Source organism: Lissotriton helveticus, chromosome 5_1 (genome assembly GCF_964261635.1).
Source record: "Lissotriton helveticus chromosome 5_1, aLisHel1.1, whole genome shotgun sequence".
Lineage (NCBI taxonomy): Eukaryota > Metazoa > Chordata > Amphibia > Caudata > Salamandridae > Lissotriton > Lissotriton helveticus.
In genome coordinates this window covers 170,559,642-170,631,730 of record NC_136065.1, presented here as the reverse complement: position 1 = coordinate 170,631,730, position 72,089 = coordinate 170,559,642, and positions in this window count along the sequence as shown.

The following is a 72,089-nucleotide window of genomic DNA, read 5'->3' as shown; positions in this document are numbered from 1 at the left end:
GGGGGGGGAAGTGGGATTGATGGAGGACCTGTTGAGAGGTGGGGGAGTTAAGTAGAGAGAGGAAGTGTGTTCTGCGTATTTAGTCAGAGGGTAGTGGGGGCTGAGGATGGGAGGGGATAAAGGGTGGGAATTGTCATTGTGTGTGTCGTTCCGGAGCTGAGCTAGGTTGTGGGTGGGAGCTGTCATGTCAGGGGAGAGAGGAGTGTGGGTGGGAGCTGTGATGTCAGGGGAGCGAGGAGTGTTTATGGAGTGTGTATAGGTCCGAGGGTTGGTAGAGGCAGAGTTGAGGGTGCTGTCAGGGGAGAGAGGAGTGTGGGTGGGAGCTGTGATGTCAGGGGAGAGAGGAGTGTTAATGGTATGTGTGGAGGTCAGTGGGTTGGTCGAAGGGGAAGGGGTGGTGTTGAGGGTGATGTCAGGGGAGAGAGGAGAGTGGGTGAGAGCTGTTGTGTCAGGGGACAGAGGGGTGTTAGTGGTATGTGTGGAGGTCTGAGAGTTGGTAGGAGGGGAAGGGGTGGGGTTGTGGGTGAGAGCAGTGTGGGTGGGAGCTGTGATGTCGGGAGAGAGATGAGTGTTAATGGTATGTGTGTAGTTCTGAGGATTGGTGCGTGGGGAGGGGGTGTGGTTGCGGGTGAGGGTAGTGGAGTCCGGGTGAAGGGGATGGCCGTGAATTGAGTCATCGGTGCATTACAGGAGGTTAAGAATTGAAAGTTAAACGGGTGCAGTTTGCCTAAATGTACCGAATACAGGTAGCTGTATGGTGCAGTATACTGGAGCAAAATACAACAGCAACAGTAAGTCACATGAATCGCAAGTGACATTAGCGAGCAACCAAAAGATATATGCGGTAGCAAATGTTGCAGTACAGGAGTTAAATGTACCAGGTGATACTAGTGAGCACCCATAAGGAGTAGTTTCTGTCCTGTAACTCCAGTTCTGTAGTAGGGGTATCTCTGTTATAGTCATAATCTAGTGAATAGTCCCGCCCATGTGCGTGGACCCCGGAGCAATCAAAAATAATCTCTTACAGTGTCAAAAAATGCAGAAATGCATAGACACTTAAGAGAGAATTTAAAGACAGATAATGCAGCCAAAAAGGCTACACTGTCCAGTACTTCAACTAGAAATTCCACCACAAAATCCACAAAACAGCAAAGCCTGTACAGATTTCCCTTGCTTAACAGCAAAATCCCTCAGGAATGATAGAGAGAAGAACCTGGACAGACAAGCCCCATAGGTTGCCATTATGTGGCTTAAATAGGATACTGTGCCTTTAAGGAACCTTCCAGAACCTTCTCCCAGTATCCCAGAATGCATAGCAGGTCCAACTTAGTTTCAGTTCTTTTTGAAGGCGTAAACAACGCCAGACCTGTAGCATTATGTACCTGAACAAATCTCCACCGGGGAGGCGGGAGGGCGCTTATGACTATAACAGAGATACCCCTACTACAGAACTGGAGTTACAGGACAGAAACTACTCCTTCTGTAGTAGGGGATCTCTGTGTATAGTCATAATCTAGTGAATAGAATGGCAAGCCCATCCCCACATCAAGCGGCGGTGGAGAATATGAAAATCACGCCACTATTGTGCGAACAAATTCCGCAGCGGAGCCTGCCCAACCTGAGCGTCTGCCCTGGCATCAGTGTCCAGGCAGTAATGCTTAGCAAAGGTATGGACCGACTTCCAAGTGGCCGCCTTGCAGATCTCTGCAAAGGGAACATTACGAAGCATAGCTGTCGTGGCAGCTTTGCCTCTGGTGGAATGAGCCTTAGGCTTACCCCCTAAGGTCTTATTAGCTTTGCAGTAACACAATTGTATGCAGGACACAATCCACCTCGAGATGGACTGTTTAGAGGTAGCAAGACCTGTCCTGACTGAGCCATAATTAATGAACAATTGGTCTGACCTACGAATATCTTTAGTCTTATCAAGATAAAACTTCAGCACCCTCCTCACATCCAGGGAATGTAAAGACCTTTCCGCTGGAGATGACGGATTCTGAAAGAACGTAGGCAAAGTGATAGTCTGATTGATATGAAAATCAGAAACAACCTTGGGAAGAAACTTAGGGTGAGTACGCATAACAACCTTAGCAGCATGAAACACAGTATAAGGTTCTTACAACGCCTGAATCTCACTCACCCTGCGGGCCGATGTAATGGCCACGAGGAACGCCGCCTTCCAGGACAGGTGCTGCAACGAAGCCTTATGAATGGGTTCAAAAGGCTCCTTCATCAATCTGGACAGCACCACATTCAAGTCCCACGAAGGCGAAGGAAGCCTGACAGGAGGGAACACTTTCTTCAAGCCTTCCAAAAAATCTTTGATCACAGGGATCTGGAAGAAGGAAGTCTGTGAAGGGCCTTTCCTGTAGGCAGTCAAAGCAGCCAGATAAACCTTAATGGAATGGACATTAAGGCCCGACTGCGCCAGATGCAGTAGATACGGAAGGATGAACACCTTCCTTGCATGTCGTAGGGTCATAGTTCTTAGACTTGCACCAGATGCAAAACCTCTTCCACTTGTAAGCATAAGAAGTCCTAGTGGAAGGTCGCTTAGCCTCCTTCAGTATGTCCATACAATCCTCTGGGAGATTCAGATGGCCATATTGCACTATTTCAGGAGCCATGCCGCCAAACTCTAAGACGAGAGGTTGGGGTGTACCATCCGCCCCCCGAACTTCGTGAGAAGGTCCGGCCTGCACGGCAGCTTCATGTGAGGAAGGAGAGAGCAGTGAAGCAGGTCCGTGAACCACCACTGTCTGGGACATTCCGGGGCAATCAGGATCATCCGCGCCCTGGACTGGGACAGCTTGATGAGAACCGCCGGAATCAGGGGAATTGGTGGAAAAGCGTACAGAAAGCTGTTCGACCAGTTGATCCATAACGCGTTCCCCAGCGTCCCCGGCTGGTAGTACCTGGAGGCGAAGCCTCGGCATTTGCTGTTTTCGGCGGTGGCGAACAGATCCACGTCTGGAGTTCCCCACCTTGCGAAGACTTCTCCCAGTACTTCGTCGTTTAAGACCCATTCGTGGTTTTCTTGAATGAGTCTGCTCAGTTCGTCTGCCTGAACATTCTGCACACCTGGCAGATGGGTGGCCGTTATAGACAGTCCTCGAGCCAGAAGCCAGTGCCAGATCGCCTGCGCCTCCTGCGACAGAGTGCGCGATCTCGAGCCCCCCTGCTTGTTGAGGTAATACATCGTTGTCGTGTTGTCCGTCTGAACAAGCAGAGAGTTGGTCTGAAAGGACGGGTGAAAAGCCTTCAGCGCCAAGTGCACAGCCCTGAGTTCCAGGAAATTGATGTGGTACGTGGCCTCCATCTGGGACCACGTCCCTTGAATTTGTAGGTCTCCGGAGTGCGCTCCCCAGCCCTGGAGAGAAGCATCCGTCACGATAGTCTGTGTGGGAATATCCTTGTGGAAGGGAACCCCTCTGAGGAGATTCTCCTTCGAGCACCACCACTTCAGAGACTGAAGAGCATGCAGAGACAGTCGTATCTTGTCGTCCCAAGATCCTCTCCTCTGGTCCCATTGATCCTCCAAGCACTCCTGCAGCGGTCTCATGTGCAGCCGCGCATGTGGCGTCAGGAAGATACACGAGGCCATCGATCCCAGCAGAGGAGACACCGTCCTCACTGTCGTGGACGGAGTAGACATGAGAGCCTGGGCCTTCCGAAGAAGTGATAAACGTCGCTCTTCCGAAGGAGACACGCTTGCCGACAGTGTATTGATGGAGGCTCCCAAGTACTGGATGCACTGGACCGGAATCGGGACCGACTTGGACATGTTGATGTGCAACCCCAGCTTGTTCAAGAGAACGCACGTCTTCTGGAAGTGTGCTTGAGCTTCCGAGAAGGAGGAGGCCTTGATCAACCAATCGTCCAGGTACGGGTAGACAAACACCTTGTTCTTCCGCAGGTGTGCTGCTACCACTGCCATACATTTCAAGAATGTCCTGGGTGCAGACTTCAGCCCAAAGGGTAGTACCGTGTATTGATAGTGATTGGTGCCGACTTGAAAGCGCAGAAACTTCCTGTGTTTGCATGCAATGGGCACGTGGAAGTATGCGTCCTGTAGATCTATGGCACACATCCAATCTCCTCGTTGTAGCTGAGGGTAGATCTGATGCAACGACAGCATGCGAAACTTTTCTTTGCGAATCCACTTGTTTGCCTGTCGAAAATCCAGAATGGGCCTGAACTCGTTTTTGTCCTTCTTGCGGACAAGAAAGAACCGAGAGTAAAGACCTCTTCCTCTTTGAGACAGAGGTACGTCTTCGATCGCCCTTTTCCTTAGCAGAATGTCTGCCTCCGCCTGAAGCTCGCGCAGTTGATACTGCGAGCTGACGGGAGGAATCGATGGAGGAGGGCTGGTGAAACGCAGACTGTATCCATTGCAAACAATATTCAGCACCCACTTGTCCTGAGTAATTTTTCTCCACTCTGCCAGAAAAAATTGAACGCTTCCCCCCACCGGAGCGGGTAACGGACGAGGGGGAAGTAACAGCTCAGGGAATGGCCCGGCCGGGCCCTTGGAAGCGGTAGAGGACTGCTGTCTACCTCTACCCCCCTGGCGTTTCTGGAAGGGCCGTCTGTACTGCTGCTGCTGTTGCTGCTGTTGATGTTGTCCGGCAGGCTGCCCTCTTCCACGACCCTGCGACCCGAACCGCCGTTGGAACTGACGGTAGGGTTTCTTCTCCTTGGGCTTCTCCAAGCCCACCGCCGTCAGGGTCTCCGCCTCGGCCTTCATCCTGGCCATCTCGTCATCCGCGTGTTTTCCGAAGAGGGTATCTCCGGAAAACGGGAGATTCGCCACACGTTGTTGTGCTTCTGGCTTAAGAGACGTCAACCGGAGCCAAGCGTGGCGCCTCTGGTTAATCCCGTGGCAGTATCCGTGCGCAGACAGCAAGGAAATATCCGCCGCGGCGCTAATGGCCTGGTTAGAGACCAGCATCCCCTCCTGGACGATCTCCATGAAGTCCTCTTTGCGGTCTCGAGGAACAAGGTCCGCAAACTGCTCCATTGAGTCCCACAGTGCACGGTCGTATCGTCCCAACAACGCCGAGTCACTGGCAGCCTTCATTGACGAGGAGGATGTACCAGTGGCGGTCCGTCCATTGGGGGCGTTGGGGCGTTGCCCCACTAGCCATGGACGACCGCACTTGCATTGAAAGCCAAGGATCTGATCTGTGCTGTCTGCAGCTGTCAGCTCAGCAGCAGCTGATGAAAAAATAAATCCGAGCGCACTGTGCGCTACCGGCCCCGGGACAAGCCTGACACAATCCGGGCATCGTAGGAAGTGGGCCGTGGCCGGGGGGCGGGGCTGCAGCAGAGAGAGTGACAGGCAGCGCATGCACAGGCAGAGTGAGAATAGCTGGGACAGTAAATCAGTAATGCGCTTGTGGGATCCAGGAGTAGTGAAAACTTCGACTGGCCCGCGCATGCGCACAGTAGACCTTCCCTCCCCCCCCCCTTCTCGAGACACAAGCACAGTCAGGTAGGGACCCGGGCCCCCGGTCTCATAAATGGGCAGATAGTATCCTGCTCGTAGCCCAATCCTGGCGCAGTGTTGCTTTAACGCTGCGCCAGGATTGGCTGCTGCAGCAGGATGTGTCCGCACGTTGGTTGCTCTGCTGAGGGGCTGCCGGCTGCACTGTAAATTTGCCAATCACCATATGGCTATCCAGCCATATCGAGGTGATTGGCCATTTTCTACGCTGTCGGGGACGTCACCGTGCGTGGTGAAACCCGGCCAGATCACAACAACAGCTCAAGTCTCAAGTGAAGAAAGTGAAAGTGCAGAGTCTGGAGAGTTACGAAGACAAAACGCGTGACCACCACCAGTCGTCCTGACCGTCGTCGTTGTGTGCTCGCAGCTCGCCTCGGGAGTCTGACGGTAAATAAATATTATATTGTCCTTTCGCTGCCCTTTCAGCTGGTCAATTGGGTCGTTACATCCAATACAAGAACATAAGCAAGGGTACCAGTGCTTTCACTTTTGAAAGTGTTATGGAGCCGAAAGTGAGCCATGTTTCATTGGTGTTGTTACAGCGTAGGCCCAAAAGAATACAGGCTGGTAGGTGCCGAATTTTCCCTTTAAGCTGTCATTAATATACATACCTTTTTATGGAATTTTTACGTGCAGTTAAGCATCCATATGGTGTTCACGCACGAGTTTGTAGTTAGCACACGCGAACCAAATATATTGGCGCGCATTGCATGAGTACCCGGGCTACATTAATCAAGATCAGATGTGTTTAAAGCACCAGCAATATAAGTGATTTGCACAGAATCACAGGATATACTGGAGCCGGTCGCCGAGACTTGTACAGCACTTAGTGTTTTTTTTCCTAGAACACTAGTTCGGCTCAAGGCAGATGTATAAATATTTTCTCTGTTAGGAGCTATCTTTATCTCTCTTTTGAGGCGATAGGGATTTCGCCGTGTGCCAAGTCATATCGTCCTGCACTGCTCTGCTTATATACACTGGCAACTACGCTTGGTTTCATTGCTGCCGTGTTGGTGTTTTGCCACCATCCGTCTTCACGTCATATTTATTATTTGCACTCCTGCCCTTGCACATTACTTTTGTCCTTGGTAAAAATGCCTCGCGCCTTTCCTTGAATGTTTGTTTTAAGGCGGTAGCTGACGTTTCATGCCAGAAGTGAAGTTACACCGTTCCCCCCGGTATGCTTTCACTTCTAGACAAAATGTGCTTGAACTGGTAACCGATTTATCATTTCTGATAATAAAAGGGCAAGACTGTGGACATCATTAATTGTGAGCTGGAATGTGTTTGTCTGGTGACTGCTTCCTGCTGCAGCATGACGAGTGAAAATAAAAAAAGACGGAAAGCTGATCTAAATTTTACATGGTGACATTTACATATGAAGCAAATGGGGTTTCTTTTTGTGCGTTTTTAATTGTTAATTGACAATTATAATCCTAAGGAACTCAAATGTAATTATTTCTAATGTAAATGTCACCATCTATTATTTAAGACCAGATTTTCATTTTTCGGGGCTGTGTTTCATTGTATATGTTTACTTCCACTCGGTCGACACACTCCTGCAGGACTACTCCATATTTATTACTCAACAACAATAATGAACTCAATTCCCTGGACACTGGCCATAACTAATTGTTAATCATTCTTTGCAGAGGCATAGCTGCTCTCAATGGCATATATTGCACTATGGTGATCTCATTATTTATAGCTGCTGAGTCTTCATATTGCTTATGTGCAACACATTTATCGTTTCATTTGCACAGTACTTAAGTCCAATCGTACAAGTGGCTCACTACAGTAACTGTTTAATATATTTAAGGCAGTAAGATATGGAGCAGGTTTTGATGTATTTAAATATTTCAGTACTGCATTTTCACAATTGCTAAATAAACCTCTCTTTCTCAAATTTTCTTTAAAATGTACCATTTGCCACTGGTTTCTTGAAGGTTTTCTCCCCAAACACGAAATAACACTTAAATCCAACACTTACGCCCTACCACTTTCAAATGTCACCAGCCGCCACTGGGATGTACCACACGCTTTTCGCCCAGCAGAGTCGATCCAGCGGCTCTCCTTGTCCGGAGGCACCGTGGACGCAGGGGAGGTGGCATGAAGCTTCCGGGCCGCCGTCACAATGACCGAATCCGGCGCCGGGTCCTTTCTCAAGAAGGCTGGGTCCGAGTCCGGAGCTCTGTATTTCTTGAGGAGCCTGGAAGGCGCAGACTTCACAACCGCCGGCGTCAGGAAAAGCTGTTCAGCCGGCTCGAGGAGCCCCGGCACCAGAGGCAGTAGGGGGCGAGACAGGTGTTTCTTGTGTAACGTCTCAAAGATGACAGAAGTCGAAGGCGTAGGCGCTTCAACTTTGATCCCCAACTTCGCCGCTCCGCGCAGGAGAACCTCTTGGAATGTGCCGATATCGTCGATCGGGGACACCCTAGTCTCCGGCGAATCAGACAGCGTGGGCGAGTAAGAACGGGTCCCAGACGAGCGTGACCTGGACCGACGCCTCCTATGGCGATGCCTGGATCTCGATGAAGATCCGCGTCCACTCCTAGACTTGTCCCGTCTCCCCGAGCGAGACCTCGATCTCTTGGGCCTGGGACGGTCCGCCGGCCTCCCCGGTTCCGGAGTCCGAGGCTTCGGCTTCGACTTAGGAGTCTTCTTCGGCGGCGTCGGAAACTTGGGCATCGACACCGCCCGCGGTGGAACCGGGGGTGGGGGAGTCACTGGAAGCGGGGCCTGCGGAGCCGGTCGAGCAGGCAATGGAGGGGGGGTCGGAGCCTTCGGAGACGGACCCCTTAGTAAAGGAGGCAGTGAAGGAGGCGCAGGCTTCTTCGGGGTATATACCTCGGAATACGCCGTTCCCGGCGAGCCATCATCCTGTCCGGAATGTGGGGAGCCCCCCACAGTCCTGGGCCTGTCTTTTCGACCTCCTGACGCCGAAGATCGGTGCCCAGACGGCGAGCCTGGGTCCCTAGACGTCGAACGGCCCTTCGGCGTCGACCGCCTCTCACTCCTCGACGTCGAACGGTGTCGACGTCTCGACGTCGACCCCGACCAGATGGACGAGCCACGGAATCTCGACGACGGGCGATGGTGCCTCGACGGCAACCTCGACCTCTTCGGACGTCTCGACGTCGACCTGGATCGTCTTGACGTCGACCTCTTGGAACGTTTAGACGTCGATCTCTTTGAATGTCTCGACGTCGACGTCTTTCGCGCTGGAGACTTCTTCCGTCTCTACGGCGGCCTCGACGACGAGGATCCCCTCGACGACGATGTCCTCGACGGCGAACGGCGGTGTCGCCTCGACGGCGAGCGCCGACGCCGGGTCCTCCGATGTCGACCACTCGACGCCGACGGCGACGACGGCGACGACGAGGAGATCGACACCGGCTTCGACGGCGGCCGGAACACGTCCCTCGACGTCGACGGGCGATGTTTTCTCAACCCAGAGCCCTGGGGAGACCGGGAACTGGCCGTGGACCTTCCCCTCGACGTCGTGGTCATCGCAACTGACCCAGACGGAGATCTTGGGCGTGGGCTGGACTTCCTGCCCCTGGGGAGCCCCCCAGAGGCCTCAGCATGGGCAGAAGGAGCCCCTCCTGACCCACCTCGTGCCTTCAATCTTCTTTCTTCAAGTCCCTGAAGTCTGATTTTTCGCCTGTCCTTCAGGGTCCTTCCAGAGAAGCCTCCACAGATCACACACTCCTCAGGGATGTGGGAAGAGGGAAGGCAGAGGATACAGACCTCATGGGGGTCTGACTTGGCCTTCTTCCTGGAGCACTCCGGGCATTTGTCAAATAATGCTGGCATTATGGACAATAAAAGAGTGCAGGAACCCAAGAAGAAAGTCACTAAAGTACTTTAAAAGCACCAAAAATCGAATTTAGTGTAAAACACCAACAAAACCCTTGAAAAGGGAGAGCTCAATGCTCCAGGGTCCTGCTTGCAGGAGCCGGAAAAAAGAACTGAAACTAAGTTGGACCTGCTATGCATTCTGGGATACTGGGAGAAGGTTCTGGAAGGTTCCTTAAAGGCACAGTATCCTATTTAAGCCACATAATGGCAGCCTATGGGGCTTGTCTGTCCAGGTTCTTCTCTCTATCATTCCTGAGGGATTTTGCTGTTAAGCAAGGGAAATCTGTACAGGCTTTGCTGTTTTGTGGATTTTGTGGTGGAATTTCTAGTTGAAGTACTGGACAGTGTAGCCTTTTTGGCTGCATTATCTGTCTTTAAATTCTCTCTTAAGTGTCTATGCATTTCTGCATTTTTTGACACTGTAAGAGATTATTTTTGATTGCTCCGGGGTCCACGCACATGGGCGGGACTATTCACTAGATTATGACTATACACAGAGATCCCCTACTACAGAAGTAAATATGAGGTAGCAGTCGGTGCATTACAGGTTATAATACCAATACATAAAAACAGATAGTTGTAGATTATGAGCACCTAAAAATATATGAGGTAGCAATCGGTGCTACTCTCCATTTGAAATCATGAGGGGAAGACTTCCTAGGACTAAGGTGAATCCATCATGGTTAGTTAAATCCATCTCTTCAAGTGTAGATTTGGGGAAAGTTAAAGAAAATCTTGCTCATACTCATAGTATTAATAAGAAATACTTTGATGGGAAATTTGGTTCTAAAGTTGATCCGAAAGTGGAAGTTGGCATGATGGTTAAAGTTAAAAAACCATGGAAGGTCAAAAAGGGAGAAAGTTTGTTTATGGGCCCTTTTGAGGTCATTGAAGTTTTGAAAAATTCAGTAAGGTTGTCGGATAATAAAGTATGGAATCTCAGCAGGATTGCTATTCTTAAAGCTGATAAAGCGATTTATAACAAGACTTTTAATTTGAACCATTCAGATTATTCTTATTTGGATGATGATTTGAGTGGTAATGCAATTCGTGATGATAATGGTGCAACACTCAGTAGTTCTAGTGTGGAAGATGATTCTTGTCAAAATGTGAATATTCAGCTGGGTGATAACAATGATGTAAATATTCAGCCTGCTAATAACAATGATGTCATCTTGCAGAAAAGAACAACAAGAAAGCCTAAGTGGATGTCCGATTTCATTGTTTATGTCAAAGGAAAATTTGAAACTTTTTTTTTTTTATTATTATTTTTATTTAGACCTTGAGTGCATAGATCACTTTTCACATTCCCCGCCTACAACCCATCGGGCCGGCTTCCCATGTAAGCATTACAGTATAACAGTATGGTAACAGCCTCATGCCGTCAACCCGGGGGTACGGCTGCGCAGTGGATTTCAAGGACAAGGGATCTCTGAGGATATTGGAGGAGAAGGAAGGTCATATTTTACATAGTAGTACGGATAGAAGGTCCATATTACCAACTTTCTGTATCTAGAAAAAGAAGCTAACAAAAAACAACAACACCAAAAACAAACCCCCCGGTGTCCTGGTCGTCAGTGTACATTAGTGTTAGGGTCAAGGCAGTGCTGGTGTGTGTGTAGAGGCTCAAATTTAACAAGTGCAGTGAATTAGTCAACAATGGTCAGTGTTATATATCCAAGGAGCTAGATTGCGTGGTTGGAGGAGGCTCACATATATTCCCCCTGTATTCATTCCATCTGGTCCACATTTCCACCCATTTGCAGGAACATCCCTGTGAGACATACACCGTTTTCTCCTGCAGCATACACCAGTTTATATCACTTTGCCAGTCTCTTAGTTTTGGCGGGTTAGGGTCTCCCCACAGCCTTGCGATGTTCTGTTTAGCCACTACCATCCCAAGAGTCACCCACAGCCTCCCTCTGTGAGTCAGGTCCGTGGGTTCCCAGATGTTGAGTAGACATTTTTGGGCCTCAGGTCTAATTTCACCCTCCCACACCTCCTGCATACAGTGCACCACTCTCACCCAGTATCGTTGCACTATTCGGCACCCCCAAAGGGTATGAAAGAAGGTGCCCTTCTCACCACACCTCCTGCGACAGAGCCCGTCTCCACCACTTCCCATCAGTTGCGGCCTTGTACAGGAGATATAGATTCTATGCAAAATTTTAAGTTGAATTAGGCGCAATCGGGCAGAAATGGCGACCTCACGGGGGGAGGCCAGAGCAGACCTCCACTCCTCCTCATCGATTTCTAACCCATCAGCTATCCATTTCTCTTTTGAGGGTAGGAGCAGGTCTGGGGAATTGTTTATCAGTTTTTTGTATGTGAGAGATATGACATGTTCTGGAATATTCCCGTCTAGAAGCCTGTCCTCCAGGGGGGAGCTCTGAGGCAGTGTGGCGTCAGGTGGAATGTGAGTCAGTAGGGAGTGTCGCACCTGCAAGTACCTGAAGTATTCGGTACGCGACAGGTCGTGTGCGGCCTGCAGTTGAGCGAATGTATGGACTCCTTTTGGGCCCCAGATGTCCTTAATTTGGGAGATACCTATAAGGTCCCAGTTCCGAAACCCTTTAGAGCGACCCAAGTTGCCCAGCTTTTCGGAGGCCCAGAGTGGTGTAGCCATGGTGAGGACCCCTGACCATCCCAGTTGTTTCTGTGCTGTGTGCCATATCTGCACCGAGTGTTGTGTAGGCCCAGTAAGACGAAGTTTGCCTGGTGTGGAGTAGAGAGCTATTTCATAGTTCCCCCCCGGAAGTTGCCACCTGTCCATCCCATAGGCCGGGTCATTCCCATCCCCATAGGTCCCTTGATTAATCGCGGAGAGATGGGCTGCCCAATAGTACTTGCGAATGTCGGGGAGGGCGATGCCACCGTCGTACCACCCCAGCGTGAGTTTCGACAGGGCAATGCGCGGGGCTCCCGCCCAAAGGAGGGTGCGCTGAGCAGCCTCTATCGCTGCGAAGTAGGCGTTAGGCACCTTGTCTGGAAAGTTTTGGAGGGCGTAGAGGAACCTGGGCTGCGCCATCATTTTGAACAATGCAGCTCGTCCTAGTAATGACAATGGAAGGCCCTGCCAGGACTTGGCCTCTCGTTGGAGACGCCGTAGGGGAGGTTGAAGATTGCGCTCATAGGATAGGGTCTTGTTCGTAGATATGAACACTCCCAGGTATTTGAAACCGTCCTCCGCGACTGTGATGGGACAGGTGTCGGGAAGCTTCGGGGGATCCCCATTGAGGACGTAGAGATATGATTTGCTCCAGTTGATGCTGAAGCTGGAATTGCGACCGAAGCTCGCAAAGATGTCAAGGGCTGCAAGGATGGACCGTCGCGGCTTAGAGAGGTAGAGGAGGATATCGTCCGCATAGAGGGATATTTTGTCCTCCCAGCCCTCCGCCCATTCTATTCCACGAAGGTAGACGTCCTGTCTAATCCAGGCAGCCAGCGGTTCAAGGGAGAGGGCGAACAGGAGAGGAGAGAGGGGGCAGCCCTGTCTAGTTCCTCGCTCTAGAGTAAAGACCTCCGACACTTTGTTGTTCACTAGGACCTGTGCCAGGGGTTCTGTATAGAGTAGGCGAACCCACCCCATAAAACGGGGCCCAAAGCCCAGTTTACGCAGGACGGCGTACATGTAAGGCCACTCTAGGGTGTCAAACGCCATGGTGGCGTCCAGAGAGACCACCACCGCGTCCTCCTTTAACCTGTGGCGTTGTCCGATCACCCTGTGTAGGCGCCTAATATTCAGGGCCGCGTTTCGGTGTGGCATGAAGCCGGACTGGTCCGGATGTACAAGCGTATTCAGTATCGGTTTGAGTCTGTTGGCGAGTGTTTTCGCCAGTATTTTGGGCTCCGCGTTGAGGAGGGAGATCGGCCTATATGAGGCACAGGATTCAACAGGTCTCCCCTCTTTGGGAATAGCCACAATAGTAACTATGCGCTGGTCTCGTGGCAGTACCCCATCCTTTTGGCTGGCGTCAAACATGTTTTTAAGGTGTTTGCTGATTATCTCAGGTTTAATCTTATATAGTTCTACAAGGAGTCCGTTGGGGCCTAGTGCCTTCCCCGGTCGGAGTTCCATTACTGCACGTTGTATTTCGGCCACAGTTAGCAGGCCGTCAATGGTTTCTCGGTCCACATTCGACAGACATGGCATTCGGATGTCAGCGAGAAGGGCAATAGAATCCTCCTCAGGGCGGTCAGACGTTCTCGTATAGACCTGCTTGTAGTGTCTGGCAAACTCCTGAACCACTTCTCGCGGCTCCGTGAGAGTCGCCCCGTACTGGTTAAGGATTAGTGGCACAGTTTTCCTAGCCTGTTGTTTCTTGTCAAGCCAGGCGATAAGTTTTCCGGCTTTGTCTCCCTGATCGTACAGTGTTCCCATTTTATGTCTAGCTATCGCCTGGACCTCCTGGGAGACCAGCGCCCTATATTCTGCCAGCTTAAGTTGCCATTTGTGTCGGGCCGTTCTACCCTCTGTCTCAAGCGCTGCCGCCTCAAGCTCTATCAACTCCGCCTCAGCTGTAGTGACTTGACTTCGTTGTTCCCTGCGCCTGCCAGATATTATTGATAGTGCTTCCCCCCTTACTACCGTCTTAAACGCCTCCCATACTGTGACAGGGGAGTCGACTGAACAGTCATTCTCCTCAAAATAATGAGGGATAGAGGCCTCGAGTTTCCCCCGCGTGTCTTCATTCTGCAGGTGCCAGGGGCTTATTGGCGCCACGCAGCCCTCCCTCCTCGCTCCGAATGTGATGTGCGTCGTGACCGGGGAGTGGTCCGATATACCTCGCGGAAGAAGAGTTGCCTCCCGCACGAAAGTATGATTTTGAATGACCATAAGAATGTAGTCGAGGCGTGAGAAGGTATGATGGGGCCCAGAGAAGAAGGTATATTGACTGGTCGTGGGGTGCAGATGGCGCCAGACGTCAGTGAGACCGAAGGCCTCAAGAAACTCCGCCAACCATTGCTGTCCTTGGGGAGTGGTCCTGGGGGGTGTCTATCTAACACGCCCGACATCACCGAGTTAAAATCTCCTCCCAGAACCAACTGGCCTTCGGGGAGGGAGAGTAGCAGTTTACCCAAATCTGTAAAGGCTGAGGTCTGCAAGCCTGGCGGGACATACACCGAGAGCAAGTTTAACATGTACCCCTCCCACCTGCCCGTGACCACCGTAAAGCGGCCCTGCGGGTCCAGTATAGTATTATCAATATGGAGGGGCAAGGAGCGGCGGATGAGAATTCCCACCCCTCTGGAGCCTGAGGTGAAGCCGGAGTGTGAGGCAAGTGTGTACCCCCACCTGTTGAGGGCATGACATGTGTTCCCCAGTAAGTGAGTTTCCTGCAGCATTACTATGTCAGGTTGGTGCCGTTTTATGAATTGTAAAACTATCGTGCGTTTGAGTCTGTCTCCAAGGCCATTCACATTCCAGCTCATTATCTTACGGCTCTTGTCCCATTTCCTAGCCATAACCATTGCTGTAAAAGCAGTCCCTACTCAGCACTCCTGAACCAATGAGTTCCTCACGAACAAAGATCCTGTACGACCAAAACATACCCTGCACTACCCATCCCTTCCCAGATCCCCCCCCCCCGCCGCAAAACTTCTCAACTCCATCACCCACCCCGGTTCCCCCCCCAGAGACTCGAATCTTGCAATCAGTAACATGCATTATAGACAGTTGAATCCAAAAGTCCCTCCTAGTAACAACCATCCCCGTCCCACCCACCTCTGTGGAAACAAAAACCCCCCTCCCTGCCCCCTGCTCCGTGGGTTTCAAACTACCCACCACCCCAATTAGCAGAGCGCCTGTCGCCCTACCCTATCCCGGTGAAACACCAAGGAACTTCTAACTCGGGAGTGACGTGGCCAGCTCCGTCCCAATCGCCCTCCCTCCGTGTTAGGTCAAGCAGCCCCCAGGTCGCGGCTCATGAGTATATAGGGAGTACCAACCTTTAAACCCCGGACAGGCCCTGCACTTTCCCCTCAGAGTGCCCAGGCATGCATACAGACACACAGTATACATTACTGTCCGGTTTCTGCCAAGTCCAGTGCACGCCGCCTCATCGCGCTGTGTTATCCTCGGCCGAATCCCAGCGGGGACTGTTCGATCTCGAACGCCCGGATCGTTGACTCTGTTCAGCATTTTCTACTCCTCCCGATGCCGATCCAGGGGAGGGGTGCCTTGTGTCTCTCCACTGTCCACCATTTTGAGGAGGGTGAGCCACTGTGAGTGTCGTGTCGATCCATTCCTGTACCATCGCTGGCGAAGTGAAGAAGTAGGATTTGCCTCCGTGTATAACCTTTAGTTTGGCGGGGAAAAACATCATGTACCGAACTCCTCGATCCCGTAGTGCCGCCTTAACCCCTTGGAAGGAGCGCCTCTCCTGTTGCACCTGCAGCGTGAAGTCAGGGAAAAACCGAATCGTGGATCCCTCGTACTGTAGGTCCCCATGTTGTCTGGCGGCCTGCAGGATCGCATCCCGATCTCGGTAATTGAGGATTTTAGCAATGATGGTTCGCGGTGGGGCTCCAGGCTTGGGTTTGGGAACAGGGGCCCGGTGGGCACGTTCAATCGTAAATATCTTGGAGAGTCTCTTGGGCTTAAGATGGCGGAGAATCAGGTCCTCAAGAAACAGCTCTGTACTATCACCCTCCAGTTCTTCCTCTACGCCCACCACGCGTATATTGCTCCTTCGGGCCCTACCTTCCTGGTCATCAAGCCGGATTTCCATCTGGCGGTGTTGGTGGATGAGTTTGCTGACCCTGCGTTCAAGCTTCTTCTCCGACTCCTGAAGGGCCTTTATGTCCGTTTCGTTGGCTTTCGAGCGGTCCGAGGTCTTCCCCGGGTCAGTGCGTAGCAGATTCACTTCGATCCTGATCTTATCCATCTTCGTTTCAAGGCTGGTGCCCAGGGTCTGGATCGCCGCCATTATGGATGTTAGGGAGGGTTCCGCCTGTCCCGCGGCTTCCTTCGCCGCCCCCCCGACTGCGTCGGCGTTTTAGGTACCGTGTACTGATCCAGTTTGTTGGATTGGGACACCACACCCCCTTTAGGCCGCATGGTCAAGTCGGTGCCTCTGGGGCCGGACGGTCCGTCACCCACCTTCTTCCGAGTCGTCGCCAGTTCAACTCCACTCCACGTCTGTGCAGACCTCAGCCCGGACTGTAGGCTCCACTGAAGGTCGCTAACAACCAGGGGCCCGCCACAGGGTAGCACTCCAAGTCTCTACGCAGTGACCACCAGCTAATATTTTTGCAGTCTCCCAACACCGGGCCTCCTCTAAACCAGTGTTCCGTGCACCAGCCACCTCCAGATCAGTAAGTAGGTGCCCTATCCCAAAGGCGTGGAGGGGTAGCTCTCATAGGCAGTCGTGCCACGCAAGGCTGGGTAGCATAGGTCGGTGGTATCCCCTGCTCGCTATACCACGGTAGCGCTGTTTATAGCCCCTTCTTACTTCCTGGGCAGGCGTTAAGGTGAGCTGGAGTCCCAGTGGGTGAGCCCCTAGGGATTGAAGGGTCCCGCTGGCCGTCTCCAACAGCGATACCACTGCGGCGATATGTTCGCGCCGTTTCGGGGCCACTCCTCCCTTCTGCGCGCCTCTCGGGCCTCGGACCGCGGTAGGCCCAAAGCTGGGGCCTCTGGTGGCAGTCGCGGCGGCTCCCGAGCTCCAGGCGCAATGCGTCGGGTCTCCGCTACCGGTCGCAGCTGTTTCCCGGTGCCTCCGAGGGTGCTAGGAGCCGGAAAAACGCTCCGCTGTGTCGCCCGACCTGGGGGAGCTGGAGGTTGCGTCTGGTGGCCTCCAAGCCCGGATTTATAGCGGATTCAGGAAGGGACTCGAACGGTCCCGGCGGAGCTAGGGGATCAGGCGGCCATTTCCTTCGGCGCCTGGCCACGCCCCCCCCGAAAATTTAAAACTTAATATGAAATTGTATTGGAAGTTTTTTTTATTATTTGTTTTCTTTTATTTGTTTTGTTTTATAAGGGAGGAAGGTGTGTTATGTCTACACGCGCCCTTTCTCTCGCGCGCCTTCTGTATTCTTTCATTCGCGCGCCTTGTGTATTCTTTCAAATGTATGTGTCTCATGCCACGGCACGATCTGCCATCGTGCCGTTCTACTGTAGATGTACGGTTAAGTCAGTTGTTGTGCGCTGACCGGTGCCACGGGATGTGTTGCTGGTGGTGCTTCCTTTTCCAGGAATAAACTCATCCTTTATCCAAATTTATGAGTGATCTATTACACAACACTCTAATTCTGAGACTGGGATGGGGATGACGGGACCAATTAGTTTAATTATTAGCAGCAGCGGTGTCACTGACACTGTCAAGACAAACTCTGCGCACAGTCGCTGCGCATTTTAATAATTGCCTGCCGTTGCCACCGTGCACCGCACTTGCTGTGTATCGTATGGCCATAGGCGGCAGGCCAATACAAATTTAATATGACCCTGAAGGCGAAGGTTTGGCCTGAGTGGCTGCGCAGTGCCGCACATTCCATTTGTGAAAGGCACGCCAGTTCTGCCCGCGCCCCGCTGCTGCTAGGAGACCACCACGTACCGTGCTCTTCAGGGCGGGGCACAGGACAGTGGGTGGGTCATGCGAGCTCTGCTCAATGTAAACTGCATGATGTGTGATGGAACCAGCGGTCTGCTCTCTGCCTGCCACTGCTGCCAGTGCCACAGTAGCGAACTAAGCAAAACAGCCTACAGCTGGTTCTACTACACTCACCAAAGTGCAGTATATTTTCAGTAAACCTGTCACTACCCAGAAGATCCATTGAATGGTGAAGGTTATCTGAGTAGACTTCGTAGGTTCCACAATGAAGATTTATTCAAGGATTAAAACAGCTTTAACAACCACTAGTGAGAGTCTGTATCAGTACAACCGTCTCGCCAGGACACCCACTTCAAACTCCCCCAGAACAGAATTCTACTGACATTCTACTATGACCCACAACTATTCTGAATATGACATGAATAACAATACTACAGGAAGGGTACTTGTGGCGGTATTATTGAGGTCTCATTCCCCATCCTTCCCCCATTATCATGAAAACACAAGGGCACAGGCTGCTTCCATGTGCAGGGCCCAGTTACTGGCCCGAGGGCAGAAATGTGCAGCAGGTGCTGCAGGGAGAGGGCGGGTCTTCATTTAACGCTTAAAGGCTTTAGGTTGTACTTCAGACATTGTGCTTTATCTGGCTGTTTTGTTAAAAGCAGAAAATGGAGTTCATAACTTGTGACCTGTCTGAGGATGGTGTCATTGGGCACATCAGCTGGACTGGAGAAAGTGTGTAATGCTTTTGTGGTGAAGGATTTTGAAATTTCCCATCCTTTCAAAAAGTGCATTGGACCTTGCCTTTGTTGTTTATGGTGCTGTGTGAGGTTCTCTGTGTATCATCCTACTTCTTAGTGTCTCTGAGCTGTAGCTTGATCATTTTGTGTACACTGGGGGTTCTTTGTCGAAAGATGTAGTGTGGGGGCCATTAGTATATCTTCTCTTTGCTTCTTTTTGTATTTAGTGGTGCTGTTCATGTTGTTTACTCTTGACACAAATAAAACCTGCAGGTAAAGGTATTTCTCATTGCTGCTGTTGCTGTGTGTTGTTTGGAGACCTATATCTAGCAGCTGCTGTTGATTTTTGTGGGGCTTGATGTCTCCTAGAAAGGAAGTCTCCATGATACCCAGGACCATGAGCACATCAGTGATGAAGAAGAGCCTGCTCCAGTCTGCGTTCTGTGATATTCTATATGTAACTAGGCACAACTCTCCTTTTTCAGCCAAGTTGACAGGAGTGTCAAGGTAGAAATGGACATTGCTTCTAAAGTTCATTTAAAATACTATAGAGTGAATATTATCATACACATTCCCTGCCAGTCACAAGTGTGTGGCATGAAGATAATTCACACCAATGTATTTCTTTTGGAGCTGGCAGGATACTGAGTTATATCTTGTGTACTCCTTGTGTATATTGTCAGTCGAATCGGTAAAATTGCAGGTCTGGGATTGTCTTTCAAATTTTCAAGTTATTAACCATGAATGTCAATTCTAATTTAGACCCACTCGGCCTGCTTCACAAAACTAGCTTAAGGCAAAATCCTAAACTTACTACCATTTTGGTATTCACAGAAGGCACTTACTCATTTCGGTATTCACAGAAGTTAGAAGTCCTAACTTTAGATAGGATTTTTCTCAGTTTAGGAGTAGTAAAGTTAGGACTCCTAACTTTTGGACTCCTAAACTGAGAAAAATCCTAACTTTAAGACTTTCGGTATTCACATAAGGCATTTAGGAGTCCTAAAGTTAATCGTGTAATTCACAGGGGGTTCCCCTCTAGTTTCAATACATCACAGGTGCTTAATTTGAGGCAACTGTTGCAGGTGGGGCTCAGCTGAATTCATTTTTGGGGACCAGCACTTATTTTCTAATCAGACTTTGACCCAGAGCAACACAGTAGAAAACATACACAAGTGGAAGAAAGAGGAAATGACAGCCTGAAAACAATGAAAACGGGGTAACAGAGGAACCTGCAAAAGGGATTAAAAAGCGCAGAGTGTCTGATGATGAACTAAAGAGACACAAGTTGCAAACAATACTACAGCAGCCTTTGTATTTAGCATGTTGATACACAATAGGGACATCTGTAGGCTTCTGAACAAATCTTTGGGCTCCGGCACTTATTCTTTTACAAATTAAGGACTGCCTACACAGCAAGGCATGTTCAGAGAAAGTGTAGGTTGTATATGCAAATTAGTTAGCCAAAAGGCAGCAGGGTTGAGGTACTTACAGGAAGAAGTTAGGCAGAAGTGCAAAATAAATCAGAGCAGTTACACAGTGAGCACATTTTGTGAGTCCTGTTCAAACTGCATTTGGAGAACTGATGAAAGTAAAGAATGAAATGGCCCTACAGTAGTCCAAAGTGATGCAATGGGTGCAACAGAAGAGCTAGAATCATTGCTCCTGTCAAAACCCAACGATTCCCCCTTGGAAGTGGTATGGAGTCTTTGCTGTGCTTATTTGAAAAACTGAAGACAAGAGGCTGCAGGTATTAAAGATCCAGCTCAAATAGTCGAAGGGCTTGGTCATGGGTCAATTTACTTGTCAGGCACTAAAGAACAGAGGAGGCTCGATGTAGTTGTGTTTCCGATCGCAGCCTCTCGATGGCATTGATGCTCTGGCGATGGTCCAGCTATGAAATGCTGCTGGTCGAGGCGAGTTCAAAGCTGGATGCAAGCAGCTTTAAGTCTCAGAACTCCATACTATGCTATGTGGCCTTCTCCCACCACATGAGGGATCTCTTGCTGATTCACACTGGTTCAGTAGGTATTGATAGACATAAAATCACCGATTCAAAGAAGTTTGCCAATCAAAAAATTAAAAATGCACGGGCGAAATTGCAAGATTTCGGTGGCATTTTTGAGCCACAGCTTCCTCTAGACAAACTGATACCAGTCCAGCTTCAGCCAGGGTCCTCAAGGCATTTGCTGCAGCAAGCAGGATACCTCCAACAAGCAGGCTTATCTCAGCTCATAGCACTCATGCACTTGAACCACTCTTCCAACTTTTAACAACGTCTCTCATGGGAAGCTCAAAATGTTCCTTGAACCCAAGAGGCAGAAAACTGACCCTCCCTTTCTGTAGTCAAATACTGGAGGTGGAGTAAAAGACAGAGCAGAGGTCAGCCTTCCTCACAGATCTATAACAGGCAGTCAACACGTCTTCAGCAAAGCAGGGATATCTTCTTTCCTTGGTGAGCCTCAAGCAGGTTCCACACTTGCAGTGGCTCAAGCATAGGGCTTCTAATAGGTAAATCTTGTTTACTGTAGGTGGTAATTGCTGAACAAACCCTAATAAAAGCAACTTGATTTCCACTTCTCCACGAACCCCACACATGCATGCCTTAGAACAGGTTCCTCTAGAGAATAAATATTATCGACAGCCACGTTGAAGTTAAAATAGCAATAAAGAGTTTGAAGCTCCCAAACCCTCATGCAGCTGATCCCAAAGGCATACTGCTTTGTTTTGGCTACCTAGGAAGCTTTCCCTTCCACTCTCTTTGCATTTCTCTTCATGCATGAGAAACAGCTACACACCTCTGTGCCACGTCTCGATTTCACTCACCCCGGCCTCATGCACATATACCAACCTTAGGACTAATCTGATAATCCTCAAACCCAAACCCTTTTCTCATTCATGCACTAGAAGATTGTCTGACTCCATAATCAACATTTTAGTGACCCCTGTGAGGCCTTGATAAGAGGAAGAAAAGTGCTACATAAATGCCAGTATTCTATTGTTACATAGTGATGCACAACCTGTGCTGGGAAGGTGCTTTCTGGTGCAAATGAATTTCCCATGCCTCTTGTGCTCAATATTCAAGATGATTAAATACTGCTTGAATTGTGCGTATTGCTCTTCTGCCTTATAGTATCTCCCAAGTCCCTTCCAGTTCAGCCAACTGAACTGCACACGGAACCACTCCCTGAGCTAACACTTGGCATTACGCATACCATGGCCTGATTTTATTTATTTATGTATTTAAAACTTGTAATGCGCAACAGCTGCCCGCAGTGGGTTTCCCGGCGCAAGGGATAGACTAGAGTAGAAAAAAGGACAACACTGTCGCATTATTAACAGCAGGAACTGCAAGAGACTATTAAAAAAGTAGAGTTTTCAGTTTTTTGCGGAAGCAAAGCATGTTGGTCTCAGTCTTCAGAGCAACAGGCAGAGCATTCCAAGATTTGGGGCCTAGACGGGAGAAAGATCTTCCCCCCATCTTCACCAGTTTGAATCTAGGAATGACAAAGTCACAGTTAGCCGAGGATCTTAGAGTACGGCTAGGCCTGTAAGATTGAACAAGACTCTGAAGATACAATGGGGCTGAGCCCTGTTTAATTTTAAAAAGGTAGCATAAGGCATAAATTTGATACGGCTCGAAACCTTAAGCCAATGTAGATCTCAAAGGGCCTGGGTGGCCGAGGATCTCCTCGGGATGTTGCATAGGAGTCGGGCCGATGAATTTTGCACGACCTGTAGTTTATTAATTGTCGCAACATTGGCACCAAGGTAGAGGACGTTGCCATAGTCCAGGTGAGATGTTACTAACGCCTGGACCACGGTTCTCCTGGTGGCATGAGGTAACATCCAAAGGATTTTCTGGAGCCATCTCAGGGTGGTAAAACAGATGGCAGCCACCTTGGTGGCCTGTTGCCTCATAGAAAGTTTTCATCTATGAGGAATCCAAGGTTGCGTACCACCGAGACCGGTTGAGGAAGGGGACCCATAGCACAAGGCCAGTGTTGCGGACCCCAAAGATCTTTATGTTTCCCCAAGATGACAATCTCGGTCTTGTCACCGTTTAGCTTGAGGAGATGCCTTTGCATCCACTCAGCCACTAGTGACAAACCGGTTTTCAGACCGGACACATTGTTGGCTTCAGTGCTGGAGAGGGAGAAGATTTAAAAAGGGGAAGGGTGTTGATGTTCTATTGAAAAGCAAATGTTTCCCTGACAAACCCAAGGCTGGTCCTCCCTTACCTCTTCTGCTTTATATCATGGGGCAGCCTTTTGTTCTCTGAGCTGCAGAGCAGAATGAGTCGCATGTGGCACTAGCTACAAAGATATGTATCAGATTAATACACTGGGCCTGAATTCAGGCAGATGTCATATAATTTTCTTGTAACTTTAAGAAGGATACACAATATCAGAAATTTTACTTCGCTGAAGATCCTTACAGACCGGGCTAGTTGTACATTGCTGATTTGGTTCCGATCACATTTACCATTTATCAGTAATGCATAACTGGCAACCTTACATTTCTGTAGAGAGGGATATTTCAGCCAATATTGTTTACAGAATACATTTAGAGCCCGATTCACAAACTGAATTTTTTGTAATATGTAAGGTAGTACTGCAGGAATCAATGCAATTCACAAACCTATGGTTGGTAATCTTCATCTCTTTTTTTTTTTTTTTTTTTTTTTTTTTTTTAAAACCTTTATTGTGCATGAAGAAAAGAACAAATACGGGCCCACAACCATCAGGCCGGCCACAATACTTCAGAAGCACAAGCGCAAGCAATACAGTTCCTCAGCTGCAGCGGAAGACATAGCAACAATCAATGGACGTCACACTGAATAGAGTCATGTCGCCGAGGAAAAGGAGAATGTAAGGTTAATTTTAAAGTTTTTTCGGGACTAAATATAATCAGTGAAGAATAAGAAATAAGGAGAACTGAGTCCATACAATAGCATCACGACATGGGCAGGCGGCATCGTCACTGACAACAACAATGGAAGTAAAGACCTCGAGCAGTATGGCGGTACAAAGTAAACAACAAGATCATCAGCCAGCATGTACGCACCACATACAGTGCCACCCCCCCCCCACGAACCCCCATCGCGGACCCAGACCAGAAACAGGTTAAGAAAGCGCAGAAAGATAGAAAAATAAGGCCCATAGAAACTAAATGAAGAAAAATAAAACCCTCCCCCCACCCTACACCAATGCGGAGGCTACGGCCTACCCCCCCCCCCCCGGCAGAGTGTCTGTCGCCCATTAAAGAACCCGAAATACAGACCAAGAAAAAGAGAAGGAAAAGGAAAAAAGGAAAGAAAAAGGAAAGAAGAACCCCTCACACTTGAAATATAGGGAGTAAGAAAAGAATAAACTAATCCAGTACTCCCAGAAAAGGAAAAAGGTGGGGAGGAGCCCACCCAATATCAAATCTCCCGGACTCCCCAGCCACATAAAACTTCTACGTCGTACACAACAGTAGACTCGGAAGACCTATAACCAAACTCAGAATCAGTCACACCCAGATCCCCGGGCCAGCACAAAACCCACCACCCCCTCGGCAAGAGCAAAGAACAGGACATAGCAATCACAATCGTAAGGGGGTAAAATCAACACATCTAACGCAATCAACATAGCAGAATGTGATGCAGTCCGGGTCCCCGCCAGCCAACCAAGCAAAACCCAACGAGGAAAAAACCCACAGCCCTCGCCCGAACGACAAAATCCCCCCAAGCCCGGCCATCGCTGAGAAGAGGGTCAATTCTATATGCTCTCGGTCACCCCAGCCACAAGTAAATAGTACACTCTGAACACAACAGCACAGCATTAAGCACCGGAGAAAGTGGGGAAAGTCATCTCACAGAACAGCAACACACAACGAAGAAGCGCCCCTGCACGAGTCCCCACCCGCCAATCAAGCACATGTCCGTAAAGAAAAATTCCCCCTAGCCCTGGCCAGTCCGCAAACGTGCCCCAGAACATGGCGCCCTCAGAAGGCCCGCCCCAACCAAGACAAAGAGACAAAATGGCCGCACTCGACAAAGAGGAGAAGTCCAGAGACAAGATGGATGTCGCCAGTCCCAAACAGCGCCATCAAACAAAAGGAGCTGCGTATCCAAAGCGGCAGTGCGTTGCAAAGTACAATTTATCGACGTCGTTACTAGAGAGGCGCAGTCAGCCAGGATATCCAAATGTTGTATCAGCGGCTCCATGAACGCCGAGGTTGCAAGTGGCATTAAGGCGACAGACATTGTAGCAGTGCTAAGGTAGACAGATCGCAGTCCACACACAGTACCTCCGTCAGGAAGCCGCTCCGGCACACACTCTCGCGGCAACAATGTATCACAGTCAGGAAGCAGCTGAGGCTGATCAACGCAGCGAGGAAGGCGGATTGGGAAAGTATAACCCGATCCAAATGCAACTCCGTCCAGCTTCTCCCCCAATAGTCTTGAGCACACACGCCATTCGTCCCTCAGTTGATGAAGAGCGATGAGAACAGAAGCGTAGGTCAATGCCGATTGATTCCCCATTACCTCCACTCTGCGAGGAGCGGCATACAGGTCAACATCCCACTCGAGTCCGCGCTGGGCACAACATGCAGTAGTCGAGACGCCATTCGCCATCACCACAGGGGAGCCAGCCGCCATTGCAATGCCGTCAGGGGGTTAGCAAAGATTTCCAGGTAGGATCAGCGCTATGCTGCAGGGGTCAATTCCCCCGGGACTGTAAAGGTCCGTAATTGTGGACAGCACACAGCGCAAAATCCCCTTCCGATCGGCCCAAGGCAGAGGCAAGCTAAGTAATGAGCCCCGGCAGCTGGAACATCGCCAAAGTTGAGAAAACAAGGCACGGCTCACCCCCAGCGTCAGCAGACGGAGAGCAGTGAAGTAGACTCCCAGCCGGTCAAAAATCACCCTCCACGCAAGTGCCCGGTTCAGTTGACCTCACAGCTCAGAACACTACGCAGGATGTCCGCTCCGCTCCTGTACGAGCGACCCCCGCAGTTGCAGTCATCACAGGCAGCGCGCTGTGAACACAGATCCGGTTCCAGGGAATCTTCATCATATTTTTCTATAGGGAGATCTTTGCACATGTAAGTTGTCTACTTAGGTGCCGATTACAATCTCATCAGGAAAGCATCTGACTGATTCACTTCCAGAATGCCTTCTGAACGACTCGGATCGGGGGAGTCCGACTGAGCGGTTTGGATGCATCTGGATATGATTTAATGGGAGCATGTTCTGAACGAGAACACAGGCTCCCATTGAAGAAAGGAGTGGCTGGGAAAAATCGTGCACCCATTGTGCCTGCCACATTGTGCATGGTTGGGAAGAGGGAACTCATGGGTACCCGCACAGGCCCGATTTGGAGGGCCCTGAGTGAAGGGGGGCCTACTACAGCCCCCCAAAGACAGATTCTGATAGTCGTTTTGTTTCTGGCAAACCGAATCGGAACTGCTGTCCGAATCGATCTTTGTAATTGCTTGCTTTGAAACCGAGTCCATGGACCTGTACGATTTGGCTCCAAAAGGCTCGACCCGTCCAAATGCCTTTCGGAACTGATTCGGACAGCCCTAACGGTTTCCGGGCATCGTAATCGGTCATTCGGAACTGTGTACGATTCCGTCCGAAATAAGGGTTCCGAATCGGATTCGGCAAACTCGGATCCGATTCCGAGCCCTTCCGGACGGGATCGTAATCAACCCCTTAGTAGTAAATATGTGATGTACTGGGACGGGGTGGGAAAATGAGTATATCTGCCACTAAATGGGAGGGGTTAAGGGAGACGTTCAGAGGAGTTTAGTGAGTGTGATGCTGCTACAAAAACCAGCCCACTAAAGAATAAGTACATTGCTATCCACAAACTGCACTTGTAAAGTTAGTAAAGATTTAAGATGACAAAATAGTAGTAAATGTACTCTAGCCCAGCACTGGATTAAGTCAAGCACCACTCATGGCCACTGACAGGTTCTTCAACACATAGAAAATAATAGATGCAGGAGCTTAAAATAATATCCAATAGGAAATAATCTTAATTAAATTAAATTATATTTGATATATATATATAAATATATATATATATTACCTACTGGCGGTCGCCAGTAGGTATATATAGTTAGGATTTTTTCTCTATGGGTTTTTTGAAAATTCTATGTCTAATAACTTTGGCGTTTGTGGACGGAATCGGCTGAAATTTTCAGGAAAATGGCACATTTTGTTTCTGAGCAGCCCTTGAACATTTGGGGGGGGTTCGTCCAGTGGGGGCCGAGAAAAAAGGGGGGTCCCAAAACGTGTTTTTAACATTGAGTTTTCCATAGGGCGGTTGGCCTCACTTTTAGCCCGAACGGCTGAATGGATTTGCACGAAACTTGGCAAAATTGTAGGGACTGGTAGCCCGATGTGCCTTTTGTAGGTCTCAATATATGTGCTCCAGTGGATTTTGAGAAATTAACGTTTAAAAAAAGATATATATCTGTAACAGCGGACCGGTTAGCGCTCTGGTTCGCGGACTTTTCGCGCAACGGAGCTTTGTGAAGCGAAGCTGATTGGTTCTCCGGCGTCTGTCAACATTCCAAACAGTCCGTAGCGGCCGCCATCTTGTCTCTCGGTAGGATCGAGAGACAAGAGGAGGTCAAAACAAAGGGGGAAATAACTATAAGGGGGCATAGTAGATCCTCGCTGACCCCCTAGGTTTGATGTGGAGGTTTTAAAAGGGCCCCGCGGGGCAAAAAAAAATAATAAAAATAATAATTGAACGGCTGAATGGATTTGCACGAAACTTGGCAAAATATTAGGGACTGGTAGCCCGATGTGCCTTTGCTAGGTCTCAATATATGTGCTCCAGTGGATTTTGAGAAATTAACGTTCAAAAAAAGATATATATCTGTAACAGCGCTCCGCTTCGCGTAACGGAGGTTTGCGAAGCTGATTGGTCATTCTGTCACTGGGCTATAGTTGGGCTACATCTGGCTGATATTTGGGCTACATTTGTTTTTTTGTGTGTCTGGCGGCCATCTTTGGGCTACATTGGGCTACATTGGGCTTCATTGGGCTACATTCGGCTAATTAGCAAATAGCTCATCGCAAACTAGGAATGGTAAAGAATCGCTATTTATTCCTTAAAGTTCGCTATTTAGGAAATGCAAATAACTTTTATGATACATATGGCGGTTCATCTCTAACAAGATAAGAAGCATAGGGATAGATTTATGATGACTGGCGCATCACCAGGGATGTGTTAGTCATTCTGTGCCGCTGTTCCGTCACCTATGGTGTGCTGCATTTACAATGCGGCGCATCATGGGGCAAAAACAGCACAGATGCGTGATGTATCTGTGCCGTAAAGGTGGCGCATTGCTGGAGTTGTATCGCAAGTGTGATGAAGCTCCAGCAAGGGTCGGGGGTGCCCCTGTCGCAGGGTTTCTGTTCTCACACAGAACTGTGGACAGAGGATTGGAACCTCGGCGAATTAGGGTGTCCCAAAACTCACGTTAGTAATCAAAAACTATTTAGCAAGCTAGGTACAGTGTCACATTGGATATAACAAACTCTCAATGTTTAGACAATCCAGAATATGAACTTATAGTACCTCAGGATACGTGGAACTCATGAACAGTCGGTCGTTATATATTTCTTAGAAACCAGAACATGGAGTTAAGAAGAACACATGTGTATTTGAAATGTTTATTTACTAATGCCGTCTTCTCAGGCGTAGTACCTTAGATAATAAAAGTACACATATTATCAGTAGCAAAATTACCAGCATAGTTACTAGTACATAAAAAGTGAATGGTGATAGTATGTTAACATGCTGTAAATGAATAAGAGTTAGCAACACTTATAAGCAGCCGCGGGCCGTGGAGGGAGTTACGGTGAGGCAGGGAGGCGGGGAGGGGGAGAAGCAGGGTGGAGAATACAAGTACACATATTATCAGTAGCAAAATTACCAGCATAGTTACTAGTACATAAAAAGCGAATGGTGACAGTATGTTAACATGCTGTAAATGAATAAGAGTTAGCAACACTTATAAGCAGCCGCGGGCCGTGGAGGGAGTTACGGTGGGGCAGGGAGGCGGGGAGGGGGAGGGGCAAGGTAGAGAGGGCTCCACCCTGCTTCTCCCCCTCCCCGCCTCCCTGCCCCATCGTAACTCCCTCCACGGCCCGCGGCTGCTTATATCTCACCCTCCCTAATACACATATTATATTATTTGCTAAGAAGGTCTCTTTGTGTTGGTTTAGGGCGTGTCCATACTTTAGTGTCTTAGATTTGAAGGAATCACATCAGCATACACCAGCTCTCTCTTCATGTGAACCGCATCAACTGTTGTGTATGTGTGTTCGGCAAAGCAATATAAAACCCGCCTCATGCCCAGAATTGGCAGAAGTTGCACTTATGTTATGAGTATGAAGTCGTGGAGATCAGACCTCATAACAATTCTGTATCGTGTTGTTCTTGAAACTTTAGCACTCGCTGTACAGATATAGTTTAACAAGTAAAGCAGATAGTAGACCAATAACATATTATTCTCATGTAAACCACGATGAACTACTAGGTGGAAAGCTAAAGCAACAACTAAGTGTCGTGTGCAGAAGTTGCAAAAAAGGAAAAATGGCGTTTAAACCGGTAATGAGCCCATGCTAACTTAACACGGTGTAAAGATATCCAGGACCTAGATGACACCTCCCCATGATCCGGAAACGAACTGAATAAGATAATAGAAGTGCCATCTCATGAGAGCAGATTGCAAGTTTATATGTGGACGGTCCGCAAGGTAAAGCATTAAAAACTAGGAAAATTCAATGCTAAAGAAAAATAAAACAGCCAAGTACTTTATCGAGTCTTAAGCCAATAGGCAAGGTAAATAATAAAAACTTGACAAATAAGTCAATGAATTGTCAATGAAATGCTAGTACTCAGCATATCAAACATGAAAAAGGTCTATGACATAACTGTGTATGCAAAATAAGCTGCAACAGCCTCCAATAGGAAGTCACCGTCTTCATCCGAAAACAGTTCAGCCATCCAATTTAAAAGCGGAAAAGAGCATACGTGCTCTCCCAGCACCGGATCCTCTATCACCATCAGAGGACAGCTCGGTGGGTTTTCAAGAAAGCTGTGTTCCAAGAAAGACTGTGCTGCCGCCAGTAAATTCCAGGGACCAAGTAGTCCATGCATCAATGCCACAGCCATAATCCTTTCGCCAGGACAAATCAACTCGTGAGTAATGATAGGAGTCATCAGCTGATTAAAGTCGACGTCAGGAGAAACCGGTCCGCAGAGACACAAATCAATGGCCCAATCGAAATCACAGGTCAGGCAGTGAAATACAGGCTGGACACAGGTGAAGTAGGAGAACCGAAAAGATAATCCATATGCCGTGCTTAATATCGCCAACGGCATTGTGCCATAATATTCTAGCATGCGATTGCGGAACAGTGTCAGCAGCTGCAGGGTCGGAGGTTGCATAGGAGGGACATCCATATTTAAAAATGTAAAAAAGCACAAGAGCGTCCGCTGGTAATGCAAGTAAAAATGCAATCCACGAACCAGAGTGGAGAAAATGGAATGAAAGGGAGCAGGGATGACTCCAAAGATTTTCTCAAATGAAGTCACGAGACCACTGGTAACAACTTTAAAAAAGTGTGCCAGGGATTTTGTGGAGGATGCGTTAAAGATAGTCGGAAACATGTTGCTGAAATTGAAAGGCAAACCTGTGTACGGGTGTTCGCTATGTGAAGTACGAAAGTTTCACGGGCCGAACTCAAGGCCACCTCTCTCTGAGACAAAAGAGCTCTTATTCTTGTCATGCCGTTGAAACGTGTCCCAAGGTTGGTATTTGTGGCCAGATTGAAAACTCCCTATGTTCATGTGTGGGAGGAAATAGAACATTTCTGCAGCAAATAACCCGTTCACTTACTGTTACGATAAAAGGAATACTTTTTAATTAACTCAGAACAATCTTCATTATTGAGCATCAAATAACTACCATTTTCCAACAACTTGAACGTGGGGATGATAGCAGGAACTGGCGTGCCTTGCAACACGCAAGCCATATTTGGTCGGTGTTTGTTGCATGAATCGTGTAACTGTATGTGCCTACACATTAGTGAATGATCTGGCGTCTCAGTGCATTCCTCTCCATTCAGATAAACTTCTTGATCATCTTTGAAACATCTGTATGTGTATGGAAGCGACCAGACCTCATGAACAAAAGCACTACCTAAAGGTTCATAAAGACCTATTGGTATATATTTCATACAATTTGAAAACTTATATAAAGCAAAAGGCAGCGTTATTAAACCGTGGATAAGGCATGTTGCCAAAAAACCCGCAATCCTCTGCTGATGATGTCACTGAGCATGTCATGAATGATGTAATATGTGACATCATCAGTAGTGGATTATGGGTAATAGTATCTCTAGTTTACTCTCCTATAGCTGTCTTTCTTTTAACATAAGTGTGTGTTTCCTTCCCTTATACTTACTGTTTTTGGTTCGCTTCCAGTTCGCGTACCAGCGAGCGAACTAGGAAGCGAACTAAGAGAAATAGAGGTTGGCACAGTTCCAAATATTGTACCAATTTTTTAATAACGGGGAGGTAGTTCTGAAAAGAACTTTTTTTTTTATTTTTCTGAACATTTTTTTACTGTTTTTGAATTTTTCGGAACAGTTTTATATTTTTTGGGGTTTTTCTTGGAGGGGGCAATGAAAACGATTCATTGTAAAGGGCTCAACAGGAGCAACAAAACAAAAAAAAGAAGTATTTATTATTTTGGGCGTTTCGGACAAACTTGCATATGATAGTCAATAGCTCTGTTGATCAGAGTGATGCTTCTTTCTCCGTAGGAAATGAATCCATCGCAAAATACGCAGGTGTGTTTTACTTCACCAAATCTCATTTGTATATTTGGCACCATCTCCCTGCCCTCTGGTCCCGTTACTTCCGGTACAACAGATCTTCTGGCCATAATAGGGAGATTATCTAGGTCGTTCCGAAACTGTGCAGCACTGTAGTTGTTAGGATGCCACCTAGTCATATGGCGATGCATTGTGTAGTTTCCGAAACTGTATTTTTTGTCGGTCCCTCTGGACAGTCTATCTTGACATATAAGGCAAGTTACGTATCTTGCATTTACTTTTTTCTGACCTTTGGGAATTTTAAAAAATTGCCAAATGAAGTTTTCTTTCCGGTGAGACGTCTTGGGCTGCTCAGGCAAAAACTGCCTCTCTTCGTGCTCGTCCTCCTGTTCCTCTTCTTCTTCTTCTTGTTGAATTACAACTTGAGCAGGTGGTCCACTCTTCCTTGGATGTGGTGGAGGTGGTGGGGAAGCACCAGCTGAAGCTACTAAAGAAGCCATTGCTCAGTGATCACAAAGGGTCTTTCTCTCACAATGATGAAAGTCAGAGTGAGGAAAGAAGGAGGGATTTTCATCATTTGGGAAAAACAAGAGTTCTCAACCAATCAAAAGTGTTCATTTTAGATTATATGACCTAGTCTTACATCGTTAGGAAACCAAAAGTGAAATGAACCAATGAAAAGTGTTATTACCAAGTCACATGACTTGCTGTGTTTACGTTAAGCGCTTTGCAGGGCCTCCCGGTTTGCTTCCAGAAACCTGCGCTTTGGCACTCGCTTCGCGTACCAGTTTGCTAACGTAGCACGTCATATGACGTATCAAGCGACAACGTGGAACGTCATGCGGACGGGAGGCGTCACGATGTTGTTTTCTAACGCGGCACTTGCGGTAAAGAAACGTTTACCGGCTCGCGGTCTATTTCGCGGCATCAAGGTCAGCTAACGGGAGGCTTCCCGATTCGCGAAGCGGGAACGAAGAAAAAAAAATATTTTAAAAAAAAATTATTCATAAACATATAAAATATATTTTTGGATTTAAAGAAGAATACATTTTACAGCTACAGATATTAGCTGTTAAAAAACCAATGAAATTCACAGAAAAAACCATAGGTTATAGACCATATATAGTTAGGAATTAGCATTTACAAAACCTTGAAAATTCACTGAAAAAACCATAGGTTATAGACCATATATAGTTAGGAAATAGCATTTAGAAAACCTTATTTTACTCACACAAAACCATTGAAATTCCATATATAGTTAGTTGCACTAACTATATATCGCGCACCTGCAATCCACTGCTGATGATGTCACATATTACATCATTCATGACATGGTCAGTGACATCACTGATGACATCTCAAATGACATCACTGATGACATCACTGATGACAACATCCAGTGACTGTATGCTTCTGTAAAGTTAAAATATGTCTTACATATTGAAGAATGAGTGGATGTATAAGTGTCTGGATGAAGGATTTAGTAGGTGCATGACTGACTGTATAAGTGAGTGATTAAATGTGTCTCACTGAGTGCATGGGTTAGTGACTAAACTGTTTTAAATTGTGCATCATTGTGTCTGTTGTTTTGTAATCTGATGCATGTGTTGATCATTAGCTATATGACTAACTATATGGGTTATTGATTAGTTGCCCAAGTATTTGTATGGGAGACTGAGTGTGTGTGTGGGTGTCTGGGAGGTGTATGACTCTGTGCATAGATGTGTGAGCAGTTGATTCACTAGATGTATGGGTTCAAAAGTGCATGTGGAAACATCTGTATGGGCGGTTGACTGTGTGCATGAGTGTATTGGTGAGTGAATGGATATCTCAGTGCTACATGTCAAAGTAAGTACATATGTAAAACACAGTACATGTGATAGTTGACATATATAAATAACTGTGCATAAGAGCCAGTGAATGTGTGAGTGGCTGTATGGATTATTGTGAACTTGTATCAGGGATTGTATAACAGAGTAAATATGTGTTATTATATGTTCCAATAAGTAAGGTGTGTATAACTATATAGTTGAGGAAATCGAGGTGTGATTGATTCTTTGCAAGACTGACTAGGTGTGTGAGTAACTCCATGGATGAGTGACAGTCTGTGAGTGTCTGTTTACACTGAGTGTATCTAAGGTTATATTAGAGTCTGAAGAGGTTCATTGTATCATCACATGAATGATGTCATCAGTGATGTGATCAGTAATGTCAAATGAGATGTCATCAGTGATGTCATCAGTGATGTCATTTGAGATGTCATCAGTGATGTCATCAGTGATGTCACTGACCATGTCATGAATGATGTAATATGTGACATCATCAGCAGTGGATTGCAGGTGCGCGATATATAGTTAGTGCAACTAACTATATATGGAATTTCAATGGTTTTGTGTGAGTAAAATAAGGTTTTCTAAATGCTATTTCCTAACTATATATGGTCTATAACCTATGGTTTTTTCAGTGAATATATATATATATATATATATATATATATATATATATATATATATATTTCCCAAACGCTGCTCATCAGGTCGCCTGGCCCCGAGGGAGGTGGCGTGTACACCGACCGAGCGTGTTGGTAATTTCACAAATCCAGTAGTTCCAAAACAATCCACACGCTCTCAGGCGTGGTGTTTTGGATTTCTGAGAGCGTGTGGATTGTTTTGGAACTACTGGATATATATATATATATATATATATATATTCACTGAAAAAAACATAGTAAGTAAGTAAGTAATATTTATTGTACAGTTAATAAAAACCATTACAAAAAGCCAGCAGCGATAAAAACAATTAAAAATGGAAGATATCTGTAGCAACCTAAATGTTAGTTCTTGTGAGTAGTTAAAAACTCCAATAAAAGGAAGATAGCTTCGCTTAAACAGTACTGAGAATTAAAGTTTAAAAGAAAGGAAGGAAAGTTTTTTTGGGATGAATGATTGTCTGTCACTAAGGCATTGCTGCAGTTCCTCTGGGGCGATTTCTTGTGGTTAACCTAGCCTCTTTTCCATTTCGTAGAGCGTTGCGGACCTCATTCCATTTTCGAAGGAATACTGTTCTTTGTCCCCATATGCTCGAGCCTTTTGGGAGCTCTGTCCGTGTTTATGCCAGTTAGTCAACTGTGCCTCTATGTGGATCGAGTGTTTTATGCTCCAGGGGTATGGAAGATACAGTTTCTTTGTCCATTTGTTCTTACTTTATATTGATTCTGGCTTCTACGGCTTTGATATATTTTACCAGTCGAGAGGCCATTTGGACTTTATCGCCTGAAAAGCAAGCCAGAACTGCTTGCCTGCAGGACCTGATCCCTTTTTTGTTGAACAGTGGTCTCAGCAGGTTCCTGCGCTCTGTCTGCAGCGTCTTGCAGATTGTAATGAGATGTATGATGTTTCCTCATCGTTCCCGCACAGGCGGCATTTTGCTGGTTTTGGAGGTCGCAGCCAAGGGGCCATGTGGTCTGCGGAGGGCATTACTCCTAGTCGGTGTTTTAGGAATGCCTCTTTTTGTTTTTTGGTGAAGCTGGTTAAAAGATACGGTTGTGGTGCAAGCTTTTTGTAAGTGTGTACGGTTAGCCAGCCGTGTGCTCGCTCCGTCAGTGAGGCTTTATCCTGTAAGAGAGATTCTTTTCTGACGACATTGTTTACTGTTTTTTTAAAGCCTGCCAAGGTCCCTTGAAGATCCCACAGTTGTCGCGCCCCCAATTGCTTTATCGAGTCCTCCAAAAAAAGCCTTGCTGGGCTATTGTCTTTGCTTTGAAGTTCTTTCCAGAGTAGTGCGTTCAGGGTATTTGCCTCTCCCCTACTGATTTTGTACCAGCTTTTGAGGTAAGCTCCCTTGCGCGACAGCTCTTCTTTTACCAACCCGAATTCGAGTCGGATTTGCGCCGGTGAGGTGTATCGCGGAAGTCCAAGAATCATGCGCATCGCTCTTGTTATTATTCCGTTTACTGTTTCAGCCTCCCTGCCTCTCATTGCTTCACTTCCATAGGTGATGGATGGGATCAGTTTGGCTTGGATCAGCTTTATTAGTGGGGAGAGGTTTGGCCCAGCAATTTTGTTTTTCAACTTTCTTAAAGATACAGCTGTCATTAGGCCTCTCTTTTTTAGTTCCTCTCGTTGTGGTGTGAAACTTCCCCTGTTGTCTATGATTACTCCTAAATAGCGATATTTGTTTGTGATTTCCAATTTCTTTTCGTCCATAAACCAACTGTGTGTTGATTTCTTTTTGCAATGGTTGAGGCACATGACTTTTGTTTTGTCATAGTTGATGCTAAGTTTGTTTAGTTTGGAGTATTGCGTGGTGATGTCGAGGAGCCGCTGTAGGCCTATTGGGGTCCGGCTAATTAGCACTAGGTCGTCCGCATAAAATAGGTTGGACAGCTGGAAACCTCCTAGTTTAGGTGCGTGAGAGTTGTTTTCATTTAGTGTGGTTGATAATTCGGCCATAAAGAGATTGAATAGAGTTGGCGCTAACACGCATCCTTGCTTTACTCCTGCACTAGTTGTGATTTTCTTGGTTAGGAAGTCCCCTGCTCCTAATTTGACCTGAACCCAAGTATCACTGTGCAGAAGAATGAGCAGTGTTGTAGGAATTTGCATTCTCTTTAGTTTTTTCCACAGGAGATTTCTATTTATGTGGTCGAAGGCGGAGCTGTAGTCGATAAAGCACAGATATAAAGATTGTTTTGCCTCTAGCGTTGTATCAATGAGAAGTGAAAGGGCTAATATGTTGATGGTCGTCCCCATGTTTCTCCTAAAGCCTGTTTGATTGAGTGGTATTGCTGAATTTTCATCCGCCCATGATGTTAGCTCTTGAAGTAAGAGGCCAGCATAGTATTTTGCCTCATTGTCGAGTAGAGCTATGAGGCGGTAGCTTCTTGGGTCATTTCGGTCTCCTTTTTTGAATATTGGAGAGATAATTGCTCCTCTCCATGAGTGTGGGATTGTTGAAGCCTGCCATATATTTTCAAACATTGGTTTAAGGACAGCGGCCCAGTATTCTGGCTCTTGTTTGAATACAATTGGGGGTATGCCATTTGGGCCAGGTGCTCCCTCTCTTTTTCCTTTTGAGATCCTATTACATATTTGTTGGTTCGTGATTAATAGTTCCTCGTCACCTGCTATGGATTCTTGGGGCGAGGGCTTCTGTTCTTTACAGCTAGGTTTAGTGATACAAGATTTTTTCCGCGGTTCCTGGGGGTCATTAAAGTGTGAACTGAGGTAAGATGTCCAAACCTCTTCCGTCACGTGGGATTCGATCCCCTGGCTTCGTTCACTAATCAGGCTGTTGATCTTTTGCCAGAACTGTGCGCTGTTATTTGTTTTCACATCGTATAGGAGTTTTCCCCAAAAGGCCTCTTCTGCGTCTTTTTTTAGTTGCCATAACAGTTTCCTACGGCTGCCTTTTAGCTGTGTCAGTGCTTGGTGTGCGGTGGGATCTGTTTTTACTCTCCGCAAAGTATTGTTAATCTGCGTCTTCAACCTTTTTAGCCGTGTATCATTTCTGAGGTTGTAGATGCTCTTGTGTTTCGTGGCGTAGCCTTTTCCGTCTGGCTTTATGTTTCTAGTTTTTTTCCGGCTGTGTCTCTCAGATTTTTTGTAAAAGCCTCCCAGCATGTAATTACGTTTGGAAATGCGGATTGTGCCTCTTCTAGCACTTGTTTCGCTTGTAATAGGAGGTTTTTTGGGTCTTTGGTTTTACACTTTATCCGTCTTTCATTTGTTGTGAAGTCCGTGCCTAGTTTGCTGCCGCCTGGAGGACTTGGAATTGCTGCTGCATCTATTGTAGTTTCCTGGGGGAGGTGATCGCTGAGGTCCGTTGTGCGAATGTGGAAATCTCTTACCCTTTCGTACAGACTGCGAGAGAAGAATGTGAAGTCAATTGTGGAGCTTGCCGTTGTGCTGTGAAATGTTGCAGATTGTGGGCGCTCTCCGAGAAATCTGCCATTAAGTGCCCTGAAGCCCAGCTCTTCAAGTTTGACCAGCAGACTCCTGGCGGTTTTCGTACTTCTGCCTCCCGAAGTGCGATCTTGATGATTCTGCTCCCAGGCAAACGGATCCTCCTCATTGGTGCTTTCAGAAACCGAGATGCCGAGCATATTTAGGTTAAAGTCCCCTGTGATGATTATGCTGTTTGTGTTCTCAGATTTTATTATTTTTGCAACTTCTTCCTTCAGCTGTTGTGCTCCCTTGATTTTCTCCCTCGGATGCAAGTAGAGGTTTATTAAGATCATGTCTTCTTTTTTATTCTATTCACGAAGTGACAGTCTCAAGGCTTGCATTGCATTTGGGGGGGTTAGCTTGTACGCCAGTGGTACTGTTTTAGCTATCAATTGTATTGCACTGTATGTTGCAAGACCTCCTTTCTTGTGTCCAAACAGCGAGCTCTGCGTGGGCGGAACGCAGTTCAGATTGAATCCAGACAGTGCCGGAGGGGAATCTGACCAGGTTTCTTGCAGTGAGATGATGGCGAATCTTTGCAGGTAGATATTTAGTTCTGCTTCCGAGAACTTGTCTCTTAGGCCATTGATATTCCAAGAGCATAAGCTGACAGTTCTAAATGTTTTTTTCTGTTTTTGCCTTGCTTTGTCATTGATTTGTATCTTTGGTATTTATAGTCCTTGGTAGCCAGCTCCAATTATACTCAGGCGGATTGTCGATGTCCGATGTTCTCTTGTAGGACTGTTCTTGATGGCCTAGGATCTTGGGTGTTTTGCTTCGAGCCCCTCTTAAAACTGTGTTCTGGTGTGATTGTTCCTTTGCTCTTATCCTCAGCTGGCTGACAAGTAATAGAGGATCGGGGTATCTTGGTTTCGAGAAAGGTTGTAGTTTTATTCCCCAGGAGTCGAACTTTGCTTTTTCTTTTAGTAGTCTCTCCGGGAATTCTGCCGTGGCCCATACAGTTTTTGTTGATTCTACTCTAAGTGTTCCAGATGGTTCTGTAAATTCTACTGATTCCAGGTCCCTAGATGTAATATCTTTGAGGCTATCTATGGTTTTCAGTAGTCGTAGGATGTTCCCCCTGTTTAGGATGTCCATTGGGCCCCTAGATTGATACTCTGGATGGAATGTTATTGAGGTCGTACCAGTTTGCCCCATGTCCTGTGTCCGACTGTTATCTACGTTGTCGATTGAATCCTTCGCTTGGCCATGAACATCCTCTGCCTCTACTATGTGTCGTTTGTCAACCATTTTACAACTTTGCGTCGGTTTTTGTCTGGCCGTACTTACTGATGTCGATGCGCACAGCTCGGGGCTTTCTCCAGGTTGTGTAATTTCCTTTATCTGAAGAGGATTTTTGGAATGTCCTCGGTCTTGAGGTGGGCTACTTTCATTGTTTTCCTTGTCAGTTGAGATTGTGACTTCCTGTAGATTGTGCCCCCTATCAGTTGGGTTTGGGGCTTCTTGCAAGTTATACCCCCTTTCGGTGTCATCGCTTTTGGCCTTCTGCCTTGCTTGTGGTGGGTTGGGCGTTACTTTCACGCTTTTGGAAGGAGGGCTATCTGTAGGCCTTCTTTCTGATGGCGGGTTTCTTTCGGGTTTTGTTTCCCTTGGTTGGTTTTTATTTGGGGTATTGCGCTCGAAGTCTGTTGCATCGCTCATCTCGCTCATCTCGGTTGGCCTATCTTGTGATAAGTTGGCTGTTGCTTTCTCTCTAGTGGGGCCGTTGCACCATGCTATCACTGCAGGCGTTATCTTTTGGTTTCTTCCCTTCCTTTTCTGTTTTCTTCCCACTTTTCCTTGTTGATGGTGGGCCAGCGCTCCGTCTTTTTGACGTGTTTTTTCTATTTGCGCTATGCTCTCTGTTAGAGGGGTTTGGGGTCCTTTGTGTTTTTGTCTATTGTTAGCCGATGCATTCTTTTCATTTGCTTTTCCCAGGGGCGAAAGCGGATCTGGGGTTGACTTTTGCTTCTCCTGAGATGGGGGCGGTGGTCCTATGTGCGTGGGCAATGCCGTTTCGTATCTATTGTTGGCGGAATTACCAGGCCTGTAGTTTTTTACTACTTCCCTAATGTCCGAGAGGAGGTTGTCCATTTCTGTTGGTAGTGTCGCCAGTTTGTCCACAATTGAGATACAGGAGCAATTGGATTGTATTAATTGGGTCTCAGCTGGCGCCCTTTTTACCATGCCGTTCAGCTCTGCTAGCTTACCGTCAATATTATTAACAAATGTTGACAGGGAGTTGAGGACGGAGAGTTGTAGGTCCATCTTATCCGACTGGTATTGGATGGCGTTTACCGATAGTTGCATTGTATGCAGGAGGGAGGCCCAAATGTCTTCCTTTGCCTTTGATGATTCCATCCCCGGGATTTTGCTGATGGTTTTCTCTGGAGAGTCCCTCTTAGAGACCGAGGGATAAGATGCTACCAGTTCTTCCCACTCTTCCGGGGTGAGGTACGAGGATTCAAGGTCCGTTATCCTTGATGGTGTAGGTGCTCTATTGGATTGTAGGGTGGGTACAGAAGATTGGCCTAGAGGTTCTGTTTCGGTCGGTTTAGAGCGGCGCCTTTGCCCTGCGCCCTCCTCTTGCTTCTCGGGTTTGTCATGTTTTTCACGTTGTGGGACATTAGGGTGGGGCGCGCATAGATCCTGGGCTCTTGCATCCTGCGAAGTTGTGTTGTTTGGTTGCCTAGCTGTATCGAAGTCTGCCCTGGTTATGGGTTCCCTCAGATCCCTGAGTTTGTGCCTTACTAGCCTGTCCGCTGACGTTGTCGCTGTGTGAGTGAAGGCCGGTGTTTCTCCTTGTATTGGTGTCTCGGCGTTCTGCGTGAATTCGATCTTCTGCTAGTCGTCCTGCAAGGATGAGACCTGAGGTCCCCTGTTTGCTGCCCCGGCTGGTCCGCCCGGTCCCTTGTCGCTTCCCGGTGAGCATCCAGATGAGCCTTGCCCTCTCATCTTGGCTGCTGAGCATTCGAGGTATTCCTCCTCAGTACAGTTATGGTAATTGTTGTGTTTTGTTATGTTTGTGAAGGGTGTGGTGCTCCTTTCCTTGCTGTCTGTTATTGAGGTGTTAAAGTTTGGGATTGCCCTTTGGTCCGCTATGGTGTGTTCCTCCGTATGGACTTCGGTGATTCTGATTATGTTTCGGTTTGTTTTTGTACTTGGGTCACCCCAGTCCTGTCTTTCTCCCGTGGCCTGGGCCTGTGCTGATTGGTCTCCGGGAGGCCCCTTGCTATCTTCTCCTCTGGCTGCCGATGTACCCTCTACTATGCTGTATTCGCTTTTTTTGTAGTCCATTTTGATCATCTCCTCCGTCGCTGGAGGTTCTTGTTTTGAGGGGGATGTTCCGTTTGTTTTGGTTGGTTGGAGTGGTGATGGTAAATTGCTTGCATTGGCGCTGTTTAGATAGAGAGCCGTGCTGGGATCTTTGATAAATGAGAATTTTGTGTAGATTTTTGGTTGAAAGCCCGTTTTGCTCCCTAACAGGCTATGTGAGCATTGACGCACTTTAGTGCCCCCATGGCTAATATGAAGGGGGGAAATCAGAGGGAGTTCGCCCTCTTCCTCTCCAATATTTCCCCTGTCCTTCCCATTCTCGTTTCCCTCGTTGCAGACGTCCATTAAGTTCTTTTTAGAGTTATTCTTTTGCTTCCTTAGTCTTTTGGGTGGGCTTGTTGGCACCGAGTAGTTCCTTGTCTTCCCGGACCTCATTTCATTGCTTACCTTTCTTTTTCTTGATTCTTATTTTCTATCTTATTTTCTATCTCTTATTGCTTCTTTTGGTCCCCTTTTTTTGTATCCTTTTAAAGCCTTTGCCCTTTGTCTTTTATCCTTGTCCTTTGTTTCCTTCGTATTCGCTCGCTCGCTCTGTTGCCTTTGAAGGCACCCTGAAGATGCCTTGGAGTTGATAGGAGGTTTGATAGGAGGTTTTTCCTTAGTTCCCTAGTTGATTAGTTTTGTTTAGCTGGTATTGGTTGTTTGGTTCCTTGGTTGCTCCATTGTTTTCAGCTTAATTAATTCGTTAAATAGGTTGAATGTCCTAGGGAGTGATGTTTGGGGTGGTAGGTGAGGTTCGAGCACAGGAGGGAGCGAGCACTGAGTGAGCACTGAGTAGAAGCTCCCCCCTGGTTTGCCCGGCTTGACCGACTTTTTTCCCAGCTCGCCGGTCTATCCTGTTGCAGTACGGTAGGGCAGCAGGGAAACGAAATGGCGAGCAGTGCGCGGGGCAGGGAACCGCAGGGAGCCACAGGGAGCCACAGGAACCGTGAGCAAACTCACCCGCCCGCGCTCACCTCAATCTCTGCCACCCACCCCTCCTCTCGCCTCCAGGTGCTGCAGATTTCAGGTACTGGGCCAGACCGCAAGATCGTGCAAAACAGAGGTAAACAGAGGTAAAGGGAGGCAGGGAAGCAGGGAGGCGGGGAGGACCGGAGCAAAGCGGGAAGGCACGGCAGGGGTCCACTCACAAGCTCACCTGCTCGTGCTCACCGCTCGCCGCTTGCCCTACTGCTCCTCTTCCTTCCTCTGGCACCGAGTTTCCAGGTGTTAGGTGCCGTGCCAGTATCCACTGTAGCTCAGGCTTTTCGGAGCTTGAGGTGGGGCTGGGGGAGGAGATGGGGGCTCCTTGCCCTGTTCCTTGCCTCGTCCTCACCTCGTCCATGCTCCTCGCAGCACCTCGCAGCTCCTCGCAGCCTCCCGGCTCGCTGCTCTCCGCTCACAGGAACACTGGTCACTAGCGCCCTCTCGTGGTGAAAAACTGGTGGACAGCAGACATCAAACAGTGGATACAGGAGACAAGAAAAAAACATAGGTTTCAGGCACTTTATAGTTAGGAATTAGCATTTAAAAAACCTTAGAAATTCACTGAAAAAACTATAGGCTTCAGGGGCGTTATAGTTAGCTGGACATTTCACTCGTACAAAACCATTGAAATTCCACTGTTACAGTTAGTTCAGCTAACTATAACCCGCGCACCTGGAATGCACTGCTGATGACGTCACATAATACATCACTCATGACATGGTCAGTGACATCACTCATGACATCACTGATGACATCTCAAGTGACATCACTGATGACATCACTGCTGACATCCTCCATTGAATGTGTGTTTTTCTGAAAATTAAATATGTTTTATAAATGTACATCTCAAGGTCGATGGAGGAATAAATGGGTATATAAGTGTCTAAGTAGATGATATTTTTAATGAAAAATTGATTGTATAACTGACTGATTAAGTGTATCTTAGTGAATACATGGGTTAGTGAGTAATGTTTAAATATATAAATATCTGTATCAGTCTCTCACTTTGTGTATAAGTGGCTGCATGGGTTGGTGAGTAGCTACATGAATGTCTATATGGGTTATTACTTGGTTTTTCGAGTATCAGTATGAGTGTCTGAGTGTCTGTATGGTTCAGTGGGGGTTATTACTTAGTGCATGCATGCATGAATGAGTGAGTCACTATTTGTATGTTTTGAAGACAGTATGTGTGCAGGACTGTATGGGTGGATGAGTGTGTGTATGGGTGTGTTAGTGAATGAATGACTGTCTCAATAGTGTGTTTATAAGTAACTACATATATTTTAAACTAGTATATATGAGTATTGGTGTATATAAGTGAGTATATGTGAGAGTGAGAGATTGGAAGAGTTCCTGTATGAATAAGTATGTGTTTCTGTAAGTGATTGTTCAAAAGAATAAGCACGTGTAAGTTTTTGTAGAAGTAAGTATGGTGGTGTGTATCTAACTGTATATGCAAGTAAATGGATATTTGATTCTTTATTAGCATGAGTGACTATGTGTGTGAGTAACTCTATGGATGAGTGGCAGTGTGTAACTGGATGTATAGGTGTATGAGTACATATGATGAGTGAGTACATGTATGAGTGACTATATAGGGCTGTTGGTGAATGAGTGGATGTGTATGTAGATCTTAGAATTACTGAATAGGTTGTTGTAACTGATATTGGTATGTCCATTGTTTTCAAAATGTTAGTTTCTATTTTTGTATGTGTGTATCAAAGGTTATATTAGGGTGAGAGGAGGTCTGCCACTCTTTCACAAGGATGATGTCATCAGTGATGTCATCCGTGATGTCATTTGAGATGTCATCAGTGATGTCATGAGTGATGTCACTGACCATGTCATGAGTTATGTAATATGTGACGTTATCAGCAGTGCATTGCGGTCGCGCGAGTTATAGTTAGCTGAACTAACTATAATAGGGGAATTTCAATGGTTTTGTACGAGTGAAATGTCCAGCTAACTAAAATGCCCCTGAAACCTATGGCTTTTTCAGTGAATTTCTAAGGTTTTTTAAATGCCAATTCCTAACTATAACGTGCTTGACACCAATGTTTTTTTCAGTGAATTTCAATGGTTTTTTAAATGATAATTTCTAACTATGCCTCCAGAGATAGGACATGTGAAGAAAGAAGAGAAAACGCACAGTAAGAAAAAAAAGAAATGCAGAAAGAAGCAACATAAGTCCTCAAAGACGAAGAAAAGTGCAGGAAGAAGGAAAACGTGCAGAAAGAACAAACAGAAGAGCAGAAAGAAGCCTTGTTGCAAAACCATCCTGTACCCTCAACTTTTTCAGATCGATACTGGTGGTAACGGAGTCTGACTAACCAGTCCTAGAGCCAGTGCTATGCTAAAAGACACTTAGAATACAGTGAAAACACCTACGTACACTAGGGAGCACTATCCGTTGGGGTCCCCCTCTGATTAGCATGATCTCCTCTGTAAGCCCCTAGTATATAATAGGGCAGGGGGATTAAAACTACCTCTTAAAATGCGCCACAGGGCGAGTTTGCACACGTCACCTCAGGTCCTGTCCCCTCCCTTCACCACTGTGTAAACATGCTCTGTGGCCATTTTAAGTTGGGAGATTAAGTCCCCTTGAATCCTGAGGGTCCCTAGGGTCCAACTAGCCCAATAGGTGCCTCCAGTAAGCGCCACAGAGCTGCGTTGCATAGAGGTGTAAAAAGGGGCATGGCCTAGTCCAGCTCTCTGCGCTTACTGGAAGCACCTGGTGGGCTGGTTGGCCCCCAGGGTCCCTCAGGTTTGAAGGGGAAATATTTCCCCAACTTAAAACGTGCCACAGGGAGTGTTTGCACACTTCACCTCAGGCCCCGTCCCCTCCCTTCTCTACTGTGTAAACACGCCCTGTGGCCTTTTTAATTTAGGAGATTAGGTCCCCTTGAATCCTGAAGGTCCCTAGGGTCTAACTAGCCCACTAGGTACCTCCAGTAAGCGCCACATAGCTGCGTTGCAGAAACCCGTAAAAAGGGGCGTGGCCTCTGAACACTGGTCTGCAACACAGCTCCCTGGCGCATACTGGAGACACCTGTTGGGCTAGTTGGAACTCAGGGACCCTCAGTATTGGAAGAGAATTAATTCCCCAACTTACAACTCGCCACGGGGCGCATTTGCACAATGGTGAAGGAAGGGGGCGTGGCCTGAGGTGACATGTCCTCAAACAGGGGGGTGGCGGTCCCCAGGGCCATAACAGGGCTCCAGGAGGGGGCCAAAAGAAGCCACCACATCACACAGATGTTATCCACCCTCTGCTGGCTTCCCATCGAGGCTAGAGCAATCTACAAGACTGCCTGTATCACCCACAAAGCCTTGCACTCCTCCTCCCCTCGCTACCTGGCGAACAAGCTGAAACTCTCTGGAGGCTCTAGGCCTTCACGTAATGCGGAAAATCTACTGCTTGAACCTCCCACTTTCAAGAAGGAAAGATCGATGGCCCAATCCTTTTCAGGCAAAGCGGTGAGAATATGGAACTCACTTCCGCCTCAGCTCCGGACCACCACCTCCTCCCTGGTCTTCAAAACGGACCTCAAAGTTCTACTCCTTCAAAGACACCTCCTAAAGTAATTCAAGCCCTCTCAATTATCTGAAGGAAGACCTCCAATCACTGAAAACTCTATTCTCCATGACTATGGAAGTGCCTTCCCAGTGCGTTCATGTGGTTGGAGTGTATGCCATTTATTGCAGTATTATCCTTGTATCTGTGTTTGGTTCTCTTTTGTAACATGCACACGCCACTTTTATCTTGTAACACACTGTTTGCTACCTCTCACATTTTGTTTGCTTTTGATACTTGCACAAGTGCCACCATTGCCTACGTAACGTTTGTTCTTGTGCATCTGTGTCTAGCATATATTGCAGTATATTACCTCTAAATGTACTTTGTTTTCTCTTGTAACCTGCACACATGTCACTCTCTCCTCCTGTATTGCACTGTTTGCTACCTCATGTATTTTGTTTGCTCACAACTGTCACTTTTACCTCATGTAACTTATCGTCTGCTTTTGTAATTTGTTCATTTGTAATTTTCTGTTCCTTTTGTGAAGCGCTCTGACGCCTTCGGGTAAAGTCCGCACTATATAAAAACGCATAAATAAAATAAAATAAAATAAATTCACAAAGCCCCGGGGAGGTGGTGGTCCCCGGGGCTGGGGGGTCCGTCATGGACCCCCCAATTGTAATGTTTAGAGCCCGGGGAGGTGGCAGTCCCCTCACACAGGTTACATTTTTTTTTTAATAATAAACACAACCCATGGGGGTTGGCGGTCCCCGGGGATGCGGGGGGGCACGAGCCCCCCTCGCATATATCTACATAAAACCCCGGGGGTGGCAGTCCGGGGCAGGATCCACGCACCCTGAACGGATTTTGCCGATTTTTCAACAACAAAAAAATTGGGGGGGTCATTGTGGGACCCCCCTCAGAAGGCCTAGGGGGTTAGGGTGTTTCCAGCCTGTCCCTTTTCTGCGTTTTGCACTTTTTTCATTGCTTTTTTGTGCCTCGGTTCTACAGAGGCACAAGATGGCTGCCAACACTTCCCGATTTAGAGTGTTGACAGCCAATTAGCATACAGCTCGTGCTTGACAGGGTGAACTGAGGGTGCACGGATCCACCGCGGCAATAGATATATATATATGATTTTACTTTTGATTTTCTCAGCAACTACTGAACGGATTTACACCATTTAACAAAAAGGCACGAGTCTGAACCAAGGGCTACCTCTTTGACAACTTTGGTGTAATTCCGCTCAGCAGTTCAGGCTGTAGCTGCTGCTAAAGGTTCCTATGGAAAATTGCATGGGGAAAGAATGTTTTGGGACCCCTTTTTTTCTCGGCCCCCGCTTGACGAATCAGCCGAAACTTTCAGGATAGGAGCGGCCCGGAGCGCCAAAGTTATTGGGAATAGAATGTTGCGGATTTCCTATGGAAAATAGGTCCTAACTATAACTACCTACTGGCGAAATCAGCATCGTGAGACTCTTTAATACCACCATCACACATAATCTTGCTTCTCTTTCTAGGACCAAAAGCTATTAGATGAAGCTGAATGTATCCGAACAAATTTAAAGCAATCTATTTCAGACCTACACATGTGAATCAGATCTAAGGAAATATATTACTCACTTAAAGTTAGGCTGCCCTTTCTATCAGGTGTGGCCCGTCCTTAAGGGCAGATGGTCCCCTCACTTTTTTTCAAACATGAACATAAAAAGTGTCTCTACAGGACACCTAGGTTCTATAACCTTTCCTAAAATTCACAAAAACCAAACACACCCACCCGGCAGACTGATAGTATTTGGTATTGGGTTAGCTCTGGAACCACTCTCCCAGTTCTGTGACTGGTTCTTGACGCCGATTGTACAGAAATCACGATCCTACCAGAGAGACACCAAAGATGTACTTTGCCATCTTCAAGACCTGGACATAGATGCAAGCGAAGACAAGTTCATAACCATGGACATTGAAGCGCTCCATACAAGCATCCCCCAGAGGCGTACTGTGGAGGTGGTGGAACAGATTCTACTGGACCAGGATTGGACATATGTGACACCCACGCACTTCATCATGGAGTGTGGTGAATTAGCACTTACAGAGAATTTCTTCGACTTTGAGGACACCCTGTACCATCAAGTGGGCGGTACATCCATGGGCAGCACTTTCTCGCCGAGCATGGCGTATCTGTACGTACATCCCTTTGAGGAGGACCACATCTTTAACCCCTCGAACCCCTTCACACCTCAGATGAAGACATGGAAACGGTACTTGGCGGGGTACCAAGGATGAGGCAACATGCTTCGTGGAGTGGGTCAACAGCATTGACCCAAACCTCAGGTTCACACATACCATCGACAAAAATCAGGCTGTTTTCTTGGATCTGGATATAACCTTAACATCAGAAGGAATATCCACAAAAGTCCACACTAAACCAACAGACAAGAACAGTTTATTAATGTATGACAGCTACCACCTGAGGGCTCTCTGTGAGAACCTTCCTGTAGGCCAATTGCTGAGGGTTCGAAGGAACTGTTCTGAGATAGATACATTCCAGATACAGGCAGAACAACTAGAGACAAAACTCCTGGAGAGACATTACCCCAAGAAAATGGTTAAACAGGCAAAGAAAAGGGCGAGGAATAATAACCGGGATGCCTTTTTGGAGACAACACAAAAAGAAAAGAAAGACCGCCTGGTCTGCATTACAACATACACGCCCGTGTCAAACAGAATCCAGAACATTATAATGAAAAAATGGGCCATCTTTAACAGTGGGAACAAGAAGTGGGAACCCCCACTATTCGCATACAAATGGAGTAGGAACTTGAGGGACACCTTGGTACACTCCAAAACTCCCAATGATCTAATTGAGAATCAGATGACTCTGTGGAGCCAACCGAGACCAACAGGCCACTACCCATGCAGCAACTATGTGTGTTTCCGGCTGACCACCACCACAAAAGAAGTCGACATAGGTACAGAGAGACCCTGGAAGCTAAAACATTTCAGCAACTGCAATACAGAAGGTGTGGTGTACCTCCTATCCTGTCCATGTAACCTGAAGTATGTCGGGATGACCACCAGGAAGGTGAAGACGCGGATCAGCGAACACCGGAGCACGATCAGGTGCAGGAAGACCAACACCAAACTGACGAAACATTTCACGGAGAAAGGCCACAACGACCTGGACCTCAGATTGGTGGTGCTTGAGGTTATGAATAAACAAAAGACCGATATCTCTAGACAACTCCACATCCGAGAACAGCGCTGGGTATACAGACTTCGCAGCGATGATAAAGGCTTAAATGATGAGATACCATGGCTGCAACTTACGAAATAGAAAATATATACAAATAACCATGTACACCTTCTTTAGTCAACAACCAACTCCAAGAAAGCTGGCCTAATAGAGCAGGGACTATTTTCCATTGCTACCCTCCTGGTCTACATTATTTTAAGTGGTTCACTAACAGTGGGCCCTTTGGTATTTTCACAAGAGAAGTTCAAACAGATCAAGCTGGCATGGGGAACACATTGGTGCGTGTATCCCATGTTATCAAACACAAACACCAGCTATAGTAATTACCACCTCTGACTATCATTAGTGTACACATCACACATATAAGAAGTGAGGTACCAATGGCCCATAATCCCAATATACACACCCTCCACCAGGCGGCCAGGCTCGCGCAAAGAGGGACACAGGAAACAAACCTTTGAGCCCATTTGTAACTTTCTGAACGGCCAAGGTAGTGTTGGAGGCAGGTTTTGACCAATCAGGTGGGGCGATTACAGTCACGCCTCCCACCATTCGGTCAGGCACCCCTGTAGAGGGACACAGGAAACTCACATAACGGGCCAAATTAACACTAAGGTAGTGTTGGAGGCAGGTTTTGACCAATCAGGTAGGGCGATTTACAGTCACGCCTCCCACCAGGCGGTCAGGCAGCCCCGTAGAGGGACACAGGAAACACACTTAATGGACCCAATTAACACTGATTAGTTCACTAAATAGTTACTGCTCTTTAGTCAGCGGGGAGACAGAGAGGACGCCTCCGAGAAGAACGGATAGAATCACTGAAACTAGACAGTAAGAGTATGCCTGAAGGAATACTGGTGTGAACTTGAATGAATAGGTGGTCCATGAGTTCTGGATTTCACCTTGTTATGTGTGCTCTAACTAGGGACCTTGGTCCTTGTTCTTTCTGCATACTGGTGACTCATCCTTAGCTACCAATAGTGATTTTTTGGGGGGTTTTTCCCTACAGAAAGTCTAAGTAGGTCCTTCCACCTCAGCCCTCCCATGGAGCGTTTAGGGTAGGAATACAGGGTAAGAGTTGGCTTACAACCATTTTTTAACTGTAAGAGTAGACGTTGCACCTGTCATGTGTCTCATAAAGGCCACTTCACACCACCACGCGCGCTATAGGTATGACGCGGGATGGATGATGTTTATAAACTATTTGTTTAAATACTCACACGGTTTGGTTTGTATGCTTTGTTTTTGTTTTCCTTTCTCTACAGAGTTACTCTTAGTGGTACTACACCGCATTTAATGGGAAACATCCTTTACGACGCAACTTTTACCACGCAGTACCTTTACAACGACTTGCGCTGGAGGGCGCTGTAGGATAGGTAATAGTTTAATTTACTATCCAAAACCTTCCCTACTATCCACGGGGACTGGAGTTGGAATAGTAAATTAAACTATTCACTATCCAACGCCCCCCAACGCAAGTCGTTGTAACGACTTGCGTTGTAAAACCTGCTTTGTAAAGGTATGCGTGGTAAAAGCATGCGTTGTAATGACATACATCCCATTTAATACGGTGAAGGGAGAATAATATCCCATACCACCGTCCACATCGTTTTTAACCACCATACATTTACCATTTGAATAAACATAGCACATGGACTAATGTAATGGTTTTTAAATCACTTATCACTCCCCCACGGCCATCACTTAGATTTAGAAGTGCATCCCTGTCTCCAGATGTATGCCCACTCTCTATCAAACCAAGTTTTAAGAGGGCGAGGACAGCTGATGATGCAGCATGACACCGGGTGGTGTGTGAGGCCAGTCCGTAACTTTTTATGAGATGCCCCCACTGGTAGTTCATCTCTACAGAACTCTGTAGATACACATAGGAATTGATTCAAGGGGCAGCCCACTTTTGTGTATTCTTGAGAAAGTGGAGGCTGGCTCGCCCCTGTGGCCCCGCGCCTCTGGTTCCCACCCTCAGCAACATTGCTGGGGTTAGTGTGTGTGGGCATAAAAAGTGTCTGTCAGGTTGAGTAAAGGTCAGCTTGACAGACGCACCATGGTCAGGTCAAGCTGACAAGCACTGTGCATGTGCTAAATGTGAAGGTTCTTGACTGCCTTAGCTGAACTTTGCTTGGCTGTGAATGGGTGTGTGCTTGTGTATGTACTTGTGAATGGTGGATGTATGTGGGCGTGCTTGTGAATGTATGAGTGTGAGTGAGTGTGCAAGTTGATGGGTGTTTGTGAGCTTGTATGTGTCTGCCTCAAACTATAAGAATTAAAAAACAAAAAGCATTGACAATTCCAATGGGCTAAGCCTACCGATAAATGGAAGTGCTTTTTCTTTGATAGGCAAGATTGCGTGTGTGTGTGTGTGCACATTTGTGTGTGTGTGTCTGTATGTGTGGTTGAGTGAGTTGGTCAGTTTTGATTATGAGAACTATGCAAAGAAGGTCAGAAAGTTTGGACCGAGCTAAAGGCAAATCAGTCTTGACCCTGCTCCAATAGGAATAGTTCAGCCAGAGTGGCAAGCCAGTTTCCCCCTGAACCTGAAAACAAGCAACCCATAACTAGTATACTTTTTGTATACTTTAGTATGTCACCCTAAGTAGGATGAGTATGCCCAGGCCTGGGTCCCTTGTGCACTGTGTCACTGGAACAAAGCTAAACTTGGCTGATGAGCCCATAACAAGCGCAAAATTGTTCCTGGGCTGCTTGTGTTCTAGTTTAGGGATGACCTGGCTTGTCAGTTCAGACTGGACTGTGCACCTCTGTTATCTACTAAAATGTTTTATAACCCCACTGTACCTTTTGAAAACTTAATAGACAGATTTGAGTAGAAAAATCTTCTTCTTTGATTTATAATGACTTACTCTTCAATGTATGCTTCTCTCTCCTGTCAGCTTCTGTTTTACAGCAGCCAATGCTGCCAACCTTTTAAGCATCCTCAACTTGGAAATCAGGGGACATCCTGGCATTAACAATTAGGCCCGCTACCATCCGTCCGGCAGGTAAGTCTGGGAAACTATCATCTTAACTTCTTGACATCTACATCTAACCATTAGTCCTTTCACTAACTATTTTTTCTCTTTTTTGAAAGTACAGTGAATGTTTACAGATTTATTTCTTGGAGGTGTATAAGCTCCAGTATGTCTCTCTAGTGTATCTGCACTTTTCATAATTTTTGGTCTTGATGACTTACAGTATTTTCTCTCTATAGCTGCTGATTCTGGAAACAACAACTACAAGAACTTAGGTTCAACAACTGCCCTCACAGGGAATTGCCAAAAAAGTCATCTCTGTGATTTTAGCTGGTGAGTTCACATTGTTAATATATATTAACTGCATCCATGAATCAACTGTTCCTATCAGATGCTAACTTATGCTCACATGGAACTCTAGTCTTAATTGGCAGAGCAATGTTTATTAAAGTACTGTGTTTGATACTAACTGGGTGTGATTTACTTCATCTGTTGAAATCTTGGTGGATGGCGGATAATCCAAGGAGAGAATTTGATCCTCATCCCAGCAACAATGTCTGCATCCAGCACTACTCACCAAGAAGAGCAGGAGATGGGTGAGGAGGGGGAGAACCTTTACAAGAGGAGGGCGTTGCTGCCCGCACATCAAATCTTCAGCAGCAGTGTTCATCCCAAATCACTTCTGAGGATTTCTAGTCCCCAGCCATTAGTTAAGAAGCCTAGCATGCTACTTGGCATACACAGCAGTCATCTACACACACCCCTCAAATCACAGGTCTCTATGTAAATCTCCAACATACACATCCTCTAATATGCCACCATTCTCCATGCTTGTCAACCTGCCGGTCATGTCATTCAGCCATGCATATTAGGTGTGGTGGGCATGGGCTAACGCTAGCCACTGGGAGGATCAGTTTTACCAGCAACAGAGTACATGTTCGGCAGGATATTCGTGCTATGGTCTCTACAATGTGTGAGATCACTGACTCACATAAAGGACTCTCTCAAGTGATTGGCAGGCAGACCCATGCCTTGGATAATGTTGTGAAATGTTATCAAGACATGGCAAATATGCAATAGAAACAACTGAGAACTTTTAGGAAAGAGAGTGAAAGACACTTTGCTTTAGCCATGAAGGTGATAGAGGCTAGAGGCAAAAAATGCCACTGTAAATTTTAACAGCCAATGCATGCAGGATAATATGCAGCCATCTGCTCCACCTGCACTACCTGCATCATAACTTGGAGTACCACCTGCACAACTACCCAGAACACAAGCACAGTCTCAAACATTCTCATCACTATCATTTCTGAGGGGCAGTAGTAGGAGAAAAAAACTCTTAATAATTGTATTCACTCTGAAAAGTTGATAGATGATTTGATGGTGTGTGCAGATGTTACAGGAAATCTCAGACCTGCCGGGAACCAGATCACCATAAAAGAATGAGGGAGCCTAAAGAATTACTGGTAACCTTGCCTCCCTGCACACCTCATTTTGGCCCACATGGAGCGGGAACAGTAGTTATATGATTAAATAGTCCACAAACCGAACTGAAGAGCCACGCCACCAGACACATTGTACGTTGACAAGTTAGCTTGCATGGTAAAAGCTGATAGCTGAACAAATTGTGGGGACCTAAGGAACATTACAGTTCATTGACATAATACGGAGACCACAAATATCAAGATACAGAATAATCATAACCTAAATATTGTTAACAAAAATATCAAAACCCTATACGTAATTAAAGAAGTCACTAATATCATACAGAACATATAAACTTGAAAAATATCTAAACTAACATATATTGGGGAAAAAATGTTGGAAACAAAAATATTGTTTAACTAAACATAGATTATGTCAAAAATATTGAAATCAAGAATATCGACTACATACATATTGTTAAAAATAGTAATAAATAGCATTAAGAGATTTGAAAAACACATTATTTGAGCAAACAACAAAAAATACATACCATAATAATAACTACAATTTATTAATAAAATATAACATTTTACTTCACCAAAATACTACATTTAAAATATAGCAACATAAAACTCCTCTAAATTATATATTACATACATTAACATCCCACTTACATATAAAACATAGTTATATTTACAAATAATATTATTTCTCTACTTAAAATAAATACATATAGTATTAATTAAAATAAGTTACCTTTAATACAAGCATAAAAAACATTAATTTGTGTTTTCCAAATAAGGACATGACTGCACAAATAATTAAAAGAAAGCTGAAACAACCAGTAATTAACAACTATACAAAACTATAACCAATAAAATAGCTTAACCAATTAAACAAACACTATAAAAAGCCTCAGTAATTTAATGAAAAATAGCATAGAAAATTCCAAACATTAGACGAGGAGGAAAACAATTACTAACACAGTTTTCAACGTTTATCCTTTTTTACAGATTATTCAACCTTCAACTAAACTCCATCGACAAGCACACATCAAAGACCACAAAAATAAGCAAGTATAACTAAAAACTTGCTTTTACGTACGAAAATAGCAATAATTAAAACTCCCAATAACCTAAACATCCTTAAACATCAAAAATACAATATGTGCAATAATAATATTACCTTTTCACTTCCAACAGAAAAAAGCACCTATTTCAAGAAGAAGCTTGCCAAAGAAAAAGGTTCCACAAATCCAAAACTTCACTACACAAGATACAAGTAAGTTTTGAATAAAATGAAAATGTTTAATTAACTATATATTAATTAAAAAATGCATTAATAACTATTTTTCTATATTCATGTAATTACGGTAAGTAAAGACATAATGACAGACGGTGAAAACTTTATAACACCAGAGAAGGGGAAACTTTTCCTGAGTTACATGGGATACACGTACAGTCAAGAAAATGCTTCTACAGATCTTATTAATTGAAAATGTACTAAATATTATTCTAATCAATGTTATGGGAGGGCAACTACCAGAGAACCCGCAGTATTTAATGAAAAAGAGCATAACCACCCTCCCAATGTAACAAAAATAGAAGTGAGAGAAGTATTAGAAAGTATAAGGGAAGCAATCACTTGTTCCCAAGTTAGTTAAGTTAAAAAAAAACAAGTTTATTTAGACAATTGTCCATAAAACATTCTAAACATTACACATTTATTAAAACCTTTAAATGAACCTCCCTCCTCACCACCCCATCCCCATTACATTTCATTTTTTTAAATTCTGTTTAACAGATCGTAGGAACCGAGCAATCCCAACTGCCACGTCTAAGTATCGCATTTCAGACAGTAACTTTACCGCCTTGTTCCTATGAAGAGCATCATATTTATAAAACAAAGGTCTTAAAAACTTAATCCGATTTGCAAGATAAAAAACACAGTCCATAAGAATATGCGTAATAGTACATTTGGCTTTCAAAGGGCAGGGACAAAGACCACTATTATTTTGCACCCCTATCTTATATGGGTGGTATGAATAGATTGGATTACATCCCACCCGAACCCTTAAGATTTCTTTTCTCAAACCTGGATCTGGTAACTGTGATAGGTAAGGGAAGATACAATCCTGGCCAAGTGAGGGTAACGAGAAGCTAATAGATGGTTTCTTCTCTAAGTATAATAAATCACATTTTTGCGACACCATAGCAGCAGATTCTCTCAATACTCAATACCTGGGAAAGTGAGCCAGGTTGTGACTGTACCACTATTTAAATGTAGAGTCTTCATTACAGTCACTCTTGTTCTAACAGCCTTTGCCCACGTCCTTTCGCTGCTTTGGCTCTCTTCCCAGCACAATCTGGATACTTTGGCCACCTCATCATTCTCCAGCAGGGTGTTGAAGTATCTTAGAGCCCGAGTGGCGGCCGCCATGTTCCACAATACCAGACTGAACTCTCTCCTTATAGGCTGGACCATGGTACCTTGTGGGAGTGATAGAAGTCTTTTAAGCACTACCCCTTCCAATCTGTCCCATTCGTAGGTTGGGTCGAGAGAAAATATCTCTCCCCCATAGAGGCCTATTGGTGGAATTTTCCCTTCATAGGCCTTTAATAGTGGGACATACGATAGGACCCCAAATCTACCATTAAATCCAGATAAACAGCTTGCCTGCAAAAGGGCCTTCTGCCTAGTGGCATCCCAATGCGTGCCCCAATTTAGATTTTTCCTAAAGGTTAAACCCAGGTATTTATACTGTTCCACTTGTTCCACCACCTGAGAATCAAGATACCAGGAAAAACTCTGCACTTTTTTCCCAAAAATCATAATTTTCGTCTTGTTCCCAAGAACCCACACCACATAAATACATAAAGATATACTGCCCCATGTACCAGAACATATAACAGTGCAGTTAGCATCAATACCTTCCGTAAAAGACGTATAACTAGAACTGAAAGGGCCACCAGTGAAACCCCACCTGCTCCTAAAACATTCAGAGAGATAGACATCCCACCACAGTTTACAATGACCCACAGGGTGGAAGAATTCTTATTACATGACAACAAAAGCCATTAAAAACGAATACTTATATTTGCTACCCCTACAAACTTACTCGAACTAGCCCAGTGTGAAACATGGACGATGGATGGCACATTTAAGATGTGTCCCAAACTATTCCATCAACTTTACACCATTCGTGGTGAATTTAAAAAACCAACATACCTTCTGTGTATGAATTACTCTAAAACAAACAAGGCAGGATCTATGTGGAACTGCTAGACCACATTAAGCAACAGACCAACAACTACTATCCCCCAAAAAGTATTATTGACTTTGAGCAAGCAGCAACATAGGCAATGCCTGCCCCCCCCCCCCCAAAGTGCACCAAGCACAGTCAGTACCATACAGGGCCCCCAGTCTGGGATTCTGATACACTATCACCTCCCCAGGCATGAAGGAACCAGGACCCAGTCAGAGAGTGCAGTCTGTGCCAAGGGCACAGGCCCGTGGGGGTAGGCAATAGTAGGGGGGTAACTGTGGGCACACAGAGTGAGCCCACTGGGGACACCAACACCCAGGCTGCCATCACCCAAATCTTGGGAGTCTGCCAGGACTCCCAAAGTGGTATGGGCCAGGCATTAACTGAAATTTGGAAAATGAAGGAGCTGTATAGGGACACATACCAGGAGGTTGCTAGCATACACACTGAGGAGGCCGCTAACAACACCAACGTGGTCTCCATGTTTGGGATGCAATGGGACATCAACACCACCCTCTGCAGGGCTTTCCCACCTGCATCTACCCCTTTCCCATGGTAAAAATACATATAGACCTTCAACATCTGCGGCAGCCGCAGGAAGGGAGACCTCTCAGAGGAGGACACACCTGCAAGTGCCCCTGTCTCAGCAGCTGTGTATACCCCCTTTCAGAAAGAGAGGCTGTACACTCAGAGTTCCAGGAGCTCAGGATGGCAAGACACCCACCACCACCAGGAAGAAATCTTGCCCCCAATGTCATCCTGTTTGTGCTACACATTCACTTTGTTGACTATTCCTACTCGCTTTTCCATAACTGATGGGAGGAGTATGTTGATCTTTGGACTCCAGAAAATGTTGACTCTACTACAATGGTTTCATCCACCATGACTGACAATTTCCCTTTGGTTTTCCCTGTTTAAATAGTTTTAACACTTTTTGATATTATCCTTGTTCACTTCAATAAATACACAAGTCACCAATTCGTTGTCTCCTGTTGTAATTATCACATATAACAATGTGAATGTACTTTGCAATGTCAAACTAGGGATTTCTGGAAGCATGGGTATGTTGTATGTGAACACTGTCCAACTCAGAATCACTACCATGTCACAACAACACATACATACAAGTGCCGGGGCTGATAACATCTTCATTCTATTGTTCTAATTGTAAGCTGACATGATGTCAGAAACATAACAAATAGGACATGATTCACTTATCCTGTGACAGTGATCACATAATCACTTGAATATGGCACTAGTAGTTATACTGGAGTGTGCCTTTGAAGCTGGGGGTAGTTCAAAGTGTTCCCCCTTGAACCACAGATGTTTCGCCTAAATTTCAGTCCTGTCTGCCATGGGGCTGTGTAATGCAGATCTTTATATTTTGTGGGGCCATGATCTGGCTCCAGAGGCCAAGTGTCAAAACCTCTTCCTCCAATCTCACCAGCCGGCCCACAAACAACAGAGGTCTGTCATTCCAGTTGCATGCCCAGTGATTTATAGCTGTCACTGGGGAATGCCCAGTAGTACTCCCCGACCTCCAGTGTGGACTGGAGTCAAGCACCAAGGCGCACAAAGAGTTTTAGAGCACAGAAATGTCCACTTTCTATTAGTGGCATTTCTACATGAATTACGACAAAGCCACCTATATCATTGGCAAATGGTTGTCGCTGCGAATCCAAGATAGGAGACATCATGAGGTTGCTCTGCTACAATCCACTATTGCAGCTGGAAGTGATGTCAACCACTTACCAATGTTAGCCTACAGAAAGAGAAAACCTCATAGCTAGTGAAAACAGGCAGGGGTATTCCTCACTACCTGGCAGGGGACACACAGGTGTACCTGCCCTCCCTTTCACCTACCACTCACTTCACCCCTTAAGACATACCCTCCGGGTTCTTGGGTAGAAGTGAAAGTTCCTCTCAGGATGGCTAGTGACTTAAACAGGCCAGTCTGAGTAAACATGCATTTGCGGGCATCAGCCTACAGTGGAAGACTGGACGTGTCTTCAAAAGTACCATCAGTATGTAGGTGCACCACTGGTGCAAAATGCACCACCAGCCTGCAATGGTAGTCTGGACACATGCTTGCAACCCCAGGTAAGTCCCACTTCCTAACGTGTGTAGAAAAGGAGGAGCGCACACTCTCGCACTGCATTACCAATTCGAAAGCGCCCCAGGCCCTAAGATCCTAACAAGAGAATCAGAAAAACCTGGGAGTAGAAAGTGAAAAGGTTTGGGGAAATGCTATCTGAATGGTGCAGTTCTAACTAGAAGTAGCTACGAGAAATAAAGATATTTACACCTCTGGAGGAAAGGAACACCATTCTGGTGCAAATCCAGGCTTACAAGTCATTTTAATATGGGTTTGCAGCAAAATTTATGGGGGGGATGCATTGGAACACCTAAGCTCCACCATGTAACACCTACTAGATGTAAAGTAACAGTCCGTTCCACATCTCGCAGTGGGAAGCATCTGTGAGTATTACAGGAGGGTCAAACAATAGGTATGCTTCTCTGTTTTTTCTCAACATGTTTCAATGCTTAAATATTGCCCCTATTGGGTCATTCCCCTATCCATACTAATATTATAAAGAAAGAGACCAAACCTTTGAGGCGGGTAATCTCAGTAACCACAGCACCAATCACAACACCCAATACAGCGTTGGAAAGGGCAGTTGCAGCAGAAGGACATAGGCTATGCAGACGGCCACCATATATATATATTTTTTTAAAGATTTTGCAGAGTTTTATATAGCGCGAACTTGACCCGAACTGAATCAGGTATCAGAGCGCTTTACATAGCACCAGTTATGTTACATGAGGACACACATTCATTTTTTTAGGCACGGGGAGATTAAGGGCTAGATGTAGGTAAATCAGATTTACCGATTCATAAATACCGAATTTTACCGATTCGGTATTTATGAATCGGTAAATCTGATGTAGGTAAAAATTCGGTAATATTTACCGATTCGGTATTTACCGATTCGGTAATTACCGAATCGGTATTTGCCATTGATTCATATGGGCTTTGAAGCCCATAGGAATCAATAGCAAATACTGATTCGGTAATTACCGAATCGGTAAAATTACCGAATTGACAAGGGGAACAGGGTGTCACTTTGACACCCTGTTGCACCCCTGTTTCAGGCTTGTGTGCCATGTGGCACACAGACATGCCCTTAGGGCATGTCTGTGTGCCACATGGCACAGGTGTACATGAACAGATGTGCATGTACACAGGGATTCGTTATTTACCATGCAATTGTATTACATGGTAAATACCGAATCCTGAAAGGCCTGTAGCACTGTTAAAAGTGCTACCTACATCTGAAAATACAGATTCTGTAATTTTGCCGATCGGTAAATTTACCGAATCGGTAAAATTTACCGATTCTGTTTTTTACCGATTCGGTAAAATTACCGAATCTGTATGTTTTTTAACCGCATCTATGCGGAGCTTTTTCCCGCTGTGCGCTGGAAAATGAAAAAACTCATTGTTCATGACGAGCTCACCTTGTCATGAGTGTACCAGAGGTACACCTCATGACGAGCTGAGCTCGTCATGAGCATCGAAGGGGTTAAGCCCCTACATCTCCATTGCCCAATACCGGTCGGAAACGGCCGAAAATCGGTATTTTCGGCCGTTTCCGACCGGTATTGGGCTACCTACATCTGGCCCTAAGTGATTTTCCCAGAATCACAGGGTGTTTGGCATCGTTACCCAGACTCGAACCCAGATCCCCAGGTCCGAGGTCGATCGCCTTAGCCGTTAGGCCAACTCCTCTATACATTTAAAAGGTAAAAGAACCGTGCCAGCAAAGTAGTCCCTTGTGGGCGTGTCTGCGTTGTGCTGTGGGCGTGGGCTGGGGGCGTGACTAACGCTGGGGGCATGTTGTACGGCCATCACATCGTGGGCTGTGGGCGTGTGCTGGGGGCATGACAAACGCTAGGGGCGTGGCAAATGCTGGGGGCGTGTGTCCGCCCTTCATGCCATTTGAGTCGTACATACAAGCGCCAATTACGTTGCTGCGCAGCATCTAGGGGCACGCTGGGGGCGTGAGAAACGCTGGGGGCGTGTGTCCGGCCTTCATGCCATGTGGACGAAATTGCGCCGCATCAAGGGGCACGCTGGGGGCGTGAGAAACGCTGGGGGCGTGTGCTACGTTCCGCCCTTCATGCCATGTGGGTCGTACATTAATCAGAAGATCGTCTGCTGTGGCCATGTGCTGGGGGCGTTCACCTGGAGGCCTGGTAAGTAACGTTACTGCAGCCTCTCCTGCGCGCTGTTACTGACCTCTCTCATTCAACAAAATTACACGCGCCTCCTACCATCAACCAGGGCTCTAGCCGGGCTCAGGCGGCGGATCAGTACACTAATTACACGCGCCTGATAACATCAACCAGGGCTGCAGCTGGGCCTCAAGCAGGGGAACACGTGCCTGCTAACATCAAACAGGCCTGTATCTGGGCCTCAAGCGGGGGAACACGCAAATGAGCGTGTCTGCTGGGACAATTACTGCAGCCTCTGCTACTCGCTGTCACTCAACTCTCTCATTAAACGGATTTACCCGCGGCTGATAACTCTCTCATTCAACGACATTACACGCGCCTGCTAACATCAACCAGGGCTGTAGCCGGGCTCAGGCGGCGGATCACTACACCAATTACACGTGCCTGCTAACATCAACCAGGGCTGCAGCTGGGCCTTCTCCGTCCCTATTCTAATGAAACAAAAAATGTGGTCTACCACGAGATTTTAAAATAAATTGCCCTTGCCAAATACACACATTACACACATTCTATTTCATACCCGGACAACGTCGGGACGGGCTGCTAGTTGCAAATATAAATCTGGCTCACTATGGTACTCTAAATTTCAGGCTGATCAGGCTGATTAGGCCTCATCTGGCTAACAAACTGGAATAAATTAGCCCAGCTTCAGGAGCACCTGGATAATAATAACTGCTTGTGAGAAAGTTCCTCTTTTTCATATGCTCACCTCCATTTCTTTCTGGCTCGAATTGTTGATTTACAATCTCTGCAAATTGGGGAACTGTTGTGCTCCGTGTAAGTGCCCTGATACATAAAACATACTGTAAGAAATTGGGTTACTGGTTGAGGGGGTTGAAATCTTTCTCTAGCAGCCGTCACAATTCCTCTCTCGATGAAGTCACAAGCAAACCCAAAATTAACCTGTGCTCAACCCTCGGGTTGCTTGGCACAGCGCAGTCAGGTATTTGTGTAACACTTCAAACAGTAACACAGTGAACACCATCGTTAAAGGAGCCCATAATATAAAAAGTTTTAATAAATAAATCAACCAAAATGATAAAAATACAATTAGTCGAAGCAGAGATATTGGACTTTAAATATTTAGGTAAAAATAGCGCCAAAAGGCATAAAGCGCCAACTGTGGATATCTGCCTGCGCCGGACCATGACAAAATCACAAGGTGAGGCCAACCTTGATATAACAGGGGCCGGCTACTGGAACCGAGTCAGGCTAGCTGAACAGAGTGTGTACAAATACTAGGAGTCAAGAGGGAAGTGCAGAACTAGGTCGCCCTCCACTCAGTGATTCAACAACAACAAAAAGACCTAGTCCTTTAGGCAGTTTTTCTTCTAGACCTGTGAACACACATGGATTGTCAAATGATCATTCCAGCTACACCTCTAACTCTAGAGATTATTACCGTGTTCCAGTCTATTGCCATGATAAAAGATAGCCAAACTCTGATCAATACGTTACAAAACAGCACAGGACATACATTCACTAGAAGGACAACATTTGAAAAAAAGTGTGAAAAAGCTAGATGGCACCTCACGGGCGCACCACCAATGGAACCCCTGGTTGGTACTCACCAGGATGGCCCTGTTCTCATCATCGGTGCCACCTAGCTTAACGTAAACGTGTCCGAAACCCAAAGGAAAAGAGACAGTGAATGGTGCAGTGTACACAAGACTTATATGTGACAAGGACTAACAACATTCAACATATAACGAGAAAAACTACTGTGCAAACAAGATACAGAAACCTTTTACTCGCATTCTCTTGTTGCAAACAGTAAACACATATACATAAAAAGGAGAGATGCGAATACTACCTATCGATTCGCACTCTGCTTACAGCCGACATGTTTCATTGCCTTGGTCTTTATCAGGCAATTTCTTCAGGGCAAACAGTATTGAGCTGCCACTGCCACAGACACTGTGCTTTGAGTGCTTTGAGAATAATCGTTCGGCGTCTTCTCGTGCTGAGAAGACGCCGAACGATTATTCTCCACTGATAAAAATATTAAAGGGAGAAAAGACCACACTCACCTCCTGGGAGTTGTGGTTTGACATTAGAAAGTGGTTTCTCTTGAAAGGTATGAAAGAAAAACCGGCCAACTAGCACTCAAATCACAGTGTCTGTGGCAGTGGCAGCTCAATACTGTTTGCCCTGAAGAAATTGCCTGATAAAGACCAAGGCAATGAAACATGTCGGCTGTAAGCAGAGTGCGAATCGATAGGTAGTATTCGCATCTCTCCTTTTTATGTATATGTGTTTACTGTTTGCAACAAGAGAATGCGAGTAAAAGGTTTCTGTATCTTGTTTGCACAGTAGTTTTTCTCGTTATATGTTGAATGTTGTTAGTCCTTGTCACATATAAGTCTTGTGTACACTGCACCATTCACTGTCTCTTTTCCTTTGGGTTTCGGACACGTTTACGTTAAGCTAGGTGGCACCGATGATGAGAACAGGGCCATCCTGGTGAGTACCAACCAGGGGTTCCATTGGTGGTGCGCCCGTGAGGTGCCATCTAGCTTTTTCACACTTTTTTTCAAATGTTGTCCTTCTAGTGAATGTATGTCCTGTGCTGTTTTGTAACGTATTGATCAGAGTTTGGCTATCTTTTATCATGGCAATAGACTGGAACACGGTAATAATCTCTAGAGTTAGAGGTGTAGCTGGAATGATCATTTGACAATCCATGTGTGTTCACAGGTCTAGAAGAAAAACTGCCTAAAGGACTAGGTCTTTTTGGTAGCTGAACAGAGTACCTTAAATCCTGGTCTGCGACGCTTTGCTAGGATTGGCGTAAAAAGTGAGCAGCACAGCCGAAGCGATGCTTCAGTTATGAGGTGCCGTGAGGCTGCGATGTGAGGGTCTGCGTCGTCGTTGAGGATCTCAATGATGAGGCTTGCAATGCAAAGTCCAGCGTTGAGAATGCTGTGCATAATCGAGGCGATACAGCGGTTTTGGAATATGTTCTAATAGTTGAGACTGTTGTCCACAAGAGATGCGAGGACCTGCGCCAAGGATGCATCACGCAATGGTGCCTCCGGAGGCGATGCAGGCTCCAGCAGAGATGTGGGTATTTGCGACAGAGCCAATCCACGCAGCAGCGGAGATGTGTCTGTTCTTTTCGGGTTTGAGATGAGCAGCAGAGGAGATGTGTTGGTTCAGGTATATACACAGAGGCTGGCAGAGCACCGTAAGCCCACTTCCAAGGGTGCAGAACTAGGGTGGGACCTCTTGGCAGGGTAGACTCACCGATGGCAGAGCCCAGGTGCAGTATCAAGTTTGTTGGAGCCTTCTGTTCCCAAGGTTCATGTCAGGAGACCAGTCAACACGCCTTAGAAGTCACTCTGAGTTTTCTGGGTTCAAGAGATGCAGGCCCAGTCCTTCTCACCCAGGCAAGAGAGCAGCATGCAGCAGGTCAGCACAACAGGGCAGCAGTTACTTTACAGCAGCAGTCCAGCAGAGTGACCGTCCTTGTAGCAGCACAGCAGTCCTTCCTGACAGAGTATCCACAGGTCACAAACTGTACTGAAGTGTCAAGTTTAAACAATGTGTTTCGTACCTTTACGCCACCACTGTTTGCTTTGCAGAGACTATATGAACCAGCTCTGTACACCCTACCTTTATGCTCATGATTATTCCTATCAACGAGGAAGAGCGGTAAGATGCAGGGAAGAGGGACTTGTTTTGATGTCGTCCTAATCATCCACTATGACGTAGCTGTCGAACCTTAAAATAAATATAAGGGTCAATGTGATTTAAGTCTATTGTACCCAATTGGTTTCTATTTTGTGCTCTGGACTCTTCCTCATGTCATGAGTATTCCTAATTCACCTGTGATCAACTACATGAATCATTGAAGACACCTTGGTGTGTGGAGTAGACCGTCGCTTCTGAGTTAAAGGAATGTGGGTAGTGTTCAGATACTTCTCTGGAATTAAGGCCAAAGGGTTAATACCTCAGGGAATTCGTGTTCAGGATTACCCACTGACAACAAGATTTGCAAAAATGGATTGATTACACATTTAGGTGCAAATTATCAATCATGCTATCTAAAGTCTTTTCTACAAAAACATTTGCACACACAGCTATAAATGCGGTTAGCAGCTCCCCCAAACAATGACACACTGCTTTGTTAGTTTTAAAGCTTCTTTAGTTTTAAGTTTCTTTTCTGACTGAAGCTTTCTCTGTAGACTCCTTTACCTCACTGTGCCTTTCTTTCTTGATGCTGATCATGCGCATGGTTTAACTTGCTGTCTTTCTCTCTTGGTTTTGGGAATGTGAATGGATTGCCTCACTATGCTTTTTTTCTTTGTCCTTCCTGCAGGTGATCGACATAACTGTTGGATCCATGCCGACTTGAAGATCTATGCTAGGATACAAGCTGCAATGCGAAACGGTGCAAATTCAGGAACAAGGTTACTAGGTAAGTGCCATTAATCCAATCAGGAGCGGCAACACAGGAGATGTTGCCTCATTAAATCTCTCGAGGCTAAGCAGGTGAGTAATCTTGGGCATGGTTTAAAAACCTGACTGCACCCAAGATGGCCGCTAAGATTTTCCATTATATATATCCCATCCAGGCACACCTAAGCTCCTGTGGTTGTCTAGGAGGAGTACACAAAGCCTAGCTGTCAGTTACACTTATTCATGTGACCAGAGACAGGCTACAGACAATAAATGGCTAAGTCAAGAAAATGTCAGCTTTCTAAAAGTTTTGCATTTTCTGCCTTGTAATTTAAATCCGACTTCACCATAAGTTAGGATGTAAAATTAGATTTCCAGAAACACCAAACTTGAACTTGGTTAAAATGCAATAAGGTAACTCCAATGTTGAACTTGAACTTGGTTAAAATGCAATAAGGTAACTCCAATGTTATCCTATAGGAGTGGTAGTCCTTGCAGTACTGAAAAGTGAGTTTTCCACTACCTGAATATATAAAACTTAAAGGCATGTTGCTAGAGAAGGGGTCTCTAGTAGGCAGAGGTTTGCATTTTGTCCGAGTAGGGACGCCCACTCTAGGGTAAGTCAGATACACACCCTAAATTAACCTGAGTAAAACAAGACCAAAATGACAAAAACACAAACTTCCACACACCCAGCGTTTCCTGTCGCGGGTACTAGGCCTACCCACACAAGTCAGGCACCATTTTTATCGGGAGACTTTGAGGGATGATGTTTAGCTGGAGGTTTGTCGATCTTCCCAGATTCCAGAAGTTTCCATCACAGAAGTGTTTTTTTTTACAACATTTGAGGTTTGAAAGGGATTCTGGGTAACAGAACCTGGTGAGAGCCACATAAGTCACCACATCCTGGATTCCCTTGGGTGTCTAGTTTAACCACTTCACTGCGGGGCTGTTTCCCCCCGCTGGGCTGGGGGGTGGGGGACGCGCACAGTGCTACGGTGCTCATGACGAGGTCAGCTCATCATGAGCCACGGCGCTCCGGTGCTCATGACGAGCTGAGCTTGTCATGACCACGCCCGTTCCAATGGAACACTCAGCACAGCAGGGGAATCAGCCCAGCATGCGAGCATTCCATTTAACGGGCACGGTCATGACGAGCCCAGCTCGTCATGAGCACTGGAGCGCCGTGACTCATGACGAGCTGACCTCGTCATGAGCACAGGAGGGGTTAAAAAATCTATAGGTTTGCTAGGTTTCCTTAGGTGCTAGCTGAGCTAGGATCCAAAATCCACAGCTAGGCACATTGCAAAAAGAAGGTCAGTGCCTAGTGGGCTTTCTGCCGCCCTGGGGGGGCAGAGGCAGATCAGGGACAACTGCCCCGATATGCCCCCACATGCCCCCAAGGGTGCAGGAAGACTTTGACAATTTTTTGGGGGTGTGGGGCATTGGTATGCCCATTCTGGACAGCCCCCACCGATACATATAAAAAAAAGCCAGCGTAATGCCTGCCGCCCAGTGGGCTCTCTGCCCACCAGGAGAGCAGGCCAGGGGCTATTGACCACATCTGCCTTCTGGGGGGAGGCAGAAAGACTGTGGCATTTTGTTTGGGGTGGGAGGTGTTGGCATGGCCATTCTGAGCTGCCCCTACAAGTGAACTTTGAAAAAAATGAATCCCTGGTGCCTAGTGGCTTTGTGTGACTTCAAAAATCTGACTTACGGTTTGCATCGTTCTTGCACCACATTGTGTGATGCAAGAGCAACGCAAACCAGGTCATACCTGGTCATAAATATGGCCCATAGTTTAAAAACACACGGATGGCTAAAGAATTGGAAGAAAAGGTGTTAGCTGTAAGATGTGGTGAGTAGAAACAAAATGTAAATGAAAGATAAACCACACAATGGATGAAGGGGTCCGACATGAAGTCCTTGTGTGTATGTTTATAGGTTTCTATTTTTGTCTATGTTTCTTTATCACATGAGGCTGCCAACAAAGTATGGCAGCCTCTAAGAAAGACCCAAAAATACTTTGGTTGGTAAAAAAAGGCTCCATCATCGAGAATTCGTTTTGAACACAATACCTGCATATGTAAGCACAGTCTCGTCATTTGTTGTATTTGTTTTTGAAAAAAAAAACACCCTGGGCATTAACTGTTTTGCAATTTGTAGAACAACCTACATTGTGGTTTGCCATGCTGGTTAATGTAGCTGCGGATCCCCTTTACACATTGCAGATTAAGAAGAACCAGACATGATGCAAGGTTTTGGTGTCTGTGTAGCTTATGTTCTATAATAACTATTTTAATGTTTGGTTGGTGGTAATGGGTGCGCTATTCTTTTTTCTCTGATTCAATCCCACTTGAGCACATTATTATACAGGGATGTTCTGTTCAAAGTCTGAGAGTAGCATCAACAGAGTCTGAGCTGACCAGGATCTTTCATCTGTAAACCTCAGCTGATTCTGTGGAAGCAAATGTAACACTCAGCTACTATACTGAGGGCAGAATCTGGGCAGTTACAGAAACTAACAAAAATGTTGACTCAAACAAAAATGTAATCCTGAGTGGAAAAACATGCTTTTTTAGTCTCATTTGACCCTGCAGCAGCAGACACTTCCTCGTGTTGTTTGTTTTTGTCCCAACAAGCCTCTCGTGCAGACAGGGAGACAGCCTCATTATTCAGGAAGGCTTGAACCCCATGTTTATGATGCCCCTAATATATCAACAGGCATATGTGTAACACACAAGGCTTTTAGTCAGATACAGCCAAACCATATTTCAGCTCAGACAATGGTCTCTATATGACACAGAATGGATACGAATGGGATTTTAACTTCTTTTAGAAAGTTATATGTAGCGTGAACCTGGTATTGGCTCATTGTACATTTGCCGCTTCTGCTGTCTATCTTCAGCAACAACAATACAGCAAAGATGGAACATATCCATGGGCACCTCATCACACGAAATGATCTTACAGCTCCAAGAAGTGCTATCATTAGAGTCACATCTGCTAGCAATGTCTACACTTGCCGAGCAACAATTCACAGCATTAATCCTACCAAGGAAGTTGATGTAATCTCAAATCTGGTTGCAGTTTAATTATAAAGTCCCCTGATGCTGATCACCATTTGCATGTTCTTATCTCAGAAACTAATAGTAAAATGGCAATATTTTTATAGTCATAACATGAAATGTGACACAAGTGGCCTTTTAAAATGGGGAAGTTGCATTTCTTCGCAAGACATTTGTTGCAGGATAACATCAACACAGCACCCCATATAAAAGAATGAATTATGTATTACATTGCAGCTTCATCAATCACCAAAGGTCATCCATCTGTGGGACTAACAGTTTATACTGAATGATGTTTGTTAGAGTTTCAAAACAAACTGCCTTAATATTGAGCATATATAAATCATTTTTGGACACAGGGAAATCATAACTCTTCATAATGTATGCATGTGTGCAGACAGGCACCAGAGGTGGTAAGCTTGTCTTTAAGATAAGCGCAAGTGCTGGTTCTGATGGCTTTGTCAAGGATGCAGCTGGTTTTGAAGATGTTGAGGGCTGGCAGGGTGAGTGAATAGAGTTCCATCAGGATGGGGTGGATGTATGATAGTACAACGCGATCATTTTGATCGCGGTACTTTACATCGCGGATTTTACAACGCAAGTCGTTACAATGACTTGCGTTGGAGGGCGTGGATTGCGGATTATTATAATTTTCTATTCCAACTCCAGCCCACGTAACAGTAGGGAAGGTGTTGGAATAGAAAATCACAATATTCCTTAACCAAGAGCGCCATCCAGCGCAAGTCGTAGTAATGACTTGCGTTGTAATGGCAGCCTGGTAAAGGTCGTGCGGTGTAAACACCGCGTTGTAAACGACGTTTACCGATGGGGTTGATGTGATCATATTTCCTCTGGTCTGGGTTGAGATGTGCTGCCGCATTAGGAACCCATTAAGAGGTGGCATTGTGGAGTCTGGGGGGCCATGGAGGAGGACGTGACCACCATGCAGATGTGAGGTTTTAAGGGCTTTCTGGAAGAGATGGTTTCACTTTCTTTAGAGGAGAGAGCTGGCATCAGGCCGTTCTTGATTCCTTGGCAAAATGTTCCTTGAGGATATGGTTGGTGTCCAGGGTGAATCCAAGTAACTAGTCATTTGATGAATGTTGGAATTTTTTAAGCCACTAAGGTTTATATAATTGAGTCAGGTTTGGACTATATCTTGTTTTTTTGCACTTGGAATATAACAGGAATTGTATCTTGATGGGGTGAAGCTTCAGGAAGGCAATGGCTATCCATGTCTGGATGAGGTTCAGGTAGTGTTTGCAGCATTCGATGTCTGGAGTGGAGGATACTCTCAAGTAAAATAGTGTACTGTCAGCATGTCGGTGAACCTTGATACTGCTATCTGTGAGTAGAGCCCATAGATTATCCATGTAGATAATGAAGATGACAGGAGACAGAATAGAACCCTGTTGGCTTCGCATGGAAAAGGGATTTTTTGGGACCTGGAGGGGCCCATGTTAACAAACTAGTGTGGCTTAGAAAATGTAGGATGAGAAACAGTGACAAATATTTTTAGTGAATACCAGGCCAGGCTCTGGGGTGTGGATGAAGGTGAGATGGCCAACCTTGTTGAGGGCAGCTGAAAAGTCCACCAATACCCAGAGACTGCGGTCATCTTAATCTGTGATGAGGAGGGCATCGTCTATGACGTGCATGGCCTTCTCATAAATTACAAAAATAATAGTGACAGAGAATCTCTTCTATATAACCAGTCTTCAGGAAAAGCAGGATATACCTAGGAATTGCTCAATTTACCTTTAAATGATCTCCACCATCTTAATCAATACTTCAATAACAGTTTTGGTCCTTTTTTTCCTGGACTTCCTCATGTGGCTACATCATAATTTTGCAGCTGGTACCAAGGGGCAACAGAGACACAGGAATGTCTATGTGCATCTAGACTGTTAGCAGGTAGTACTGTTGTTGAGCATAGGTTTCTACTTTGGTGGGCATGACCACGTTTGAAATACAGACAAAGTACAGGGCATGTGAACACTGGCATTTGATGTACAGTAATATGGTTGAGCAGGGTGCACTAACTAAATGGGCATCATGGGTTCAATATGTCTCCTAACACATGCACTTTAGTCGGAATAAGATGTAGATCACTTGGTTCTTACATTTGTATAAATTAAAGAATGTGTTGGGAATTCTTAGCAGGAACTTCGTTGGAAAGCGATGAAGCACCATACATAGGAAGGACATTGGGGAGAAATGATGCCAGAAAGTGCTGATGAATGATTTGAGATCATGTAAAAGAGCAGATGGGGATTTCTGTTTCACGGCCAGAAACTAGTGATGCTCAGGATCTCATTGGGTACTCAGTAGATTTGTGTTATACTGCTCCAACATACTCTCCCAAAGACCAGGCAGCAGATTTATCAAGAGTTTGCACAGTGAAGGGCACACAAAGTGATGGAAACTGGCTCAAAGTATTCATAAAGCATTTTTCTTTCAAGTGCACACCCTTTTAGGTGCTGGAAGGTACCCCTAAAAGTGACACAAAAGTTGTGCTAGTTTGCATCCAAGGAGCATCCCACTGGCAGTAAATGGGCCTTCCCACATTAGCTGATGGTAGGCAGCGCTTTGAACCCAAAAAAATAACACCTACTTGAGGCAGGCGCTAATAAAGAGAAATGGTTTTATTTATGCCAACTTTTTACATATTGCATGTGCACTGTTCTGTGCAGTACACATCCTAGTTTTAAAGTAGGGCTAGGTACAATTTTTGAAACTGGAATGTATACTTACGGTGCTTAATTGCTAAATAATAATTGCTGGGGCCCAAATGTTTGCTTAGAAGTTCACTACAGGTGCTATCAAGGGCTGGAGTGCTGAATACCAAGGGACCTGATGCCGCTTTACTCCAGCACCAGGCACTCCCTGCCTCTTTATTTCACTCTTGCACTTTCTTTTTCATCCATGCTCTCTCCTTTTGTCACTGTTTATCATTTCTCCTTCTTTCCCCTTTTTGTCTCAAATAGAGATCTCCTTTTGTCAAGTTCTGTTGATACAAAATAACTGCCTGTCTCCAAAAATGAGTACATTGAGCTCCACCTGCAAACACCGGCTCAAATTAAGCACTGCACTTCTAATACAAAACATCTGCAAAACATCCAACATATACATTTGCACTATGGGGCAAATGTGTGCATGGCACTCGGCAACATGTTGTGCTCAGCAATGGGAAAGAGAGATGCACTCCAGTGGCGGAACGCAAAGAGCTAGGGGCCCCATGCAGAATATAAGGCGGGCCCCTGAGTCTCCCATATGTTACAGATATTGAATAACCTTGGCCTGAATGAGGGCCTCCTGAGTGGTTGAGGGGCCCTCCTGAGTCGCAGGGTCTTGTTCTTACTTATCTTAGTAACTGTGGCTTTGCCTTGCGCTGTTTTCCCTCGGTTTCCATTAACCTGCATTTAATGCATAGCACGCCCATTCCATAGTGCGTGATGTGTCACGCCCAGGCCACATCAGGCTCACTATTTGAGTAAATGTCTGCACTGGCAGAATTACAGTGCTTAGCGGCTTTAAGAGAATTAAATGGAGTGAGCATCAAGCAACCCCCGTGTCCTAGAGAGACACATCTGGCCTCTTCATACAGGCATGCAGTGCCGCCGCCTGCCTTTTACACTGTAATTGTCAGTCTCACACCGGGTTTATGGTGTGACACTACAATTCTGCTTAGGAATGTGTGATGAAAATAACGAGTTTTTAAATCCCTTTAAAGCCACTATCAATTACAGAAATAGGCGGACAGACTTTATTTTCATGCCCGTTCCACCCAGCAGGAGGTTCACAGTCTGGTGGCTGCAGATAAGCCAGTGCAGCAATTACAGCAGGAAGGTGCTGCATTTACAGGTCTGAGCAGCTGCCACAGCATGCTCTGGAAAGTTAGTGTGTGTACAGTAGAAACTAAGAGCAAGTATTGACTGATGTGCCAAAGGAAATATGTGTCTGTGCTGGGAACAGCAGTGTCTGGCAGCTTCAGGTGGACTGGTGGGATAATTACAGCTCCACAGGGCAGACAGTGCCAATACAGGAAGGGAATATTCTAAGGGCGACACTGTCCTTAAACATTATAATACACATATGCAGATGCATATAGCAAACTCT